Source organism: Copidosoma floridanum, unplaced genomic scaffold (assembly GCF_036245765.1).
Source record: "Copidosoma floridanum isolate Cflo_tuat_1 unplaced genomic scaffold, Cflo_Japanese_pri ptg000007l, whole genome shotgun sequence".
In the NCBI taxonomy this organism is placed as follows: domain Eukaryota; kingdom Metazoa; phylum Arthropoda; class Insecta; order Hymenoptera; family Encyrtidae; genus Copidosoma; species Copidosoma floridanum.
In genome coordinates, this window is record NW_028321884.1 from 14,042,028 (window position 1) to 14,114,116 (window position 72,089).

The following is a 72,089-nucleotide window of genomic DNA, read 5'->3' on the forward strand; positions in this document are numbered from 1 at the left end:
AGTGGACGCTCGCTCGTGGCTTGCTTGGTGCAAGGTGTAGGCACTGCTATGATGTTAAGCGTAGTGTAGTGTATATAATAAAGAAAGATACTGTGTATTAGGGATATCTGTTTGAAATAAACATAGTCAAAGAGATCTGCTGATGTTAAATTGTTAGTTTCCCCCGTAAAACGAGAGAACTCCTACGCAAATCCTCCTTATTAGGAGGCGAAGTTCAGACTAACGAGGGACACAAGACAGATGTACGAGAGAGACAACTTTAAACACTACATCAGCCCCCCCTTTTTATTTTCACGTGTACAAGCAGCGTTAAATAATGATTTACGTATGTTATTTTCCCGTTGAGAAAAAAAATCAATTAGCGAAGGTGAAACTTTATGGTTAGAAGACAGCGAAGGTATATTCACTATTTACCACTAGTCGTCAACACTTTTGCAGGATACCATCGTTTCCCCCATTTAGCGATTGTCTCTGCTGGGTTGACTTTCACATCCGTGGTCTTGAGCACATTCCACGTAATTTTCTTGTCATCCCATAGTACTAACGAAAACATCTTGTCACTACCTTTTTTTTTCTTTATTTTCTTTTTTCTAAAAAAAATTACTAACTAAATTCTTATTAAACAATCACAATATCCTCAACTATGTTCTTATTTCGTACTTAGATATTTTTTTTCTAATTGCTTACTTTTTTTTACTGTCTTATATTTTAATATAAGAATGTAAATCAAAATATATGTATATTGCCATGACAACAACGTTCTATCCTTTCACATTATTTATAATAATCTCTTATTACCTCTCACATAAATAGAATATAATGTGGCAACCTATTTAATACGCACTGAACATTAAATCAAGTTATAATGTAAAATGAAGTCATAGATTTAAACAGAAATAGTCGTGTAAAATTTTTCAAATAGCTACTACAATATTTTTTCCAATTTTTCCTTTATTCTACTGCGTTTAAAAGGCCAATTCAAATTGTTTGACGTACGCATTTACAAACTTTTATTATTGAAAATGTAAAATACTAGCGACCGAAATTTTATAAATTTAACATTTCAACGAAAAATTCTTTTACAAACGCACGCAATGGAAATTGGGCACTTCAATTAGAGAGTTTTATATTCTACAAAAGTCAACGATGTTGCAGAAATTTTTTTTGAATTTCCTATTCCAATAAGCCAGTTCTACAGACTCGTGAATTTGAAGATTTTGTCTCCTCAAAATAAAAACTAAGAGCCCGTAACGCCAAGGAATATCATGTATCTTGGAGAGGTGTTACATTATCGACTCGGAAGGTGCCGGTTTAAATATATCTCTTGTTTTGTATATGATAAATAGATGCAGTAGCGAAGTTTTATTTGGTGCGTTACAATCTAGATTTTATATATTTATAAGAGCCCCTAACGCTCCTTTTTTTAAAACCCATAACGCTACAAAATGTCACGTATATTTTTGAAGCATTCGGTTATCGACTCGGAAGGTGGCATCACAATATCGATTTAACGAATTTATAAGAGCCCGTAACGTTTCTATTTTTCAAAAATAAAATAAAGTCGAAAAAACGTTTTACGTGCGGATCTAGCAGAGTCCAAAAATTTTAGCTGATTATGGTCATGGACAGTATGAAAAATATATTTTAAGAATTAAAAATTCATTTTAAACGTTTGTCTATTCCAGCCCTAAAATATGCTGGTTTTAGTAGAATGACCCATATATGTATCGATGTGTGCGCATATATAGATAGGTGCGGTCGATAAACGCGTGACTTACACTTATACCGCACACCTTAACGGCTTAACGCAAGCCAAAAAAAAAAGATAGCGCATACAAGGACAAAAAGCGACTTAAAACAAAACACGCGCAAGAGCTTGGGAGGTCTCTCCTGTTATTTTTGTTGTTTGTTTTCCTGGGCCACTCCTGATTGATATTTTGGCGATAAATCTTCGTTGAGTAGCCACATTTTTTAGTATTCCGCAGCCGCAACGACCATTTCGAGGTGTGAGGAGATAGTAGAAATCAACATCATAAAATCTTCAAACTTAAAAATAAGTAGGTATAATTTCAAAAAGACAGCTATTAAGGTGGCTCCAGCGCCTAGTCCCGTATCAAAGTGGGGAGACTAAAAATTAATCATTATTTTTTTAAAAATATGGTATAAAATTATCGTAGAGACTGTTGTAAGCCATATTCTACATTTTATCTGTTACTTTAGTGAGTAAATATAAAAAAACAAAAAAGTTTTATGGTGCCCTAATTGATGAATTGTTACGGTACGCTCCTAAGTTCAAGAGTAGTTATACCTATATATATGTACTCTGCAGAATGCAGACAGCTGAGAGCTGACTTGCACTCGCAACTGTATACTTAGTCTCCGATTATTTAAAGATTTTGTTCGATAACAAGACACTTTTCTCATGTCATCGAAAACTGCGTAATAATATAACAAGATAGTATGTTTCTTACACCTTACGGGTTATTTATATAAGTGCAGCAGTAGGTTGCATATCGCGTAAGCTTGCATTTCCTATCCAACCCGTCTTAAAACTACGATTTTGTAATCATGATTTCTTACAATTTTCATCGTCAACCTTAATTTTTTTTTATACGAATAGAAAGATGGGAATTCAAATAATATAATTCAATTTTATTATCCTCGGTTGGGTTATTTATAATTTTAACATTGAGGCCACTGGAGCCACCTTAAAATTTGCTATTATATTCAATTTCACTGTTTATTAACTCATTATACCATGTACGATTCTTGTAAACTTTTTACGTTTTGCCACGAAAAATTTTATTTTGCAAATTAAACAATTGCCAATATCTCAAACAATTTTGTATGTTGTTCCAAAAAAACGGTATTGTATTTGTCATAAAAAAAACACATTTGAATAAAAATGAACGCTCAAGCTTACTCTGAAGCCAAGATAAAAAAAATTAATATTTTTTGCAATAACAATCTAATAACTAAACTATATTGCATAAAAATGTGTATATCATCTTCATGTACTTGTGCATCACACTGACAGCACTTTATCAATTTCATTCAAAATAAAGCTAAAAAAAATCGAGAAAGTCGCATTGCAACAACCGGCGGAAGCTATGCGCTCCCATTTGTACCCCTCCCTTGCGACTAGGGGTGTGTTCCAGTAACGCTCTCCGACAACTTACCGACAACTTTTGTAAGTTGTCGGAGAGCGCTACTGTAACACACGGTAGGTGGCCGACGTTGCTGTGTGCATGGGGCAAAACATGGGCTGCGGCTGGCGTTAGAGTTTAAATAAGCTGTACAAGATTGTTCTGTTACAAACATAGTATTATACGTTGGACATGCTTATTTTACAAATTAAATATGAAAATTAATTCCAGTAAAAAATAACTTTATTTAAATTTTATTGTAAGATAAAGAACCTAGTAGTCGATAACGACCCATCAGTCGATCATCAACGCATTTTGAATTACTATATATGTAAGTAAGGTTGGATTTTCAATGCATAATCATAGGACTGATCGAATACTGGGTCGTTATTAACTACTAGGTCCTTTACTACTCCTTAAAATCATAATTCAGGGATAAAATGCTTAAACTACATAACGACAATTTTTTAATACAGTATACTGTGTATGTAACGCTACAAATATGTACAACAACTTATTTAAACTCAAACGCCAGCCGCAGCCCGTATTTTGCTTCATGTGCACCGCAACGCGACCACCTTTAGTCGCAAGGGACGGGTACAGATGGGAGCGCATGGCTGATGCTGGCTGTAACAATGCGACTTTCTCGATTTTTTAAGATTTATTTTCAACAAAATTGATAAAGTGCTCTGTCAGTGTGATGCACAAGTACATGAAGATGATATACAAATTTTTTACAATAAAGTTTTTCTGAAAAAGTCAATTTCTTGTATCTCGGCTTCAGAGTCAGCTAGAACATTCTTTTTATAATGTGTTTTTTAATGACAAATTCTATGCCGTTTGTTTGGAAAAAAAATATGTAAAGTTTTTAATAACACTTCAAAGTTTCGCTCTAAAATATTAATTAACTAAAAAATAATAATTATTTGGCAATTTTACAAATAGCTTTTTGTTGTGCAACTCATATCTGTATTTTCTCGTAGTTACGTTCAAATTGATAAAATTTTGTTTTCTACGTCGATCGAAAATTTTTATTATCAGTAATGGATTCGAAAAAGTATCTATTCTGTAGGAAATTTGATGACGAAGATATTCATGGTCGTAAAATTTCTCTTAAAATAATAAAAGCGGAGATATAAGCTAACAAGCGGCTGAATTTAAGCAAAAACACAGTAAGGCACGACTGATATGAGAGAGTATATATTACTGTTATTGCCACTCTGTGTCAAAAGTCGATACTTTTCTGTACAGGGTTTTTGAAAAATGTGTACATCCCATGGGATAAAAGTCTTCGTTTTTTTCTATTTTCGTTTTTTAAATAGTTTGCAATGCAATTTTAAGCCTCCTACAAGATAAAGTCAGGACCATACTCCATACTCAAACACTACGCAGCGCTGAGCTCATTAAACAAAGCAAATTTGCTCTGGAGCAGTGGTTTGTCCTTAAACATCGTACATGTTAAAGAAAAAAATCTAATTATTTAGGTATTATGGCGCTATATTAGCCATATTAACCATATTTGCACCCAACAAATTCATTGTTTATCGAATATAGGAATGGCTGGCATTCGTGCAGGTGGAGCGCAGGCATACAACTATCGCGAGTACATGGATATGGTGCTTATGTATGGTTGGTGCCATTTTAATGCTGAAGGTGCTGCGCGCATGTATGCTCAAAGGTTTCCAGAACGCCGTCGACCAGCTCCAAACACCATTCTTGCTGCTGTCAACCGTGGTTATAATGACGGAAACCTTCTTCCTGCGGCTCAACGAGGCCGAGGTCAAGGTATACACACAATATATAAATTTTGATATTACAAAAGCATGAAACATGCCAAAATGCGCACGCAGCTACTCCACATCAGTATAGAAATTAAATGTGAACAAAGTGTAGTGCGTCAAAGTTAGATGGCATGCGGCAAGTCAGCTGAATTAAGTACTTAGCTACACTCTGTTTCGTAGAAAAACGGGGGCTTGGGGCGCACGCAAGATAAGAACCAGTGGACAGTGGGTACTTGGATATCCAAGAAAGAAATTATACTTCTATAAAATTATATAGCAAATAATACAACTATAAACATAAATTTTTTTTTCATATTATAGTACACTACGTCTTTCTCTGGGCACTCGGCATATAAATATAAATATTATGGCACAATACAATGTAAACAATATGAAGGCTGGCCAGTATAAGACTATGTAGTTTCATCTGTTTCATCGAATCTTCGATGATTTAAAAATAATTTCCTACCGCCTACACTGATTACATCTTTAACGTCACACTCACATACTTATTCCTACTCCATATGTAATACCCGAAATATGATTGTGTCTCAAATATTAAGACAAACCATCCTGTAGTACCGCTTTCTTGAATATCATAGACTACTATGCGAGTACATGCACACTTTTTCCCCACTAACTGTGATAAACGTCCTTAATTCAAAAAATCACCTCTATCACACATAAAAAAAGAAACCACAATAATAATAAATTATTGTACTTATACAAAATAAAAAATTTTCTTTTTAATTATAAAAATTTTTAAAAATGTTGAGAAATTGTATAAACAATAGATTATTTTAAAAGTAGCAAATTAACGATAAGTGAATCAGTGTTTATTAATACGTAGGAAACCTGCTCTGCTAAAATACAATAATTTCTATGTTTTTGAAAAAAAGATTTAACTAAAAAATTTAGTTTATAAAATAAATTATTTGTTTATAATCAGACCAAATCAATAAATAAACAGTGAATTAAAATTTACACTGAAAATAAGTTCTGAACCACAAGATAAGTACCAAAAACCGAGATTCTACTGTCGGGAGCGTTCGTAGTAGAGAGGGTAAAGTGCTCGGCTAGTATGCAAAGGGTTTGGTGAACGGAAGTACGTCACAGGAGGTGGAGCGAAGGGGGGAGATTCGAACAAAATCCACTTCCGTTACACTTTTTCTCAAGGTCACCAATCTGAAATCGTGCATTTACTCTGTAGAGCAAAACGCGCCTATAGAAGTATAATTTCAAAAAAGTTTTATATTCGAAAATCGTTTATTATGTATAATAGTGAGGGAAGAGTGTATTATTGACCAACTTGTCTTAACTCTCACGACAGACTCCCTTGCTTAATATTCTCTGACTCGCTTATCTTCCCTGCTCTTCTATCCTTTGGGGCCCAAACTAGAAGGGGCGCACGGACGCATAGCTATATGTTATCATACATAACAATTTTGTGTAAATAAGTACACGTAAGAAAATTAAATTTACTTGAATACTCATATTTTTTGTAATTTCATTTTACCGAACCCCGCTTGCCGCGAATCACCTACCCGTTCCCCTGACTCACTTCCACCTCAGTATTCTATTACACTTTATCATTGTTAGGTCTCATCGTCGGAGCGCCTAGAAACGCGAGAACCGTTCAAAATGAGGAGCGAGTACTTGCTTGCATAGAAGAGGATCCGAAAAGGAGTATTCGTAACGTCGCTGAAATGTGTGATTTATCTTGGTCGACAGTACAAAGAATTCTCAAGGAGAATCGATTGCACGCGTATCACTATACACGGGTTCAGGAGCTTCAGGAACAGGATTTTGCTGCAAGGTCTTATGAAATATAGTGTTTATAATAAGTACATATAAGTATTATAGTTCAAACAATGTCCTGGACAACCTTATCATAGTATTTTTATAAACATGTCAATGCCAGCATGTTAGACATGTACGATGATAACTTGCAAAGTGTTAGATAAAAAATACTTCTCCTACCTCGGGCGATTTTGAGAGGCTGGTGTGCCCTCGTTAGGAAAAATAGCATTCGTCACATAAGCGCCATCGCTCCGGGGCTACCTTACGTCCCTCAGGCCCTGCTTCGCAGGTTCCTCGAGCCGCAAAATAGCCACAGAGACGACGGCACTTATCCGACAAAAACTACCATTTTGCAATGATCAACTGTTATATAAAAAATTTTTTTAATTGTTAGATTGGAGTTTTGTCAAAAAATTCTAAGAAGAATACAAGAGGATCAGAATTTCCTGCAAAGAATACTCTTCTCCGACGAATCAACGTTCAGTCGGGACGGAACATTTAATATTCACAACAATCACTTTTACGCGGAGGTTAATCCAAACGTGATTGTTGTGAATAAGCACCAGCAAAGGTTTAGTCTGAACAAGTGGGCAGGCATACTTGGTGATCGCGTGGTAAAATTTATCTTTCTTTCCATCCCAAGAAAATATATTTACGTCTAAATACGTGTATATGAATATGCGTATGCATTCAAATAAAGATCGGACCAGTACAGCTCCACAACCGTATGACTGCTGCACATTACCGCCAATTTTTACGAGATGATTTGCCGAGACTGTTGCAACACATACCAGATAAAAAAAGATTACGTATATAGTACCAACACGATGGCGCTCCGATTCACTCGGCTCGGCAAGTCCAGGAAGAGTTGAACATACAGTTTCCGAATTCTTGGATAGGTCCCGGAGGTATAGAAAAATCATAAAACCAATATTTGAATGTATCGAATGCTCTCTGTTTTACTGAATAATTATGAAATTACCAATAATTTCAGAAAAATACACTTAATCCTTGACACTCAATAACTTAATCCTACTTAAGCCCAATCCACATTCCAATCCAATCACTCCTATTTAGGTACCATAACGTGGCCTCCACGTTCACCAGACCTGAATCCACTGGATTTTTTTCTGTGGGGTGCAATAAAGGACGGTATCTATGCAGCTGAGATGAACGATGAGGAACAGTTAGAGTTATGCATAAATGAGGCTACAGACCATATAACCCCTGAGATGGTGCAAGCAGCTTTAAAAAATTTCGTACGAAGACTGCACTGTTGTATAGAGCATGAAGGAGGACACATCGAGCAGTACTTGTAGATAAAGTGATCAAAGTAAATACAGATTATACAATAATTAACGAACTTAAGAATTGCATATTATTAAAAATTTTATAATTATTATAGTGCAGCTTGAACCTCGCCAAAGTCCCGCTTGAATCCTGCTTCATACCTGCTCAAGAGCCACCAAATAACCACTGCTCAAAAATGAAAATATCTTATAATTGCTTATAATATCAAATAATGTATTGTTATACTTTTGGAAAACAAAGGATACTAAAAATAACTATGAATTAAATTCAATAAGGACTTCATGGCAAATAATACCAATCAATAAGAAAAATTATTCGAATTAGGTAAGGTACAAAAATAATACTATGCGAGTACCACCCGAGTGCCTCTACTAAAAATGCACCAAAGTGCCAAGCAAGTGCCATCAAAACACCACCAAAGTACGGCCCAAGTACCGTCCAATTGCCGCTGCTTGAATTCTGTCCAAGTGCCGCCAAAGTACCGTACAAGTACCGCCATGTGCCACCCAAAAACAGCTTAAGTACCACCCAAATGCGGCTGCTCACATTCTGCCTTAGTGCCAAAAAAGTACCGCCAAAGTACGGCCCAAGTGCCGCACAAGTGCCGCTTTTACATTCTGCCCAAGTACCGCCAAAGTACAGCCTAAGTGCCGCCTAAGTGCCGCTTTTACATCCTGCCCAAGTACCGCCAAAGTACGGCCCAAGTGCCGCCCAAGTACCGCCCAAGTACCGCACAAGTGCCGCTTTTACATTCTGCCCAAGTACCACCAAAGTATGGCCCAAGTGCCGTCCAAGTAACGCCCAAGTGCCGCTTTCACATTTTGCTCAAGTACCGCCAAAGTACGGCCCAAGTGCCGCCCAAGTGCCGCTTTTACATTCTACTTAAGTACCTCCAAAGTACGGCCCAAGTGCCACCCAAGTGCCGCCCAAGTACCGCGCAAGTGCCGCTTTTACATTCTGACCAAGTACCGCCAAAGTACGGCCCAAGTGCCGCCCAAGTACCGCACAAGTGCCGCTTTTACATTATGCCCAAGAACCGCCAAAGTACGGCCAAAGTGCCACCCAAGTACCACCCAAGTACCGCCCAAGTGCCGCTGCTTAAATTTTTCCCAAGTACCGCCTAAGTGACGCTTTTACATTCTGCCCAAGTACCGCTAAAGTACGGCCCAAGTGCCACCCAAGTGCCGCCCAAGTACCGCACAAGTGCCGCTCTTACATTCTGCCCAAGTACCGCCAAAGTACGGCCCAAGTGCCGCCCAAGTACCACCAAGTACGGCCCAAGTGCCGCCCAAGGGCCGCTTTTACATTCTGCTCAAGTACCTCCAAAGTACGGCACAAGGGCCACCCAAGTGCCACCCAAGTACCGCGCAAGTGCCGCTTTTACATTCTGACCAAGTACCGCCAAAGTACGGCCCAAGTGCCGCCCAAGTACCGCACAAGTGCCGCTTTTACATTATGCCCAAGTACCGCCAAAGTACGGCCAAAGTGCCACCCAAGTACCACCCAAGTACCGCCCAAGTGCCGCTGCTTAAATTTTGCCTAAGTACCGCCTAAGTGACGCTTTTACATTCTGCCCAAGTACCGCTAAAGTACGGCCCAAGTGCCACCCAAGTGCCGCCCAAGTACCGCACAAGTGCCGCTCTTACATTCTGCCCAAGTACCGCCAAAGTACGGCCCAAGTGCCGCCCAAGTACCACCAAGTACGGCCCAAGTGCCGCCCAAGGGCCGCTTTTACATTCTGCTCAAGTACCTCCAAAGTACGGCCCAAGTGCCGCCCAAGTGCCGCTCTTACATTTTGCTCAAGTACCGCCAAAGTACGGCCCAAGTGCTGCCAAAGTATCGCCCAAGTGCCGCTTTTACATTCTGCCCAAGTCCTGCCCAAGTACTGCCCAAGTGCCACTTTTCACATTTTGCCCAAGTACCGCCAAAGTACGGCCCAAGTGCCGCCAAAGTGCCGTCTAAGTGCTGCCCAAGCGCCACTGCTTAAGTACTACCCAAGCGCGGCCTAAGTTTTACCTGATAACTGCTTAAGTTAAACATTTTCTTTATTATTATTATTAATGTTGTTTACAATTGTATCTTCTTTCTTTTATTACATTAATTATCTTGTTTATTATTTTTATCATCATCATCATCATCTTTTTCTAATAATTTTATAGCTACACGTTTTTACTATTTTAATCACATTTGAGCGCCATCTCCTGCCCGCTAGGGGTTCTATTCAGACTTTGTTTACCGAACTAGAGGTTTGTTGCTATATTGTTGCGATCCATGACACTGCACTTCATGGCAGCCCGCGCCATTGAAATTTGCGTTCTAAACACGCTGAAATTGAGCACATTTGTAAATCCATTTACTTAATGAATAATTGTTAAAAAATTATTCTGTAAACGGATTTTGACTCAGGGAAAGCTGATCCACACGCTAGTCTCCGCTCCTCAAGTACTTAAGAATATCCCGTCTTTGTTATTATTATCATTACTTATACAATTTATGTTTTTCAATTGAAAAACAATTTTTTTATTCAAGACCTTTTGCCTCCTACCTCAAAGCCTATGTAAAGGATTATTTATAATCCATTAAACGGGTTGGCGCCCGAAGCGCTAATATACTAACGCATTGCCATTGAAATGAAGTTCTCAGTTGATAAGTGTGGTATCGACAATACCACCTTTAATCACTATCACATAATTTATAATTACTTGTTATGAATAACAAATACTTTGAAGCTACTGACTACTGAGTAATTGAGATGTAAGATTGAGTGATTCACAAGATTATCTATACGGTTAATTTAAAATGTTACCTAAACCATCAGTACCTAAAATTACTATAGTATGATTTTTGTTCACGAAATATACATTTTGTAATGGATTGCTCTTACAGAAATATATGTAAGTTAGCAATTATTTAACTTGTGTGCATGTCATATTTACCTTTAAAAACTGATGAGTTAATCAGGCAAGCTGTTTTTTGCAATATTTTACTTCGTAATAATAATATACTCATCAAGTAATATAATTTTTTTATTACAGTGTACCTTATTGTTTTCATGTATTATTATTATGAATTACCATAGGTATAGAGTTTGTGTGTGTCACATAAATTTTAAAGTAGTAGCTATTCAAATAACAAGAAATGAAAAAAAAAATAAATAAAACACGAAATAAAGGGAAAAAATAAAAAATAAAAAATAAAAAAAAAAACAACAACAAACCAGGGGGGATAAATGGGTCATGGGACCCACGGTAAGAACGAAGTTCTTTGAACATGACGAGTATAAAAACACAATTTCTCAGGTAACAAGGGGGTTGCCAGACCCATTGAAAGAACGAAGCTCTATAAACGTTAATACTGCATTCATGTAGTTCACTAAACAAAAACTTGAAAAACGAATAAAAAAAAACAAAAAAATGAAAAAAAATGTAATAAAATGAAATATGAAAAAAAATAAAACAAGAAATGAAAAAAAAAATAAATAAAACAAGAAATTAAAAAAAAATAATAAAAAAATAAAAAAAAAACAACAACAAACCAGGGGGGATAAATGGCTCATGGGACCCACGGTAAGAACGAAGTTCTTTGAACATGACGAGTATAAAAACACAATTTCTCAGGTAACAAGGGGGTCGCCAGACCCATTGAAAGAACGAAGCTCTATAAACGTTAATACTGCATTCATGTAGTTCACTAAACAAAAACTTGAAAAACGAATAAAATAAAAAAATAAAATAAATAGTTCAGTACTCACGATGGTTGAACTTCGTGAGAACGTCGTGCATAAATACAGTACTCACGAAGTTCAACCATCGTGAGTACTGAACTATTTTTTTTATTTTTTTTTTTTTATTCGTTTTTCAAGTTTTTGTTTAGTGAACTACATGAATGCAGTATTAACGTTCATAGAGCTTCGTTCTTTCAATGGGTCTGGCGACCCCCTTGTTACCTGAGAAATTGTGTTTTTATACTCGTCATGTTCAAAGAACTTCGTTCTTACCGTGGGTTCCATGACCCATTTATCCCCCCTGGTTTGTTGTTGTTTTTTTTTTATTTTTTTATTATTTTTTTTTTATTTCTTGTTTTATTTATTTTTTTTTTCATTTCTTGTTTTATTTTTTTTCACATTTCATTTTATTACATTTTTTTTCATTTTTTTGTATTTCCTTTATTTAATTTCTTTCTTATTTTCATATTTAATCTTTTTTTTTTCTCATTCCCTTTTTTTTCATATATCAATTTTTTTTTTCATATTTAATTTCTTTACTTTTTTTTCATTCTTTTGTATTTCCTTTATTTTTTTTTTTTTATATTTTTCTATTTATATTCATTCTTTTGTTTTTTTTTTTTTTTCATTTCTTTTTTTATATTTCATTTCATTATTTTTTAATATGTTATTTTATTTGTTCAAATTTCATTTAATTTCATTATTTTTTTTTTCATATTTCATTTTTTCATATTTTGTTTCCTTTTTTTTTTTATATTTAATTTCATTACCTTTTTTCATTCATAACAGTAATTATTAGCATTACTGTAATGCCAAAAAAACCTCAGGTTTAATGAAAATACAAATATTTAATGCGTAATAACGCGCCTTATTATATTTAATCTACATAACCATATTTATGCTAATTAAATTTTTTTTATTTTTTTTTTTTTTTTTTTTTTTTTTTTTTTTTTTTTTTAGAAGTATCATTTAGAAAACAAATACACAATTTATAAAACAAATTCATAATTGAATGTATTATCAGTGAATACATTTAAAAATGGAATGTTATAGTTACGAATTACACGATAAGTACAAGAAACCGACTTCTATAGTCGGCAGCGCTCGTAGCAGAGTGGGTAAGGTACAGGACTCACATGCAGAAGGCCGAGGGTTTAAATCTCTTTATTGAAAAATGTTTTTTTTTTTTTTTTTTTTTTTTTTTTAGAATTGTAAAAGAAAAAAAAATTCAAAGTGAAAGAAAAATTACTGTGGGGAAATAAAATTAAAATTTGTTAAAAAATTAATTGCTTGGGAGTGTGAGGTGAAATGGTGGGTAAAGGTGTGCAGAAGAGTAACACCGCACGGTTGACAGATATACATATATAGTTAGGAGAGGGGAAGTGTGTAGAGAACACTTGGTGAGGGGGGACGGGGTGAGGGGAAAAACTTGAGAGGAAGAGATTTCTGATTCAAAAAAAAAAAAATCTGTCGGTTTTAAAATTCCAGCCCCCCGAGTAACGCGACATAAAGAACTTCGTTCTAATAAAAAAGGGTGACAGTTTTGAATAAATCATTATTCAATGCCTAGCTGTGACTGCTAATAGGAATTTGTAACGACAGTCCGAAGCAAGTTCACTAGACTTTAGGTAGAAAATGTGTAACCTGTAATAACTCAAACTTATTTAAAATTGAATATATCACTCAAGTCTCGTTTATATTTTGTCCAAAAGTAATGAACGAAAAGTAATTTAATTTTGTAGTAAAATAATTAAAAACATAGTTCAAAATTTCTAAGAAAAACTTTCTTTTCCATGTATAACTGTGTAATCTGTATTATTTCATTAGCATTCTTTTTATTTTAAACTTTTACGGTATTTGGTAAATATAATGTACATGTACATGAAAATGGTTTATCAATTTAAATTTTAAGGTTCAGACGACTGAAGAATATAATCTGACAGGTAAGTAATGAGAAAATTGGTTAATACGTATAATTTCAAATATAGGTTTCGACAGTGTTGAATCTTTAAAATAGTCTTAAAAAAAGATGTTTTAACTTTACACGTAATTTGTATTCCATAGACAAAATACAAAGTTTCGCTTGATCACTGCAATCATGAATTTCCCATTTTTAAAACTAAAGAAAGATTCAAAGTCCAGCTAGTATACTTCGTGCTCAGCATAAAAGTACAGATAAAAAAAAAAAGGAAGTTGTGGAAAAAAAACGTAAGGGGAGAAAAGAAAGCGCATAAGCAGAGTAATGCCACGAGTAGCTTACTGGGCTAAACTTTTTTATGGGGAAGATTCGCCTGGACGTAACGTATTTATTGTGCAATAAAAAGTTCAACCACGGCAGAAATGAGGAAATGTGCCGGTCGATGTTTACGTGATGTTGGACTCGATTTTTTTTTTTTGCTCTTCTGCCCTCAATTCGCTCTCGTTCCGTATACCATGTCGTACATTAAGTTAAGGCAATGTAAGGCATGAATTATGAAACTTTTCTTGTGTGTTCTCTGTATTCTGACATAACTTACCCTAGAGTCATGTTCCAGAAGACCACAGGATTACTCATGTACTTTTTTTCTTTTAAATTAAGTTCTTAATAAGACGATGAACCCTAAAAGGATAAGTGAGAGAATACAAGATGACAAATTCTGAAAATAAAAAAAGTAAGGAGACACTTTCGTCCCATCCAATTATCGCTCAGTAAAAACCCAGTGAAAGCTCGGAAAAGCAAAGTCTGAAATCAGGTGCCACTTATTATTTTTACTGGGCCTTCCAAAGTAAATAAGGAGCTCTAAGGAACCAGGGTGTGAGGCGAGAAAAAAACAAGCACCCTCGCGAAACGACTGCAAAGGACAACGACTTTGGAAAAAGTTTAGCCCTTAGCGTCGTCACGGTGCTTGAATGTTAATAAAACGCCTCCTGGCGCGCCAAAGTCCGCTGGAACAGGCGAGGCGACGTCAACGACGTTATTATCACCATTATGAGCAAAGTCAACTGGGTGGTACAGGCGCCATCGCCACGAGCGTGCCGTGTATACCTTTTTGTTCATGGAAGAGAATAAATAGCGGACGCGAGAAGGACCATTTAACGCGTGCGACCCAAACTCGAGACGGCTTTGTTTGCGAGGTTTGGGGGAACAGGAAAGAGGAATAAAATTTTACTGATGGTTGTATACTAGAGAAAGGATGGTTGTGGGTAAACTCATATAAATGCCTTAATATTTCATTAAAGCTCCGTGCGGTTCAATAAAATGATGGTAAAAATTTTTACCACGCGAAATCGGAGAATAGCAGCCCGAGTCCTTCGAAAACACGATCCTAATTCAACAGTCGTAAAATGATTGTGACAGAAAAATTGTAATGCGCTCTTCTGCGAGCCCTAAAAAAATTCACAAGAAAAATGACAGTCATATACATCCAACTAAAGTCATAATCGTGGAAGTCCGATAAAAAGATGGAGCGCGTAAACCAGTGCAGGGTTTAAAAAGTGCGAGTACCAGCGAATGAGCTGAGGAAAGATAAAGAAAGATAAATTGCAATAATAATAATAATAACGAAAATTTCCAGGAACCGAAAGCAGAGGAGAATAGAAAAAAAAATGACCAGACCCAACTGAAAGAGAAGAGAGAGAGAGAGAGGTAGGTCGCGGGATAATCGAGCGAGCAGGGTGACACCGTAAACTTTTCCGGCGAATAAAATTTGGCCTAGTAAGTGAATCGGGAGGTGAATAGGAAGCGAAGGGGAAAAAACAGTTCGGAGAACGGAATCAGATATAGATGAGGGACGAAAAACGGAAAAGTCGAAAGAAGCCCACGGGGAGAGAGAGAGAGAGAGAGAGTTCTGATGAATGCTGCACCGGAAACTTTTCCCACTTGCACTCGCTCTCCAACACATCCACACCGCGAGGGAAGGATTCGAGTCCTTGGTCCTATTGACAGCGATGAAAATTACGCAGATAGAGCTTACGAGTAAACGTTGCGGCTTCTGTCGGTGAATTGGTTAAGTCTCGTGAGGGCTTTTCCAAGGAAGTGGAAACATTTCATTATTAAAGAAGCTGAAGATTAACAAAGTCCAGCTTTTGTAATTCATGTTAAGAGTCTCGTTTCAGCGTTGGTTAGCACTTTTCGAAATTTATACTACACATCTGAACTGCTGTGTAAGCAGAGATGGTCAGTATTTGACAGAGTAGAAATACTCTGAAATACTCTATTTCAGCTTTAATTTAAGTTATTCAAACACTCAACTACTTAATTTAAATTAAATATCTGAACTAAATACTGTATTTATCATTATATTTGAAAAAGTAGTTCAAATAAAATACTTGAAGAAAAATTTTATTTCAAATAAAATATTTTAATCATCAAATATTTTTATTTCAAATATGGTATCCAACTAATTTATATCAAATAAAAACATCAAACAAGTTTGTATTTTAAATGCATTTGTATTTAAATATGATGAGTATTAAATATAATATTTGAATAGAAAGTATTTCAAGTACTTTATTTCAAATAAATGGTGCGAAATGCAGTTTTATTTGAAATAAATTATTTCAGATACAATTATATTTGATGAAGTATTTGAAATAATTTGCTAAAAATACATTTGTATTTTACTTGATTATTTCAAATATAATATATACCTGATAAAATACAATTGTATTTCCAAACGTATTTAAATATTGTATTTCAAATGCGAATGTACAGCATCAAAGTATTTTGGGACCTCACCAGTATTGGTTCTTCCCGAATGATTTTCCTACACACAATATATTCTCCTGGCGAATGCGTAGCAGCTTCCTGTGTAATTTTAATAATGTATGTATATATAACAGTGCTAAGGTTGATAAATGTTTTTTAGTTGGCTCACTAGCTACGATTTCATTAACAGATTATAAAGGCTCCAGGACTAGAAGTAGCTCTATCCAATTTTTCGGCTTAAAAATGGCCTGTAATGATTACAAGACGAAAATAGAATACAAAAATTAAAAAGTATAAATATTTATCCTCATGACTTCAAACTAAAATTAATATGAAGACATACATGAATGTGTTGTATTATTATGTAAGAGCTAATGTTAGTTTTTTTTTCCCAATAACATAGTTTCTTTTTTTTTCATATAACAAATACGACTTTGCCTAAGTCTATGTGTAAGTAAACACTGATAAATAAACATAGTCTATTTCTCTACAAGAATTCTGTCAACAATCAAGATTAAAACTTTTAATTCAAAACTTTTTGTACCGTATTATTTAATTACCTCCTAAAGATGTACGTACAAAATATTAGATTAGAAGATTCGATTGAAGAGATTTGAAAGACGATTAGGTAGTAAAATTCCGTCAAACCACCACGTAGTTTTAATCTGTTGTGTGTTCAGGTTTCTACTGATAGTTATTAAAATACGACTAATTTTTTTTTTTAATACTTTACAATAGTGTTAAATTAAATTTCTAACTTACCATTGTACAGACAGTGTATTGAGCAAATAAATAAACTTACCTGTAAGAGAAAAAGTTTGGTTAATTATATTAAAATTGCATGAATAAATAAATTTAGTCAAAAACTTAATTTTTTTCATGAAATGCAACTAGCGAAAAATGTATTACTAGATTATTAAATAACATTATAGTATGCATCAAGCTGCAGATTAATCATAAACTCGTCTTGATTTTTTTTTTAATACCCGTGTTAAAAACAACATTTATACGTGTATGTATCTAAAAGATTGACTGTTCCTTATCACGTTACTGAGGAATAATTATTCACTATGTAAAATATTTTCTAAAATAGGGAAATTTTATGTGCCAAGATAATATTAAATTGTACTTTAAATCAAGAAAGTATCTAAAGTAAATATTTATAAATATAAACATCATTAATTAACTAAGTGCGAATTGAGTCAAAAATTACTATTAAAGCATACTAATTAAGCATTGACTCATACTGGTTTCACGTGGTTCTGATGTAAAACTCCAAGTCTTAGAAAGATCTTACATATCTGGGTTTTGTGACAATAAATGTGAAGTGAGTCACATTTTTTCACTATCTATCGTGCTTTAGGTAGTAAACTAAAAACAAGTGATTTGTAGACTTTTTTTTAAAATAACTACAAATCTAATATTTATTTTAGCAAAATTAAAAGTTCACCACTGATAAATTTAAACATTTCATTAAGTTATATTCTGTGCATTAAAAGCTACAAGAATATATAAATGCATGAGGTAAAGAAAAATAGAATAAAACACGATTCCTATATGTTAAGAGTGTAAACAAACTGATGAGAAAAGGATTTATTCAAGCAAACATTACAGTGACAACTCACAAAAAAATCGAAGATATCTCAAAATCTCTGAAGGATAGCAATTTGCTTCCTAATTTTTATACTTAATTGAATTTTTTTTTCATATAATATGCATGTCACACAATTAATGTAGCAGACAATGCATGGTCCCACGCTTTTCTATACATCAAATTTTTATTTTCTTATTATTGTACTTCCTTATAAACTATTATGCATAACTGAAATCTTCATGTTTTGACATCATTGGGTATAACTTTTTAAATAATTTTTTAAACACATACAACCTTGAATTTCTTACACCTATGAGTTAAGTGCAAGTCGATATAGGCAAACTATGCATCTTAAATTTATTGATAGAAAAGCAAAAACGTACACAAAAGTATTTAAAAATTCTGGAATAATCATTATGTGATACTATTTTAAATGTACATGGGTTTTAAGTTGGTTATTACAAATTATTTATTCAAAAATATATCTGACACGTCTACTTAGGACTGCAAAATGAAATAATTCAGAAAATGTATGAGTTCTCTGTTGCGATATAATGTTCGTCCTCAACATTTGGGTGTGATACCCAACACACTTAAAACCCAATGCAAGTTATTTTTTTAGAGTTATGGAGAAAGGTGACTTTATCCGAAATTCTCTGATTATATGCCAACGAGGTTGTCAAAGTAATGTGAATGTGTCAAAGTTCTGGTGATTGACACCACAGAGTAATAGAGCTTCTAAAATATTATCACTTCGAATATGGTGCTTCAATAACAATTAATAGCATATGATAGTGCGTTAACACGTGCCTGAAATGATGAGCACTTTTGTTAAATAAACATTGCCAACATCAATCGGAAAAAAACCTAGTACAGCCTTCGTGTGAAAAGGTTCTAAAGCACAGTTGTTTTTTTATTTTTTAATATTCAACTGAAATAATCTATGAGATTATATTTTTTTCCATTTTCTTTATAACATTAAGCATCAAACAGTTTGGTAAAAGCTACAATTGTTCTCAAGTAGGAACAAAATTTTACGATTATTTAAAAAATGTTTTTGCCGTTTGAAGCATCAGCATGGCTGAATCTAGCAAATTGTATTTTACAAAAACTACAACACGCATATACTTGTGTCATTCGAAATTTATTACCGTCTCAACGTACAATTCTAATTACAAAAATTAGTTTTTTTATTTTTGTAGGCTATTATTACATCAATTAAACAAATCTATTACAGGAGTTATTAACAAAAATTTTATTACAGTATACAAATATAATTATGAAAGCTTCTCCGATACAATCTTAAGAAGGAGATCAATTATTAAAACAGGCTGCACTTCTGATAGCTCTTTGAATTTTGGTTGCTCTATAATATCTTTCTTATGAATTGCAAAAAAATTATATACTTGGTTTTTCAAATCATTACAATTATAGAAATTTGCAAAGCACAGTGTTTGCAATACGTTATCGAGAGTCAGTGTATTAGCAAGGTATCTTCCACATGATTCTTTTAACTTAGATATTAAATATTTATCGGCACATCGGACTAAATCGTCTGCTATGTCGATTATATTTTCCACTTCTCCAGTATACATGTAACGCAACATTTCTATAATAACACGGGAGTCAAAATCTTCAATTTTAACGACACTGAGTTTACTTTCTTGCATATCTTTTTCAAACATAGTTAAAAATACTGGACTTTTGCATGCTAATACAATCCTGTGGGCATAAAGTTTGTTTTTGTTTGTAATTAAGGTAACGTCAGTTAATGTTTGGTTTTCGAGAAACGATTTAAGATTCCAACATAATTCTGATTGAAATCTACGGTCACTTGATACAAATATATTTTCTGTAGATATATTGCACTGAATCAATAAAATTCCATCACTTTGAAGACTATCAAGTATAAGCTGAGACTCATGTATGTGCCAAACTTTTGATGTGCCACTACCAAAATTCCAGGAATTCTCTTTTTTGCACAACTCGTTCATCTTTCCATTAAAAATAATTAACTCATAAAAGTACCTAGTTCCACTAGCATCAGGTTTAGATGTCATACTTGTCGACAAAGTAAGAGATACTGTGAGAATATTTCCGAGATCATTAGAAAATTCTAATGACCAAATATTCTCATTAATTGGATCCCGAAAGCTATGCAACTGTTTCTTCGGTATATATTGACCAAAAACCCATACTTTCCACCATTGGCTAAGGTAGTCTTTGGAGCTGATCTTACTACGTTTTATTTCTGCTTTAGGAAAATCTTTCGTAAAAGGATTTTCTTTGACTTTCATCGTTATAAAATATACACGTCCAAGGGTTCAGCCACTGAGTGCTTTAAACAGCGTTGAGGTGTATCTAAAATAAAAAACGTTTTTTTATCAAACATATTGAAAATTAAAAATTCATTATAATATTGATAAACTGTATGACTTAAAACAATACTGAATAAGCCTACGTCCTCTAAATTTATTTTATTACTTTAATAAAGGTAAACAAAATTTAGTGCATTATGACTACGAGGATGGTAACAACAAATATGAATGGCTTATAACCAGACTGTTAAGTTAAAAATATTAGTTAATATAATTAATTGTTTGGTAATTACACTAATAGGTTTAAATCTCTTTTTTTTAATGCATACCTTAATCAATAAATAATTTGCTCTCAGGCAATGTAGAAGTAATAGAACAATTTTATTTCAGCTGTTCACTATTTCATGCAGCACCTGTAACATCAAACCAGTAGTAAGCAACCAAAATGAAGTAATATTAAATAGTAGCAGTAAATAATAAATAGTAGTAGCAGGAAAGTGTTCTCAAATCATTTCAACTGCACGTTAGATTTCTTGACATGATACCACGTGATAACAACGTTTTTTTCACGACTTTTTACAGTTCTAGTTCACTTACGTTTAGCACTAGTTATTTTCGAACAAAAAACAAATTTTTTTTTATTAAATGTATCAAAAATCAAAAATCTACTATAATATTGATTAACTATATGACTTAGAATAATATTAAATAGGCCTATTTACTTTGAATTTATTTTAACGCTTGAAGGTTTTACAAAATGAAGTGCACTATGGCTGCAAAAATGTTAACAACAAATATGAATGGCTTACAATCAGATTATTAAATTAAACATACGAGTTGGAATAATTAATTGTTTGGTAATTACACTAATATGTATGAATCCCACCTTTTTTAATGCATACCTTAATCAAAAACAATGTTTGTTCTTAAGTAACGTAGAATCAACAGTGCAATTCTATTTCAGGTATTCACTATTTTATGCAGCACATGGTAGATCAAACCGGTAGTACGCAAATGAAAAGTAGTAATATTTAATAAATAATAGCAGCAGCAAAGTGTTTTCGAATCATTTTCAACTGCACAATAGATTTTTTGATATGATGCCACTTGATTAGAAAAATTTTTCTTCAACTACTTACAGTTCCAGTTATTTTACATTTAGCACTAGTTGACTCCAAAGCAAAAAAGCCCTTAACAGACGTTTCATTATCAGACAGTTTATTTTTATAACAAAATCCTATCTATATAAGTTACAACTTATTCTGGACGTAAATTTATCACTGTATTTTATAACCATATAAGAAAGTAAAGATGTATAATTAAGTCTATCCCCGTTTTTTTTTTCAACCTTACAAGCATAAGATGATTTAGTATCATGACGCACCACGTCAGCGTATTTATAATAATTATACATTATTGCTGCTAATTACTTTGCGATACCTTACTCTGAAGTCTTGACACTGTTTTTATTGTGGGACATCATACATTCCATCTACTTCAAATATGTCTGAGTTAAATAGGGAGTTAAAGGAGTATACCTTACAATTAAATAGAAGAAAATATAAATACGCACCATACAATTAGGTAATGAATCCTTGAACCACCTATATGTCACTCACGCTTACGACTAGGGTGACAGTGCAAGAAAAGACTTTTGATTTGGTATGGACAGACCACGGAGACTGATGCTACAACGTTTCCAACTTTGAGTTCTATGAGGTTAACCACTGTCGATGCCGTCAACTCCGTATATCGTTTAACCGCCACAACTGATAGCTCGTACGTTTACACTATGTGGTTTGGAAGTGGGAGGCTTCCGAAAATATTTTCAATATGGCCGCAAAGCTTGTCGCAAAACTTAATACAAGGCAACTTAAACTGTAGAGTTGTAGGCAAGTCACACGTTGATTATCAAAGTACGTAGAGCTTTGTGCTTATTAATTTTTCTTGGTAATTGTTACCCATACAGAAACGCAGTGTAGCGTTATCAGTTGGAATTTTCTAGAACAGAAACGTTTCTCTTACTCACTTTTTTCAACTGCTCAAAGTTTTACTTTCATTTATACAAAAACAAGAGCATCAATATTGATACTAGTGTGTGTATCTTTATCTAATAAAATGGACGCTCTGACTTAGTCAAAAATGTCTTTCAATATGTGCACACATTCAATATGTCACTTTCTCTATTTTTGTGCTTTAGAGTATTATGTAGAATTCTTTCATAATTAACAATAGTAACTTTTAAAGTTTACATTACCATTAACATCATTACCATTTCAAAAATTTTTTAAAAAGAGACAGAAACAGTCTTATTGCCACGCAGCTTGTACGTACTTTTTTGGGCGATCTTATGAACTTAGTTATTAAGATATTTCAAAATAAAAAAATCACCTTACTAAAAAGACTGTATTGAACCTTACCGACTCAAAAGTTTGTGATTTACTAGAAAAATTAAGCTTGAAAAATATTTAGAAATTACCAACACCATCTGTATTTACCCTGGGTTATTCCAATAAACCAACAAAAATCTAATAGAATGATTTGTGAGGACAGCCTATCTTTGATTTGCCAAGATAGCTCGTGATTTGTTTGTATTATCTAAGATTCTCACTCAGATATATTTCATAGTTAGCACCGATTTTTGTGCTAGAGATGGATCCACACATGCCTGCTCACGTAGTGCAGTGTAAGACCCACTGCTATAATTGTACAATACGCAAATGTTTCATATCATTTTATGGCTCTTATCAAAGAAGTAGCCTAAATCATTGCTGGTTGAGTTAAATGATTAACTCTTATACTTACTTGCCTATATGATGGTTAAAAATAATAGTATTTTTCTGATAAACTTAAATTTATGTTTGTGATTTTATAACTATCAAAATTTTTTTAAACTATTAAGCCGATTTAATTTACTGGTAACTATTTAACCAATTCACTCATTTTTTACTTTTCAAAGTATTTACATACTAGGTTAATAATTTGAGCTCATAAAATTCTTAAACACCACTAAACTGGTTAATGAAAAACATAAAAAAATGCTGAAAAGGAGAAATGAAAAGCAAAATTCAAGCGTGAAAAATTACAATGTTGTTTATACCATAATGAAAATTTAGCTAAAAACATTAGTTTGATTCAAAATAGTGTCGTTTGTCATTGAAATGTGAGCGTAGCTCAAGTAATATGTATGAATGTCAAATTAATCAGGCAAACGCGGGTCTTCTTAAAGTTTTCGTGAACATTTAAAATAAAAAATTAACTTACTCATCATGTGCGGTTTTGTAGGTGATGTAACGCTGGTGAAGATGAAACTTTATGTTTAAAACGATATGTTTACAAAAACCGTATAAAGACCAACAGCCGTCCTGTCTTGAGAGGTGCTGTTTAAATTTTAGGTTATTATACTAACTACTTGTAGAGAAAAATTACATTTTTTATAATATGCATCTTAGTACTATTTTATGATTATGAGATGTAGTTTCTCCATTTTCAATTTTCAACAGATTTGGGCCTGATTTATTCGTCAAAATATCAGCTTCGTAGGTTTTCTCGTTACTTTACGTAAAAAAAAACAGCTGTAAAACAATGAATTTATATCAAATAATCAAAGTGAACTAGTGGATAAAACAGAAATTCTCAGGTACATATCGGATATTAAAAATATGTATGTCAATATTAAAACCATATGAGACCCCTTAAATATAAAACTGACTGCGACAATTAAGATACCAAAAAAGTGTGCTACTTTAATACTTAACTGGCAAAGTTTGAATTTTTCACTGTTTTTTCTTGTATTCCATAGCTGATTTTATCAGAAGTAAGTGACATTTACAAATAATAGAAATGTAAGTGAGAATGAGCAAAAAAAGAGACAAATATAACTAAAAATAATTAGAAACTCCAGTTAACTATAAAATTTACTATATTTTAATATGAAACATGTCAGCTTTTGAAACAACTGCTTAGCTTTTGCAATCGTGACCAAAGATTATTGTGGATCTCCATACTTTATTAAAAGTAAACCAGAAAAAAAAAATTCACAACACTTATTGATCTAAAATATGTTTGACACGTCTACTTACGGCTACAGAAAAAAAAATATGTTGTCTACTACGTTATAATGTTCTTCAACTTATTCTCATTATTATTACTTCAGTCTAATAAAAGACACAATTAAAAACAAGTAGAAGGTATTTTTTTGTACAAAAAAGCAGTGACGTTATCTAAGATTCTCCAATAAAAATAGGCTGACAAGGTTCTCAATGTTATAAATAATGCATCTCTATCGCTTGTTACTTTACTTTTGACACATTCAAGCTCAGGGAGGATAACGTAACATACAAAATAATTGTCTTAGACCCCGCAATTCTAAAATGACAAAGCATAAACTTACTACTGGAAACTATTTTTATCAAAGCCAAAATAACATAAAAACAATCGAAACATCACTTATTCGATGCATGAAATGATTTCAGATAAAATAATTTTAAACGGGATTAAAGTTATTATTTAATTTTTTTAAATATTTCATGTTTTTTTAACAATGTTCGTAGATCCTAGGCAGCAAACCAACATAATTTGAGTAATTCTTGTTTTCGCCATGAAATAGAGAGTTTCTAGAATATTGTAATTTCTAATATCTAATTCATTAAAAATCAAAAAAATGACTGCGTAAACGACTATGATAATAAAAAAATAGCACTTTTGTATATCAACCATTCACAATATTTAAAGTTTTATTTACAAAACTCCAGTTCTTATTTTTTTCGAAAGGATACCAAGTTAAGCCTTCGTGTACAAAGATTCTAAGGCTCAGTTTTTTTTTAATTTTCTAGTATTTGATTAAAACAATCTGATCAACTATCATTTTCCTTATAAACAAATTTAACTACTTCTCACTTTAATGACATGCATTAATAATTATTTTGTAAAAGATTCAATTATTCTTAAGTAGAAAAAAGGAATTAACGCTTCCTCAAGTCATTAACTCCTTATTTTATATAATACAGATAAAAACGTTTATTTATTAGTGTACGCCAGTATTACATAGATTCAATACAATATAATTTCAAGGCTACCAACAAAGAATAACTTTAAGTATAACAATATAATTATGAAAGATTCTCCGGTACCATGTTACAAAAGAGATCAATTATTAAAGATGGTTGCTCTGATGACAGCTCTTTGAAATTTGGATGGTCAATAATGTCTTGCTTATGAGTCGCGAAAAAACGGCATACTTTATTTTTCAAATCATTGCAGTTATGAAAATTTGCAAAGCAGAGTCTACTCAATACGTTACCAACAGTCAGCGAGTTAGCAAGGTACGTTTCACATGATTCTTTTAACTCAGATATTAAATATTTATCGGCACAACGGACTAAATCGTCTGCTATGTCATTTATGTTTTCCACTTCTCCAGTATACATATAACGCAACATTTCTATAATAACACGGGAGTCAAAATCTTCAATTTTAACGACATTATATCTACTTTCTAACATATCGTTATCAAACATGGCTAAAAATACTGGACTTCTGCATGCTAATACAATTTTGTGAGCCCTAAGTTTTTCATTGTTTGTAATTATGGTAACGTCAGTTAATGTTTGGTTTTTAAGAAACAATGTAAAATTCCAACACAATTCTGATTGAAAACTATGGTCCCTTGATACAAATATATTATCTGTAGATATATTACATTGAATAAACAAACTTCCATCACTTTGAAGACTATCAAGTATAAGCTGAGTCTCATTTATGTGCCAATCTTTTGATGTACCCATACTGAAATTCCAGGAACTCTCTTTTTTGCACAACTCCTTCATCTTTGTATCAAAAATAGTGAACTCATAAAAGTACCTAGTTCCACTAGCTTCAGATTTAGAAACCGTACTTGTCGACAAAGTAAGAGATAGCGTAAGAGTATTGCCGGAATCATTAGAAAATTCTAATGACCAGATGTTATCATTATTTGGATCCTGAAAGTGATGAACCTGGTTTTTTGGTATAAACTTACCAAAACTCCAAACTTTCCACAATTGGCTCAGATATTCTATAGAGCCAATCTTACTATGCTTTATTTCTGCTAGAGGATACATTCTCATAACCGGATTTCCTTCGACTTTGCTCATTGTAAAATATACACGTCCAAGGGTTCAGCCACTGAGTGCTTTAAACAGCGTTGAAGTGTATCTAAAATAAAAAACGTTTTTTTATCAAACATATTGAAAATTAAAAATTCATTATAATATTGATGAACTGTATGACTTAAAACAATACTGAATAAGCCTACGTCCTCTAAATTTATTTTATTACTATAATAAAGGTAAACAAAATTTAGTGCATTATGACTACGAGAATGGTAACAACAAATATGAATGGCTTATAACCAGACTGTTAAGTTAAAAATATTAGTTAATATAATTAATTGTTTGGTAATTACACTAATAGGTTTAAATCTCTTTTTTTTAATGCATACCTTAATCAATAAATAATTTGCTCTCAGGCAATGTAGAAGTAATAGAACAATTTTATTTCAGCTGTTCACTATTTCATGCAGCACCTGTAACATCAAACCAGTAGTAAGCAACCAAAATGAAGTAATATTAAATAGTAGCAGTAAATAATAAATAGTAGTAGCAGAAAAGTGTTCTCAAATCAAATCAACTGCACGTTAGATTTCTTGACATGATACCACGTGATAACAACGTTTTTTCTACGACTTTTTACAGTTCTAGTTCACTTACGTTTAGCACTAGTTATTTTCGAACAAAAAACAAAATCAAATCCAGACACGTCAGAACTCATTGTGGACGTAAACTAATTACTGTATTTTATAACCATATGAGAAAGAAAATATGTAAGACCAAGTTTATCCTTGTTTTTCTTATTCAACCTTACAATCACAAGCTGATTTGGTGTCATGATGAACCACGTCAGCATATTTAAAATATGCCTGAGTTTAAGGAGTATACCTTACAATTAAATAGAAGAAAATATAAATACGCACCATACAATTAGGTAATGAATCCTTGAACCACCTATATGTCACTCACGCTTACGACTAGGGTGACAGTGCAAGAAAAGACTTTTGATTTGGTATGGACAGACCACGGAGACTGATGCTACAACGTTTCCAACTTTGAGTTCTATGAGGTTAACCACTGTCGATGCCGTCAACTCCGTATATCGTTTAACCGCCACAACTGATAGCTCGTACGTTTACACTATGTGGTTTGGAAGTGGGAGGCTTCCGAAAATATTTTCAATATGGCCGCAAAGCTTGTCGCAAAACTTAATACAAGGCAACTTAAACTGTAGAGTTGTAGGCAAGTCACACGTTGATTATCAAAGTACGTAGAGCTTTGTGCTTATTAATTTTTCTTGGTAACTGTTACCCATACAGAAACGCAGTGTAGCGTTATCAGTTGGAATTTTTAGAAATTAAAAGTTTCTTTCACTTATCGTGACTTATAATTTTACTTATATTAGTACAAAACAAAAGTATCATTATCGATACAAGTATGTGTATCGATATATAATGAAATGGAGGCTCTGACGTCATCAAAAATGTCTTTTAATATGTGCACGTATACAATCTGCGACTCTTTAATTTGCTCTCTCGAAATATAATGTACCATTTTTCAATTTTTTAATTTGTTTATCAGTACAAGTCTGTCAATGTTTTTAAAAATAGACACAAATAATTAGTTAGAAAAAAGTCTTATTATCGCGCAATTTGTACTTACATATTTTGAAGAGATCTTGTGAACTTAGGTATCAAGATATCTTAAAAAAAAAATCACCTCACTAAAAAGACTGTATTTATCCTAGGTTATCCCAATAATGCAACAAGAATTCAATAGATTGATTTGTCGGGACAGCCTACCATTGATTTGCTAGTATTATCTAGGATTTTGACTCAGATCTTATTCACAGTTGGTACTGATTTTTGTCTGAGTGATAGATCCACACATACCTGCTCAGGTTGTCTCGTGTAAAAACCATTTTTCTCATGACATAATATATTAATATTTTATACCGTACATGTCTCCTATTTACGAAGTAGCCTAAATCATCGGTGGTTAATTTCAAACCAATTTCGTAACTTGGATATTATTAACAAGTTATAACTGTACGTAAGCAAGTAGCTAAAATAATAATAAAAGTGTAAGCTTTTTTACATCAAGTGTTGCTGAAATGTCAAGATTTCTCTACAAAAACTCTAATTTATGTTTTTGTCAGATATAACCTAGTTTAGTCTCCGTGTAAAAGGGTTCTGTAGTAAAAATTTTTTCTGTAATCTTTTAGTTAGACCAAAATAACTGGTAAAACAATAATCTCTTTTATTTTGCTTGATAACTGATAAAGCTTTCCTTAACATCCACGCCCTTTTAAGTTATACTTCTGAGCAGAAGGTTTAAATATTCTCTAGATAAAAAAAACTGTTTTGTTGTTTAGAAACTATTTTTGCTATTCAGAGAGTCAGTATGTTACTATCTAGCCAACTGTAGTACACAAAACTACGAGATGTAGACTTGTGTAAGAAATCCATAGTTATCATTTCTTAATGAATCAATGTATTACAAACAGAAAATAAGGTTCTCCGTTTTAGTGTGGTAAAGGATTTACATGGCATGTTACAAATAATTACAACGTTCAGTCTAAAAATTTATTTGCCTTAAAATAGTCAATGATTGTTTCAAATATTGGTATTTTTATTTGTGCATTACAGTATTACATTAATAAAATAGAATACATTTTTAACTTCATGAACATGAATTAACCTGGAGTAAACAAAGATTATATTAAAAGTTTATTTCAGCGACTTACAAAGGAGATCAATTGTCAAAGCAGGTTCCATCTGTGACAGCTCTTTAAATTCTGATTGAACAACAATATCTTGTATATGAATTGCAAATAAATAATATATTCTATTTTTTAAGTCATAGCAGTTATATAAATTTGCAAATCGGAGTCTGGATAATATATTATCAAGAGTCAATGAGTTAGCGAGGTATACTTCACAAATTTTTTTTAATTCAGAAACTGAATATTTCTGAGCGCAAAGAAATAAATCATCTGCTACGTCGTTTATGTTTTCTACTTCTCCAGTATACATAAAACGCAACATTACTTTGATAACACTAGAGCCGAAATCATTGATTTCGACAACATAAAGTCTTTTATCTGACATATCGTTTTCAAACATATCTAAAAATACTGGACTTTTGCGTGCTAATACAATTTGGTGAGCCCTAAGTTTTTCATCGTTTGTGATTATAGTAACATCAGTTAATTGTTTGGTTTCGAGGAACGATGTGAAATCCAAACACAATTCTGATTGAATACTATGGTCACTAGATACAAATATATTTTCTGTAGATATATCGCATTGAATCAATAATACTCCATGACTTTGAAGACGCTTAAGTATACGGTGACTGTCATGAAATAACCATGCTTTTGATGTTCCAACTGCAAAACTCCAGTTATGCTCTGTTTTGCACAATTCATTCATTTGACGATCAAAAACAGTTATCTTATAAAAATACTTAGTTCGACCAACAGTTGATTTAGATTTTACTTTTCTCGACAAAGCAAGGAATATTATGAGCATATCTCCAAGATAATTGGAAAATTCTAATGACCAGATATTCTCATTTTTCGGATCCAGAAAAGAATGCACTTGCTTTCTTGGTATGTATTCACCAAAAATCCGTACCTCCCACAAATAACTAAGATATTCTATAGAACCAACATTACTCAACTTGGTTTCTGCTTCAGGATATTCTCTCATATAAGGATTTTTTTTTACTTTTATCATTATAAAATCTGTACGTCCAAGGTTTCAGCCACTAAGTGCTTTATGCAGCGTTAATGCGTATCTATAATATAAAAACATTTTTAGTTAAATATATTGCTACTTTCAAATCGATAATAATTATAAGCAATCTTATAGCTTACAATAATATTGAACAAGTTTATGCATATATGAGTTCATTCAAACTTTTAAACAAAGTTAAAGAAAGTAAAGTATTCTATGTCTACAATAAAGGTAGGTACAACGATATAAGGTTTAAAAACAGGTTGTTAAATTGAATATTTCTATTTTTAAAAATTTGTCAATGATATACCATAAAGCATGGAATGCATCGTATGAAGTGCCTACATGGATAAAAAATAGAATTTTTTTTTCCTTTGGCTTTTTAAGGACTGATGTGCCCTCGGCAAAAAAAAATGTTTAGCATTAAAGTGTTATAAATCCAGGGCTACCTTACGGTCCCTGAAACCTGCTTCACAGGACCTTTGGGTTACAAAGTAGCCCTGGAAAGGATGGTACTTCTCCAATAAAACCTACCATTTTTTTACGTTACGTAGAACCAACGGTACAATTTCTCTTCAGATAAGATTGGTAACATGGAGCACGTGTTATAACAAACCAGTAGTAAGAAACCAAAAAGAAACAATATTAACTAAATAACAGCAGCAGAAAAGTATTTTCTCTTCATATTATCTCTATGATGGATATCTGGACATGATGATACGAAATCAGAAAGATTATTTTTTACAGTTCCAGTTTAGTTGTGTACAGTTCTATTTGTTTTCAAAGCTAAAACGCCCTCATCAGACACATTTGATTTAAATTTGATGATACATAGTTTAGTTTTAGAACACAATCCAACCTATATAAGTACAAACATTAATTTTATTCCATCTTTATGTATATGTGAGTAAAGATTAACGAGCAAGGCTGTCTCGTGGCTTAAAATCATTAACAAATTTTATGTGACGATGCACCCCGTTGGCATATATGGATCATGAGGATACATGTCATGAAGTTCATTAGTCACATGACTTAACCTTGCCTCAAAATGGCGTCGTACACGTATCACAGGTTCTTTTAGATACGAATCACCTTAATGTGAAAGTATACTTAGATACACAAATTGGGATTGTATAGGGGTAAACGGTAAAATTATTGATACGTTTAGAGTGATTTACCCCCTGAGTAATTTTTATATCTATGTATATAGGCTCCATTCGAAAATAACGGTCAATTAATTTCCGGGGGTAAACAACTGTACAATTTATGCCTATAAGTATATTGTTACACGTGCATGACGCCATTTTTGCTTAGGTACTCTTACACTATTTGCGGTGTATCCTCGTAAAATTTCTGCTGCTTGTTGCTTTATGATAACTTACTCTGGAGTTTTAACACTTTTTTTTATCGCGGTACAGCAATGAACGCTGTCTATTTGAAATAAACCTGATTGGAAAAGTGTACCTTACAATCAAGTTTTAGAAAAAAAATATAAATACGCACCGTAGAAGTAGGTAATAAATCCTTGAACCAATTGTATGTTATTCACGCTTATGACTCGGGCGACAGTACATGAAAAGCCCACAGAGACTGATACTGCAAGGCTCCTGACTTAGAGTACTATGAAATGAATTTTTGTTCTCTATTCCACCAACTCCGCATATCATTTAACCGCCGAAACTGAGAGCTCGTACTATCAGACTGAGTGGTTTAGAAGTGGGAGGCTTCCGAAAATATTTTCAATATGGCCGCAAAGCTTGTTGCAAAACTTAATGCAAGGCAACTTAAGCTGTAAAATGGAGGCCCTGACTTCATCAAAAATATTTTTTTATATGTGCTCGCATACAATCTACAATTTCTGAAAATTTTTGCTCTCTATAGAAACATAATGCACAATTTTTTAATTTTCTTTTTTTTATTAGTACGACTCTATACATTTTTTTAAAAAAGACACAAATAATAAATTTAAAAAAAAACCGATTATCACGGCCTTTAAGTAACTTTTTTTAATCTGGTTCTATACCTATCGTCAATAATTATTGAGTTTTTTAATTCAGTATGTAATTCATTCTATGTTTCATGATGAACAAGCGTACATCTTTTGGGCTATCTCTTAAAATTAGTTACCCAGACATCTTGAAGTAAAAAAATTACCTTTCTGAAGAGACTGTATCGAACTCTTTTAAGTTGAAAGTTTCAGCTCAACTTGAAAATTAACATAAAAAGATGTTACAACTGCCAACAATATCTTAATTTATGTGGGGATATTTCGATAAACAAAGAAAACTTTAGTAAAATGAGTTGTGGGGGAAACCTATAACTGAATGAGCAATATTATCTCGGATTATATCTGAGTTGAATCTAATTTACAATCGATACAGATTTTTCTGCAAGAGCTCGACCACTGCAAGCCTGCTTTCGTTGTCTCATGTAAAAACCACTTTTGTCATGATATAATTTACTCATATTTTATACCTTCTATTTCTTCCATCAAAAAAGTAAACTAAATGATCATTGGTTGATTCAGATAAATAGCTTTTCTACTGACTTGCATACATAATGTCAATAACCCTGACCTATTATCACCCCTGTAACAAATAAAATAATTGCAGAGAGAACTATTTTTAAAAAAATTAGAAAACATTAATTTTTCTAAAGCACAAAATTCTTTTTAATAATATTTGTACATTCTAAAAAGCCAGCCAAAATGAATAAATACTACTTACTATTTATGCTACATAATAGAGCTTTTGAATGATAACCAGTTTTAATTTCGTAACTTGGTAAATATTAACAAAATATAACTGTACGTAAGCAAGTAGCTAAAATAATAATAAAAGTGAAAGCTTTTTTACATCAAGTGCTGCAGAAATGTCATGGTTTCTCTACAAAAACTCTAATTTATGTTTTTTGTCAGATATAACCTAGTTTAGTCTCCGTGTAAAAGGGTTCTGTAGTAAAAATTTTTTCTGTAATCTTTTAGTTAGACCAAAATAACTGGTAAAACAATAATCTCTTTTATTTTGCTTGATAACTGATAAAGCTTTCCTTAACATCCACGCCCTTTTAAGTTATACTTCTGAGCAGAAGGTTTAAATATTCTCTAGATAAAAAAAACTGTTTTGTTGTTTAGAAACTATTTTTGCTATTCAGAGCGTCAGTATGTTACTATCTAGCCAACTGTAGTACACAAAACTACGAGATGTAGACTTGTGTAAGAAATCCATAGTTATCATTTCTTAATGAATCAATGTATTACAAACAGAAAATAAGGTTCTCCGTTTTAGTGTGGTAAAGGATTTACATGGCATGTTACAAATAATTACAACGTTCAGTCTAAAAATTTATTTGCCTTAAAATAGTCAATGATTGTTTCAAATATTAGTATTTTTATTTGTGCATTACAGTATTACATTAATAAAATAGAATACATTTTTAACTTCATGAACATGAATTAACCTGGAGTAAACAAAGATTATATTAAAAGTTTATTTCAGCGACTTACAAAGGAGATCAATTGTCAAAGCAGGTTCCATCTGTGACAGCTCTTTAAATTCTGATTGAACAACAATATCTTGTATATGAATTGCAAATAAATAATATATTCTATTTTTTAAGTCATAGCAGTTATATAAATTTGCAAATCGGAGTCTGGATAATATATTATCAAGAGTCAATGAGTTAGCGAGGTATACTTCACAAATTTTTTTTAATTCAGAAACTGAATATTTCTGAGCGCAAAGAAATAAATCATCTGCTACGTCGTTTATGTTTTCTACTTCTCCAGTATACATAAAACGCAACATTACTTTGATAACACTAGAGCCGAAATCATTGATTTCGACAACATAAAGTCTTTTATCTGACATATCGTTTTCAAACATATCTAAAAATACTGGACTTTTGCGTGCTAATACAATTTGGTGAGCCCTAAGTTTTTCATCGTTTGTGATTATAGTAACATCAGTTAATTGTTTGGTTTCGAGGAACGATGTGAAATCTGAACACAATTCTGATTGAAAACTATGGTCACTAGATACAAATATATTTTCTGTAGATATATCACATTGAATCAATAATACTCCATGACTTTGAAGACGCTTAAGTATACGGTGACTGTCATGAAATAACCATGCTTTTGATGTTCCAACTGCAAAACTCCAGTTATGCTCTGTTTTGCACAATTCATTCATTTGACGATCAAAAACAGTTATCTTATAAAAATACTTAGTTCGACCAACAGTTGATTTAGATTTTACTTTTCTCGACAAAGCAAGGAATATTATGAGCATATCTCCAAGATAATTGGAAAATTCTAATGACCAGATATTCTCATTTTTCGGATCCAGAAAAGAATGCACTTGCTTTCTTGGTATGTATTCACCAAAAATCCGTACCTCCCACAAATAACTAAGATATTCTATAGAACCAACATTACTAAACTTAGTTTCTGCTTCAGGATATTCTCTCATATAAGGATTTTTTTTTACATTTATCATTATAAAATCTGTACGTCCAAGGTTTCAGCCACTAAGTGCTTTATGCAGCGTTAATGCGTATCTATAATATAAAAACATTTTTAGTTAAATATATTGCTACTTTCAAATCGATAATAATTATAAGCAATCTTATAGCTTACAATAATATTGAACAAGTTTATGCATATATGAGTTCATTCAAACTTTTAAACAAAGTTAAAGAAAGTAAAGTATTCTATGTCTACAATAAAGGTAGGTACAACGATATAAGGTTTAAAAACAGGTTGTTAAATTGAATATTTCTAGTTTTAAAAATTTGTCAATGATATACCATAAAGCATGGAATGCATCGTATGAAGTGCCTACATGGATAAAAAATAGAATTTTTTTTCCTTTGGCTTTTTAAGGACTGATGTGCCCTCGGCAAAAAAAAATGTTTAGCATTAAAGTGTTATAAATCCAGGGCTACCTTGCGGTCCCTGAAACCTGCTTCACAGGACCTTTGGGTTACAAAGTAGCCCTGGAAAGGATGGTACTTCTCCGATAAAACCTACCATTTTTTTACGTTACGTAGAACCAACGGTACAATTTCTCTTCAGATAAGATTGGTAACATGGAGCACGTGTTATAACAAACCAGTAGTAAGAAACCAAAAAGAAACAATATTAACTAAATAACAGCAGCAGAAAAGTATTTTCTCTTCATATTATCTCTATGATGGATATCTGGACATGATGATACGAAATCAGAAAGATTATTTTTTACAAATACTTACAGTTCCAGTTTAGTTGTGTACAGTTCTATTTGTTTTCAAAGCTAAAACGCCCTCATCAGACACATTTGATTTAAATTTGATGATACATAGTTTAGTTTTAGAACACAATCCAACCTATATAAGTACAAACATTAATTTTATTCCATCTTTATGTATATGTGAGTAAAGATTAACGAGCAAGGCTGTCTCGTGGCTTAAAATCATTAACAAATTTTATGTGACGATGCACCCCGTTGGCATATATGGATCATGAGGATACATGTCATGAAGTTCATTAGTCACATGACTTAACCTTGCCTCAAAATGGCGTCGTACACGTATCACAGGTTCTTTTAGATACGAATCACCTTAATGTGAAAGTATACTTAGATACACAAATTGGGATTGTATAGGAGTAAACGGTAAAATTATTGATACGTTTAGAGTGATTTACCCCCTGAGTAATTTTTATATCTATGTATATAGGCTCCATTCGAAAATAACGGTCAATTAATTTCCGGGGGTAAACAACTGTACAATTTATGCCTATAAGTATATTGTTACACGTGCATGACGCCATTTTTGCTTAGGTACTCTCACACTATTTGCGGTGTATCCTCGTAAAATTTCTGCTGCTTGTTGCTTTATGATAACTTACTCTGGAGTTTTAACACTTTTTTTTAACGCGGTACAGCAATGAACGCTGTCTATTTGAAATAAACCTGATTGGAAAAGTGTACCTTACAATCAAGTTTTAGAAATAAAATATAAATACGCACCGTAGAAGTAGGTAATAAATCCTTGAACCAATTGTATGTTATTCACGCTTATGACTCGGGCGACAGTACATGAAAAGCCCACAGAGACTGATACTGCAAGGCTCCTGACTTAGAGTACTATGAAATGAATTTTTGTTCTCTATTCCACCAACTCCGCGTATCATTTAACCGCCGAAACTGAGAGCTCGTACTATCAGACTGAGTGGTTTAGAAGTGGGAGGCTTCCGAAAATATTTTCAATATGGCCGCAAAGCTTGTTGCAAAACTTAATGCAAGGCAACTTAAGCTGTAAAATGGAGGCCCTGACTTCATCAAAAATATTTTTTTATATGTGCTCGCATACAATCTACAATTTCTGAAAATTTTTGCTCTCTATAGAAACATAATGCACAATTTTTTAATTTTCTTTTTTTTATCAGTACGACTCTATACATTTTTTTAAAAAAGACACAAATAATAAATTTAAAAAAAAACCGATTATCACGGCCTTTAAGTAACTTTTTTTAATCTGGTTCTATACCTATCGTCAATAATTATTGAGTTTTTTAATTCAGTATGTAATTCATTCTATGTTTCATGATGAACAAGCGTACATCTTTTGGGCTATCTCTTAAAATTAGTTACCCAGACATCTTGAAGTAAAAAAATTACCTTTCTGAAGAGACTGTATCGAACTCTTTTAAGTTGAAAGTTTCAGCTCAACTTGAAAATTAACATAAAAAGATGTTACAACTGCCAACAATATCTTAATTTATGTGGGGATATTTCGATAAACAAAGAAAACTTTAGTAAAATGAGTTGTGGGGGAAACCTATAACTGAATGAGCAATATTATCTCGGATTATATCTGAGTTGAATCTAATTTACCATCGATACAGATTTTTCTGCAAGAGCTCGACCACTGCAAGCCTGCTTTCGTTGTCTCATGTAAAAACCACTTTTGTCATGATATAATTTACTCATATTTTATACCTTCTATTTCTTCCATCAAAAAAGTAAACTAAATGATCATTGGTTGATTCAGATAAATAGCTTTTCTACTGACTTGCATACATAATGTCAATAACCCTGACCTATTATCACCCCTGTAACAAATAAAATAATTGCAGAGAGAACTATTTTTAAAAAAATTAGAAAACATTAATTTTTCTAAAGCACAAAATTCTTTTTAATAATATTTGTACATTCTAAAAAGCCAGCCAAAATGAATAAATACTACTTACTATTTATGCTACATAATAGAGCTTTTGAATGATAACCAGTTTTAATTTCGTAACTTGGTAAATATTAACAAAATATAACTGAACGTAAGCAAGTAGCTAAAATAATAATAAAAGTGAAAGCTTTTTTACATCAAGTGCTGCAGAAATGTCAAGGTTTCTCTACAAAAATTCTAATTTATGTTTTTGTCAGATTTAACCTAGTTTAGACTCCGTGTAGAAAGGTTCTGTAGTGAAAAATTTTTTCTTTTAAATTAAACTTCTGAGCAGAAGGTATAAATATTCTCTAGATAAAAAAAATTATTTTTGTTGTTTAGAAACTATTTTCGCTATTCACAGCGTCAGTATGACTCTATCTAGCTAACTGTAATACACAAAACTACGGGATGTGGACTTGTGTAAGAAACCCATAGTCATCAATTAATTACTGTGTTACAAACGAAGAATTTTTTTTCTAACTTTTTCACCATTTTAGTGAAGGATTTACATGACATGTTACAAATAATGAGATCATTTAGTATAACAATTTATTTGCCTCACAATAGTCAATAATTGTATTAAAAATTAGTAATTTTATTTGTACCGTCCAGTACTACATTAATAAAATAAAATACATTTTTTACTTGATAAACACAAATAAACCTGGAGTCAACAAACATTATTTTGAAAACTAATTTGTTACAATTGTTTTATAAAAAAGATCAATTATCAAAGTAGGTTCCATCTCTAACAGCTTTTTAAATTCTAGTTGAACAATAATATGTTTTCTATAAATCGCAAATAAATGATATATTCTTTCTTTCAAATTATTTCAATTAAATAAATTTACAAGTCAGAGTCTGTGTAATATATCATAAAGAGTCAATGAGTTAGCGAGGTATACTTCACATATTTTTTTTAATTCAAGTATTTGTTTTTAGCGCAACGTAATAACTCATCTGCTACGTCGTTCATGTTTTCCACTTCTCCAGTATACATGAAACTCAACAAGACTCTTAAGTATGAGGTGACTGTCATGAAATAACCATGCTTTTAATGTTCCAACTGCAAAACTCCAGTTATGCTCTGTTTTGCACAATTTATTCATTTTACGATCAAAAATAGTTATCTTATAAAAATACTTAGTTCAACTAACAGTTGATACAGTATACAAATATAATTATGAAAGCTTCTCCGATACAATCTTAACAAGGAGATCAATTATCAATGCAGGCTGCACTTCTGACAGCTCTTTGAATTTTGGTTGCTCTATAATATCTTTCTTATGAATTGCAAAAAAATTATATACTTGGTTTTTTAAAATATTATAATTATTGAAATTTGCAAAGCAGAGTGTTTGCAATACGTTATCAAGAGTCAGTGCATTAGCAAGGTATCTTCCACATGATTCTTTTAACTCAGATATTAAATATTTATCGGCACATCGGACTAAATCGTCTGCTATGTCGATTATATTTTCCACTTCTCCAGTATACATGTAACGCAACATTTCTATAATAACACGGGAGTCAAAATCTTCAATTTTAACGACACTGAGTTTACTTTCTTGCATATCTTTTTTAAACATAGCTAAAAATACTGGACTCTTGCATGCTAACACAATTTTGTGAACCTTAATATTTTTATTGTTCGTTATTATGGTAACATCAGAAAATTCTCGGTTTTCGTAAAACAATTTAAAATTGCAACACAATTTTGGTTCTAACTCATGGCTACTTGATATAACGTTATCATCTTTTAATATATTGCATTGAATAAATAATATTCCATCACATTGAAGACTATAAAGGATGAAGTCACCATTATCAATTAAGCATACTTTAGATGTTTCGACTGCAAAATTCCAGTTCTGCCCTGTCCTGCACAACTCATTTATTTTTTTATTAAATTCCGATATCTCACAAAGATACCCAATTTGACTATCTGGTGATTTAGATTTTATAGTTTTCCACGAATTAAGGGATATTGTCAGAGCATTTCCTGAACAATTAGAAAATTCTAATGACCAGATATCCTCATTATTTTGATCCCGAAAGTTATGCACCTGCTTCCTCGGTACGTGTTGACAAAAATCCGGTACCTTCCATAAATAGCTGATATATTTCATTATGCCCATCTCATACATTTTTTTTTCAGCTATAGGAAAAATCTTCAGTACAGAATCTTCTTTGACATCTATCATTATAAAACCTGTTCGTCCAAGGGGTCTGCCACTGAGTGCTTTATGCAGTGATTGTGGTATCTAGAATATAAGATCATTTTTTATTAAATTTATTGCTTCTTTCAAAGTAATAATGAAAAAAAATTGTATGGCTTACGATAATATTAAACAAGCTTAGGCATATGTAAGTTCATTGTAACTTTTAGACAAAGGTAAACAAAGTAAAATATACTATAAGTGTAATAAAGGATGATATAACAAAGCTAGGTACAGTAGAGCCTACCTGAATGAAAAATACGATTTTTCCTTCCTTGGGCGTTTTTAAGGACTGGTGTGCCCTCGGTAAAAAAAAGTGTTCGGCATAAGAGTGTCATAAATCTAGGGCTACCTTACGGTCCCTGAAACCTGCTTCACAGGACCTTTGGGTTGCAAAGTAGCCCTGGAAACGATGGTACTTCTCTGATAAAACCTACCATTTTTTTACGTTACGTAGAACCAACGGTACAATTTTTCTTCAGATAAGATTGGTGTCATGGAGCACGTGTTATAACAAACCAGAAGTAAGAAACCAAAAAGAAACAATATTAACTGAATAACAGCAGCAGAAAAGTATTTTCTCTTCATATTATCTCTATGATGGATATCTGGACATGATGATACGAAATCATAAAGATTATTTTTTACAAATACTTACAGTTCCAGTTTAGTTGTGTACAGTTCTATTTGTTTTCAAAGCTAAAACGCCCTCATCAGACACATTTGATTTGAATTTGATGATACATAGTTTAGTTTTAGAACACAATCCAACCTATATAAGTACAAACATTAATTTTATTCCATCTTTATGTATATGTGAGTAAAGATTAACGAGCAAGGCTGTCTCGTGGCTTAAAATCATTAGCAAATTTTATGTGACGATGCACCCCATTGGCATATATGGATCATGAGGATACATGTCATGAAGTTCATTAGTCACATGACTTAACCATGCCTCAAAATGGCGTCGTACACGTATCACAGGTTCTTTTAGATACGAATCACCTTAATGTGAAAGTATACTTAGATACACAAATTGGGATTGTATAGGGGTAAACGGTAAAATTATTGATACGTTTAGAGTGATTTACCCCCTGAGTAATTTTTATATCTATGTATATAGGCTCCATTCGAAAATAACGGTCGATTAATTTCCGGGGATAAACAACTGTACAATTTATGCCTATAAGTATATTGTTACACGTGCATGACGCCATTTTTGCTTAGGTACTCTCACACTATTTGCGGTGTATCCTAATACATTTCTGCTGCTTGTTGCTTTATGATAACTTACTCTGGAGTTTTAACACTTTTTTTTATCGCGGTACAGCAATGAACGCTGTCTATTTGAAATAAACCTGATTGGAAAAGTGTACCTTACAATCAAGTTTTAGAAAAAAAATATAAATACGCACCGTAGAAGTAGGTAATAAATCCTTGAACCAATTGTATGTTATTCACGCTTATGACTCGGGCGACAGTACATGAAAAGACCCCAGAGACTGATACTGCAAGGCTCCTGACTTAGAGTACTATGAAATGAATTTTTGTTCTCTATTCCACCAACTCCGCATATCATTTAACCGCCGAAACTGAGAGCTCGTACTATCAGACTGAGTGGTTTAGAAGTGGGAGGCTTCCGAAAATATTTTCAATATGGCCGCAAAGCTTGTTGCAAAACTTAATGCAAGGCAACTTAAGCTGTAGAATGGAGGCCCTGACTTCATCAAAAATATTTTTTTATATGTGCTCGCATACAATCTACAATTTCTGAAAATTTTTGCTCTCTATAGAAACATAATGCACAATTTTTTAATTTTCTTTTTTTTATCAGTACGACTCTATACATTTTTTTAAAAAAGACACAAATAATAAATTTAAAAAAAAACCGATTATCACGGCCTTTAAGTAACTTTTTTTAATCTGGTTCTATACCTATCGTCAATAATTATTGAGTTTTTTAATTCAGTATGTAATTCATTCTATGTTTCATGATGAACAAGCGTACATCTTTTGGGCTATCTCTTAAAATTAGTTACCCAGACATCTTGAAGTAAAAAAATTACCTTTCTGAAGAGACTGTATCGAACTCTTTTAAGTTGAAAGTTTCAGCTCAACTTGAAAATCAACATAAAAAGATGTTACAACTGCCAACAATATCTTAATTTATGTGGGGATATTTCGATAAACAAAGAAAACTTTAGTAAAATGAGTTGTGGGGGAAACCTATAACTGAATGAGCAATATTATCTCGGATTATATCTGAGTTGAATCTAATTTACAATCGATACAGATTTTTCTGCAAAAGCTCGACCACTGCAAGCCTGCTTTCGTTGTCTTATGTAAAAACCACTTTTGTCATGATATAATTTACTAATTTTATACCTTCTATTTCTTCCATCAAAGTAGTAAACTAAATGATCATTGGTTGATTCAGATAAATAGCTTTTCTACTGACTTGCATACATAATGTCAATAACCCTGACCTATTATCACCCCTGTAACAAATAAAATAATTGCAGAGAGAACTATTTTGAAAAAAATTAGAAAACATTTATTTTCCTAAAGCACAAAATTCTTTTTAATAATATTTGTACATTCTAAAAAGCCAGCCAAAATGAATAAATACTACTTACTATTTATGCTACATAATAGAGCTTTTGAATGATAACCAGTTTTAATTTCGTAACTTGGTAAATATTAACAAAATATAACTGTACGTAAGCAAGTAGCTAAAATAATAATAAAAGTGTAAGCTTTTTCACATTAAGTGCTGCAGAAATGTCATGGTTTCTCTACAAAAATTCTAATTTATGTTTTTGTCAGATTTAACCTAGTTTAGACTCCGTGTAAAAAGGTTCTGTAGTGAAAAATTTTTTCTTTTAAGTTAAACTTCTGAGCAGAAAGTATAAATATTCTCTAGATAAAAAAAATTATTTTTGTTGTTTAGAAACTATTTTCGCTATTCACAGCGTCAGTATGACACTATCTAGCTAACTGTAATACACAAAACTACGGGATGTGGACTTGTGTAAGAAACCCATAGTCATCAATTAATTACTGTGTTACAAACGAAGAATTTTTTTTCTAACTTTTTCACCATTTCAGTGAAGGATTTACATGACATGTTACAAATAATGAGATCATTTAGTATAACAATTTATTTGCCTCACAATAGTCAATAATTGTATTAAAAATTAGTAATTTTATTTGTACCGTCCAGTACTACATTAATAAAATAAAATACATTTTTTACTTGATAAACACAAATAAACCTGAAGTCAACAAACATTATTTTGAAAACTTATTTGTTACAATTGTTTTATAAAAAAGATCAATTATCAAAGTAGGTTCCATCTCTAACAGCTTTTTAAATTCTACTTGAACAATAATATGTTTTTTATAAATCGCAAATAAATGATATATTCTTTCTTTCAAATTATTTCAATTATATAAATTTACAAGTCAGAGTCTGTATAATATATCATAAAGAGTCAATGAGTTAGCGAGGTATACTTCACATATTTTTTTTAATTCAAGTATTTGTTTTTAGCGCAACGTAATAACTCATCTGCTACGTCGTTCATGTTTTCCACTTCTCCAGTATACATGAAACTCAACAAGACTCTTAAGTATGAGGTGACTGTCATGAAATAACCATGCTTTTGATGTTCCAACTGCAAAACTCCAGTTATGCTCTGTTTTGCACAATTCATTCATTTTACGATCAAAAATAGTTATCTTATAAAAATACTTAGTTCATCCAACAGTTGATACAGTATACAAATATAATTATGAAAGCTTCTCCGATACAATCTTAACAAGGAGATCAATTATCAATGCAGGCTGCACTTCTGACAGCTCTTTGAATTTTGGTTGCTCTATAATATCTTTCTTATGAATTGCAAAAAAATTATATACTTGGTTTTTTAAAACATTATAATTATTGAAATTTGCAAAGCAGAGTGTTTGCAATACGTTATCAAGAGTCAGTGCATTAGCAAGGTATCTTCCACATGATTCTTTTAACTCAGATATTAAATATTTATCGGCACATCGGACTAAATCGTCTGCTATGTCGATTATATTTTCCACTTCTCCAGTATACATGTAACGCAACATTTCTATAATAACACGGGAGTCAAAATCTTCAATTTTAACGACACTGAGTTTACTTTCTTGCATATCTTTTTCAAACATAGCTAAAAATACTGGACTCTTGCATGCTAACACAATTTTGTGAACCTTAATATTTTTATTGTTCGTTATTATGGTAACATCAGAAAATTCTCGGTTTTCGTAAAACAATTTAAAATTTGCAACACAATTTTGGTTCTAACTCATGGCTACTTGATATAACGTTATCATCTTTTAATATATTGCATTGAATAAATAATATTCCATCACATTGAAGACTATAAAGGATGAAGTCACCATTATCAATTAAGCATACTTTAGATGTTTCGACTGCAAAATTCCAGTTCTGCCCTGTCCTGCACAACTCATTTATTTTTTTATTAAATTCCGATATCTCACAAAGATACCCAATTTGACTATCTGGTGATTTAGATTTTATAGTTTTCCACGAATTGAGGGATATTGTCAGAGCATTTCCTGAACAATTAGAAAATTCTAATGACCAGATATCCTCATTATTTGGATCCCGAAAGTTATGCACCTGCTTCCTCGGTACGTGTTGACAAAAATCCGGTACCTTCTTTAAATAGCTGATATATTTCATTATGCCCATCTCATACATTTTTTTTTCAGCTATAGGAAAAATCTTCAGTACAGAATCTTCTTTGACATCTATCATTATAAAACCTGTTCGTCCAAGGGGTCTGCCACTGAGTGCTTTATGCAGTGATTGTGGTATCTAGAATATAAGATCATTTTTTATTAAATTTATTGCTTCTTTCAAAGTAATAATGAAAAAAAATTGTATGGCTTACGATAATATTAAACAAGCTTAGGCATATGTAAGTTCATTGTAACTTTTAGACAAAGGTAAACAAAGTAAAATATACTATAAGTGTAATAAAGGTTGATATAACAAAGCTAGGTACAGTAGAGCCTACCTGAATAAAAAATACGATTTTTCCTTCCTTGGGCGTTTTTAAGGACTGGTGTGCCCTCGGTAAAAAAAAGTGTTCGGCATAAGAGTGTCATAAATCTAGGGCTACCTTACGGTCCCTGAAACCTGCTTCACAGGACCTTTGGGTTGCAAAGTAGCCCTGGAAACGATGGTACTTCTCTGATAAAACCTACCATTTTTTTACGTTACGTAGAACCAACGGTACAATTTTTCTTCAGATAAGATTGGTGTCATGGAGCACGTGTTATAACAAACCAGTAGTAAGAAACCAAAAAGAAACAATATTAACTGAATAACAGCAGCAGAAAAGTATTTTCTCTTCATATTATCTCTATGATGGATATCTGGACATGATGATACGAAATCATAAAGATTATTTTTTACAAATACTTACAGTTCCAGTTTAGTTGTGTACAGTTCTATTTGTTTTCAAAGCTAAAACGCCCTCATCAGACACATTTGATTTAAATTTGATGATACATAGTTTAGTTTTAGAACACAATCCAACCTATATAAGTACAAACATTAATTTTATTCCATCTTTATGTATATGTGAGTAAAGATTAACGAGCAAGGCTGTCTCGTGGCTTAAAATCATTAGCAAATTTTATGTGACGATGCACCCCATTGGCATATATGGATCATGAGGATACATGTCATGAAGTTCATTAGTCACATGACTTAACCATGCCTCAAAATGGCGTCGTACACGTATCACAGGTTCTTTTAGATACGAATCACCTTAATGTGAAAGTATACTTAGATACACAAATTGGGATTGTATAGGGGTAAACGGTAAAATTATTGATACGTTTAGAGTGATTTACCCCCTGAGTAATTTTTATATCTATGTATATAGGCTCCATTCGAAAAAAACGGTCGATTAATTTCCGGGGGTAAACAACTGTACAATTTATGCCTATAAGTATATTGTTACACGTGCATGACGCCATTTTTGCTTAGGTACTCTCACACTATTTGCGGTGTATCCTCATACATTTCTGCTGCTTGTTGCTTTATGATAACTTACTCTGGAGTTTTAACACTTTTTTTTATCGCGGTACAGCAATGAACGCTGTCTATTTGAAATAAACCTGATTGGAAAAGTGTACCTTATAATCAAGTTTTAGAAAAAAAATATAAATACGCACCGTAGAAGTAGGTAATAAATCCTTGAACTAATTGTATGTTATTCACGCTTATGACTCGGGCGACAATACATGAAAAGACCACAGAGACTGATACTGCAAGGCTCCTGACTTAGAGTACTATGAAATGAATTTTTGTCCTCTATTCCACCAACTCCGCATATCATTTAACCGCCGAAACTGAGATCTCGTACTATCAGACTGAGTGGTTTAGAAGTGGGAGGCTTTCGAAAATATTTTCAATATGGCCGCAAAGCTTGTCCTAAAACTTTACCAAAGGTGACTTAGCTGTATGACTGCAGGCAAGTCACACGTTAAGTATTAAGATACGTTAAGTAGAGCTTTGTGCTTTAGAATTTTTGTAGTTATACGTCTACAGGCGTGTTTCGGACTAAAGTAAGCCAAGTATTTCAACTGAAGTAAATTTTACACTCTACTATCCCCATATAAGAACATACACATACAAAAACGTCAATTTTGTATTTGAATTCTTAAAATAATTCTCTCTTTCGAAAAAAAAAAACTTTATGCTGATCACGTACCGACGAACTAGTACAGATATTTGGTTTTATTACCCATTCACAGGGTATCACCCTTACTGAGACTTTTGTTCAACAAACGGGGAAAAATGACTTTTCCACACCTTCTTTGAATGCTAAGCTTATCTATAAATCCCTCACCTTTTATCTTAGATATAAATTATAAATAATACTATCGTTAGATAAGCGGTGCGGGAAGACTATTTTCTCCCCTTTGTTAAATCTAGAAATTGCCACAACTTTAGTTTTAAATATGAATTGATATAAAAAAAACTAATTGGCAAAGATGAGGCTGCTATTGCTTTTGTTTGGGAAGTCAATGTTTTTGGAGGTCGATTGTAGGATAGAAGATAAATTTTAATCTTGCCGCAAATGGCACTTCTTTGTGTCAATTTTTTTATTTTCTATCCATTGGTTCAGGCTGAGCCAGGTATTGAGAGTTGACCACGAGGAACTTTTGGAATACCAACAAATTTCTTTACCAGACTAAAATATGACGAAAATAAGTCAGATCACCACGAGTCATGAGACTTCTCCAATGCTGTAAGAGTTGCGGCTAGGGTTAATTTTCTACCACCCTAGGGCCTCAGCTCTTGGTCTATTACTAGCCAGTCTGGCTGCACCCTATATTTTCCTCGTTTACATATAATATATTCTTTATAATTATTTATTTATGAAATATTAAAATGTTCATTGACATCACACTTAATTACCGAATATCACAATTTCAACCCGATTCCTATTGTCTAGTACGACATACTGAAGTATATTTCAGATCATAAAATGTATTATCTTTTCCATGCTTATTAACACCCGAGGTAAGATGTTAGATGTATAGTAGAGATAACATATATAACACAATACAATAGTTTTTATATTTCTGGTGTCTTTTCTTTTTATTCTCATTGACGTTGTACAACTTTTGGTTTCTATCACCCAAACCTGTACAAAGTTGAGCAGCAATTAAATGTGAAAATGTATAATAAGATGGACTTTGAGGAATAAAAAAATCCAAAATTAGATCAAACGAAGATTAGTACTATAAGGTACTGTGATGAATTGCGACTTCTCATTCTCTCTTGGGAGTAATTCCACTCGTAAGTTTCTTATCACGTCAGAGTTAAAATCCACTCTCACCCTTGCATCAGGAGGCCATCATCCATACGCGTGTTTTATATCCGTGTGTACAAATAAAATAACCTCTCATGCTGAAAGTATGAGAAATGGGATAGCTTTAACAGAGACTTGGTATAGATAAAGTGCAGAAAGAATCCGTGGACATACAAAAATGGCAAAGAGAAAAGATGGAATCAAAGTAGAAGAAGAAGAAGAAGAAGCTATCGCCTGTAAAAGGGTAGCTCTAGATGGAGGGAGAAAAAAGCGAAGCGGAGGAGCCGTGAAAAGTATCTTGAAGTTGACTTCTTCTTCTTCTTTTCCATCCTTCTTCTTCTCTTTCTTCTCCCTCTCGACTATCCATCGACGTTGACGATAAAGAAATCGCTCCAAAAAGCCTGCCGAGCGAATCTCAAAGTGCACGAGAGCGAAGTGGGCAGAAGAAATGCGCGCACGCGTGCCTCACAAAAGCCCCGCAGGAATAAAGTGAAATGCACCGCGAATATCCGCGACCATGGCCCTTCTTATTCTTTTTTGTGTCTGCAGTTTCTTCGTTCTCGAGACCACAGAGATGGTTCCGTCAACGCATGTCCAGCGAATCAACCCCCAACTCCTTTACTCCAGTTTGCAATAAAAGAGATGGTCTTTGCGAAAGGATCGTCGTTCTCTTCTTCTTACAGTTTGGTATAACGCTTTTGTGCCCGGGAGGAACCGATGACTTCACGCTTGGCCAGAGATGTAGACTTCAATCCCAGTTTGCTGCTTTAAACGAGAGACTTTTTTTGGGCGTTAGAGACAAAATTTGTAAAAAGCCTGTGGAGGGTAAATTCTGTGATTTTAGACTAATTTAATTAAAGTAACAGATGTTTCAGGGGTCCTTCCACTCGGAAATGACTTCGACTCCACTTTAATTTCTCAAGACATCTTGAGAACGGAAAAAACTCCTAATGTATTCCTTTGTACGCATATCATGGATACAAAAGAAATTAAAATGTATTCTTTAAAATAAAAAAACAATCAAGTAAAACGTCGATTTGATGGGGAATTAAAATATATCTCAACGTACTAGGTAAGATTTTCCTAAGAGAGACCTCACATAACATAAAATGCCCGTGACTCGGACCATTCCGGTCACGTTCTAATACTTTCCGTAGTTCAGCATTATCGATTCTTGGTTTTCTTCTATTGGGCTGTCGACATGATTTAAAGATTTAAAGATTCAAATGCGATTTAAATCTTAAATCGCAATATTTTCATTATTATTTTTTTTTAATTATAAACGAACTATAGTGCTTTATAATGAGCAAATGTAAGCTCACAATGATTTTAGCTGTAAAATATTTCTTACTCTTGCTGGTAGGTACATAAAAACGAGTCAGAAGTGAAAGTAAGTTACCACTCATGTCACCATATAATTAGGTTATATTTTGTAGTGTGTAAAAACCATATAAATTAAATGCAATTTACTGTATTACACAAATTAAATATTATTTAAGTGTTCATTATACACTGCTACGTTAAATTACTTTTAACTGTGATACATCACCGATATAAATACGATTCAGGTAAAATTGAAATAAGATTTAATTTTAAATGAAACGTTAAATAAAATTGAAATGTAAAAAGTAGATTTGCACTCAAGTCAAAATAAACATTTTTTTTTTAAATTTATTTATTTCGCTTTATTGAGAGAAAAAAATTTAGTTTTTTCACACTCAAAATATTGTTCTTTTTCAATAATATTAAACAACAATATTTTGTTTTTATTTCAATTGTAATTGCACTGTTGCAAGTAAAAAAAAATGAAGGCAATTTTTCCTTTTGCATAAAAAGTTCATTTGCGGTTACCAGCGATTTATTGCCGATATAAATACGATTTAACAGCGATTTAAAAGCGATTTAAAAGCGATTCAAATGTAACTTAAATTTAGTTGCAATAAGATTTACAACTGATTTAAATACACAGTAAAACTAAAATGTAAGAAGTATATTTACACTTACGTCGAAATAATAATTTTTTGTTTTTACATTAATAACGCTTTTTTGAGAGAAAAAGAATTGAGTTTTTAATCACACACCCAAGCACACACCAAACATTCTCCTCTTTCGGTTATATTAAACAACAATATTTTGTTTTTATTCCAATTGTAATTGCACTGTTGCATGTGGAAAAAAATGAAGGCAATTTTTCCTTTTGCATAAAAAGTTCATTTGCGGTTACCAGCGATTTATTGCCGATATAAATACGATTTAACAGCGATTTAACAGCGATTTAAAGGCGATTTAAAAGCGATTCAAATGTAACTTAAATTTAGTTGCAATAAGATTTACAACTGATTTAAATACACAGTAAAACTAAAATGTAAGAAGTATATTTACACTTACGTCGGAATAATAATTTTTTGTTTTTACATTAATAACGCTTTTTTGAGAGAAAAAGAATTGAGTTTTTAATCACACACCCAAGCACACACCAAACATTCTCCTCTTTCGGTTATATTAAACAACAATATTTTGTTTTTATTCCAATTGTAATTGCACTGTTGCAAGTGGAAAAAAATGAAGGCAATTTTTCCTTTTGCATAAAAAGTTCATTTGCGGTTACCAGCGATTTATTGCCGATATAAATACGATTTAAAAGCGATTTAAAAGCGATTTAAAAGCGATTTAAAAGCGATTTAAATGTAATTTAAATTCAGTTGGAATAAGATTTACAACTGATTTAAATACACAGTAAAACCAAAATGTAAGAAGTATATTTACACTTACGTTGAAATAATAATTTTTTGTTTTTACATTGATAACGCTTTTTTAAGAGAAAACGAATTGAGTTTTTAATCACACACCCGAGCACACACCAAACATTCTCCTTTTTCGGTTATATTAAACAACAATATTTTGTTTTTATTTCAATTGTAATTGCACTGTAGCAAGTGGAAAAAAATTAAGGCAATTTTTCCTTTTGCAAAAAAAGTTTATTTGCGATTACCTGCGATTTATTGCCGATATAAATAACGATTTAAAAGCGATTTCAAAGCGATTCAAAAGCGATTAAAAGCGATTCAAATGTAATTTACATTCAGTTGAAATAAGATTTACAACTGATTTAAATACACAGTAGAACCAAAATGTAAGAAGTATATTTACACTTACGTCGAAATAATAATTTTTTGTTTTTACATTAATAACGCTTTTTTGAGAAAAAAAGAATTGAGTTTTTAATCACACACCCAAGCACACACCAAACATTCTCCTCTTTCGGTTATATTAAACAACAATATTTTGTTTTTATTCCAATTGTAATTGCACTGTTGCAAGTGGAAAAAAATGAAGACAATTTTCCCTTTTGCAAAAAAAGTTCATTTGCGGTTACCTGCGATTTATTGCCGATATAAATACGATTTAACAGCCATTTAAAAGCGATTTAAAAGCGATTCAAAAGCGATTTCGAAGCGATTCAAATGTTATTTAAATTAAGTTGAAATAAGATTTACAACTGATTTAAATACACAGTAGAACCAAAATGTAAGAAGTATATTTACACTTACGTCGAAATAATAATTTTTTGTTTTTACATTAATAACGCTTTTTTGAGAGAAAAAGAATTGAGTTTTTAATCACACACCCAAGCACACACCAAACATTCTCCTCTTTCGGTTATATTAAATAACAATATTTTGTTTTTATTCCAATTGTAATTGCACTGTTGCAAGTGGAAAAAAATGAAGGCAATTTTTTCTTTTGCATAAAAAGTTCATTTGCGGTTACCAGCGATTTATTGCCGATATAAATACGATTTAACAGCGATTTAAAAGCGATTTAAAAGCGATTTAAAAGCGATTTAAATGTAATTTAAATTCAGTTGAGATAAGATTTACAACTGATTTAAATACACAGTAAAACCAAAATGTAAGAAGTATATTTACACTTACGTTGGAATAATAATTTTTTGTTTTTACATTGATAACGCTTTTTTGAGAGAAAACGAATTGAGTTTTTAATCACACACCCGAGCACACACCAAACATTCTCCTTTTTCGTTTATATTAAACAACAATATTTTGTTTTTATTTCAATTGTAATTGCACTGTTGCAAGTGAATAAAAATTAAGGCAATTTTTCCTTTTGCAAAAAAAGTTTATTTGCGATCACCTGCGATTTATTGCCGATATAAATACGATTCAAAAGCAATTTAAAAGCGATTCAAAAGCGATTTTAAAGCGATTCAAATGTAATTTAAATTCAGTTGAAATAAGATTTACAACTGATTTAAATACACAGTAGAACCAAAATGTAAGAAGTATATTGACACTTACGTCGAAATAATAATTTTTTGTTTTTACATTAATAACGCTTTTTTGAGAGAAAAAAAATTAAGTTTTTAATCACACACCCAAGCACACACTAAACATCTTCCTCTTTCGGTTATATTAAACAACAATATTTTGTTTTTATTTTAATTGTAATTGCGCTGTTGCAAGTGGAAAAAAATGAAGGCAATTTTTCCTTTTGCAAAAAAAGTTCATTTGCGGTTACCTGCGATTTATTGCCGATATTAATACGATTTAACAGCGATTTAAAAGCGATTTAAAAGCGATTCAAAAGCGATTTAAAAGCGATTCAAATGTAATTTAAATTCAGTTGAAATAAGATTTACAACTGATTTAAATACACAGTAAAACCAAAATGTAAGAAGTATATTTACATTTACGTCGAAATAATAATTTTTTGTTCTTACATTAATAACGCTTTTTTGAGAGAAAAAGAATTGAGATTTTAATCACACACCCAAGCACACACCAAACATTCTCCTTTTTCGGTTATATTAAACAACAATATTTTGTTTTTATTCCAATTGTAATTGCACTGTTGCAAGTGGAAAAAAAGGAAGGCAATTTTTCCTTTTGCATAAAAAGTTTATTTGCGGTTACCAGCGATTTATTGCTGATATAAATACGATTTAACAGCGATTTAAAAGCGATTTAAAAGCGATTTAAAAGCGATTTAAATGTAATTTAAATTCAGTTGTAATAAGATTTACAACTGATTTAAATACACAGTAAAACCAAAATGTAAGAAGTATATTTACACTTACGTTTAAATAATAATTTTTTGTTTTTACATTGATAACGCTTTTTTTAAAGAAAACGAATTGAGTTTTTAATCACACACCCGAGCACACACCAAACATTCTTCTTTTTCGGTTATATTAAACAACAATATTTTGTTTTTATTTCGATTGTAATTGCACTGTTGCAAGTGGAAAAAAATTAAGGCAATTTTTCCTTTTGCAAAAAAAGTTTATTTGCGATTACCTGCGATTTATTGCCGATATAAATACGATTCAAAAGCGATTTCAAAGCGATTTAAAAGCGATTCAAAAGCGATTTAAAAGCGATTCAAATGTAATTTAAATTCAGTTGAAATAAGATTTACAACTGATTTAAATACACAGTAAAACCAAAATGTAAGAAGTATATTTACATTTACGTCGAAATAATAATTTTTTGTTCTTACATTAATAACGCTTTTTTGAGAGAAAAAGAATTGAGATTTTAATCACACACCCAAGCACACACCAAACATTCTCCTTTTTCGGTTATATTAAACAACAATATTTTGTTTTCATTCCAATTGTAATTGCACTGTTGCAAGTAGAAAAAAATGAAGGCAATTTTTCCTTTTGCAAAAAAAGTTCATTTGCGGTTACTAGTGATTTATTGCTGATATAAATACGATTCAACAGCGATTTAAAAGCGATTTAAAAGCGATTTGAATGTAATTTAAATTCAGTTGAGATAAGATTTACAACTGATTTAAATTCACAGTAAAACCAAAATGTAAGAAGTATATTTACACTTACGTTGAAATAATAATTTTTTGTTTTTACATTGATAACGCTTTTTTGAGAGAAAACGAATTGAGTTTTCAATCACACACTCGAGCACACACCAAACATTCTCCTTTTTCGGTTATATTAAACAACAATATTTTGTTTTTATTTCAATTGTAATTGCACTGTTGCAAGTGGAAAAAAATGAAGGCAATTTTTCCTTTTGCAAAAAAAGTTTATTTGCGATCACCTGCGATTTATTGCCGATATAAATACGATTCAAAAGCAATTTAAAAGCGATTTAAAAGCGATTTTAAAGCGATTCAAATGTAATTTAAATTCAGTTGAAATAAGATTTACAACTGATTTAAATACACAGTAGAACCAAAATGTAAGAAGTATATTGACACTTACGTCGAAATAATAATTTTTTGTTTTTACATTAATAACGCTTTTTTGAGAGAAAAAGAATTAAGTTTTTAATCACACACCCAAGCACACACTAAACATTTTCCTCTTTCGGTTATATTAAACAACAATATTTTGTTTTTATTTCAATTGTAATTGCACTGTTGCAAGTGGAAAAAAATGAAGGCAATTTTTCCTTTTGCAAAAAAAGTTCATTTGCGGTTACCTGCGATTTATTGCCTATATAAATACGATTTCACAGCAATTTAAAAGCGATTTAAAAGCGACTCAAAAGCGATTTAAAAGCGATTCAAATGTAATTGAAATTAAGTTAAAATAAGATTTACAACTGATTTAAATACACAGTAGAACCAAAATGTAAGAAGTATATTGACACTTACGTCGAAATAATAATTTTTTGTTTTTACATTAATAACGCTTTTTTGAGAGAAAAAGAATTAAGTTTTTAATCACACACCCAAGCACACACCAAACATTCTCCTCTTTCGGTTATATTGAATAACAATATCTTGTTTTTATTCCAATTGTAATTGCACTGTTGCAAGTGAAAAAAAATGAAGGCAATTTTTCCTTTTGCAAAAAAAGTTCATTTGCGGTTACCAGCGATTTATTGCCGATATAAATACGATTTCACAGCAATTTAAAAGCGATTTAAAAGCGACTCAAAAGCGATTTAAAAGCGATTCAAATGTAATTGAAATTAAGTTAAAATAAGATTTACAACTGATTTAAATACACAGTAGAACCAAAATGTAAGAAGTATATTTACACTTACGTCGAAATAATAATTTTTTGTTTTCACATTAATAACGCTTTTTTGAGAGAAAAAGAATTGAGTTTTTAATCACACACCCAAGCACACACCAAACATTCTCCTCTTTCGGTTATATTAAACAACAATATTTTGTTTTTATTCCAATTGTAATTGCACTGATGCAAGTGGAAAAAAATGGAGGCAATTTTTATTTTTGCATAAAAAGTTCATTTGCGGTTACCAGCGATTTATTGCCGATATAAATACGATTTAACAGCGATTTAAAAGCGATTTAAAAGCGATTTGAAAGCGATTTAAATGTAATTTAAATTTAGTTGAAATAAGATTCACAACTGATTTAAATACACAGTAAAACCAAAATGTAAGAAGTATATTTACACTTACGTCGAAATAATAATTTTTTGTTTTTACATTAATAACGCTTTTTTGAGAGAAACAGAATTGAGTTTTTAATCACACACCCAAGCATACACCAAACATTCTCCTCTTACGGTTATATTAAACAACAATATTTTGTTTTTATTCCATTTGTAATTGCACTTTTGCAAGTGGAAAAAAATGAAGGCAATTTTTACTTTTGCAAAAAAAGTTCATTTGCGGTTACCAGTGATTTATTGCTGATATAAATACGATTCAACAGCGATTTAAAAGCAATTTAAAAGCGATTTAAATGTCATTTAAATTCAGTTGAAATAAGATTTACAACTGATTTGAATACACAGTAAAACCAAAATGTAAGAAGTATATTTACACTTACGTCGAAATAATAATTTTTTGTTTTTACATTAATAACGCTTTTTTGAGAGAAAAAGAATTGAGTTTTTAATCACACACCCAAGCACACACCAAACATTCTCCTCTTTCGGTTATATTAAACAACAATATTTTGTTTTTATTCCAATTGTAATTGCACTGTTGCAAGTGGAAAAAAATGAAGGCAATTTTTCCTTTTGCATAAAAAGTTCATTTGCGGTTACCAGCAATTTATTGCCGATATAAATACGATTTAACAGCGATTTAAAAGCGATTTAAAAGCGATTTAAAAGCGATTTAAATGTAATTTAAATTCAGTTGAAATAAGATTTACAATTGATTTAAATACACAGTAAAACCAAAATGTAAGAAGTATATTTACACTTACGTTGAAATAATAATTTTTTGTTTTTACATTGATAACGCTTTTTTGAGAGAAAACGAATTGAGTTTTAAATCACACACCCGAGCACACACCAAACATTCTCTTTTTTCGGTTATATTAAACAACATTATTTTGTTTTTATTTCAATTGTAATTGCACTGTTGCAAGTGGAAAAAAATGAAGGCAATTTTTCCTTTTGCAAAAAAAGTTTATTTGCGATTACCTGCGATTCATTGCCGATATAAATACGATTCAAAAGCGATTTCAAAGCGATTCAAAAGCGATTTAAAAGCGATTCAAATGTAATTTAAATTAAGTTAAAATAAGATTTACAACTGATTTAAATACACAGTAGAACCAAAATGTAAGAAGTATATTTACACTTACGTCGAAATAATAATTTTCTGTTTTCACATTAATAACGCTTTTTTGAGAGAAAAAGAATTGAGTATTTATTCACACACTTAAGCACACACCAAACATTCTCCTCTTTCGGTTATATTAAACAACAATATTTTGTTTTTATTCCAATTGTAATTGCACTGATGCAAGTGGAAAAAAATGGAGGCAATTTTTCCTTTTGCATAAAAAGTTTATTTGCGGTTACCAGCGATTTATTGCCGATATAAATACGATTTAACAGCGATTTAAAAGCGCTTTAAAAGCGATTTGAAAGCGATTTAAATGTAATTTAAATTTAGTTGAAATAAGATTTACAACTGATTTAAATACACAGTAAAACCAAAATGTAAGAAGTATATTTACACTTACGTTAAAATAATAATTTTTTGTTTTTACATTGATAACGCTTTTTTAAGAGAAAACGAATTGAGTTTTTGATCACACACCCGAGCACACACCAAACATTTTCCTTTTTCGGTTATATTAAACAACAATATTTTGTTTTTATTTTAATTGTAATTGCACTGTTGCAAGTGGAAAAAAATGAAGGCAATTTTTCCTTTTGCAAAAAAAGTTTATTTGCGATCACGTGCGATTTATTGCCGATATAAATACGATTCAAAAGCGATTTAAAAGCGATTCAAAAGCGATTTAAAAGCGATTCAAATGTAATTTAAATTCAGTTGAAATAAGATTTACAACTGATTTAAATACACAGTAGAACCAAAATGTAAGAAGTATATTTACACTTACGTCGAAATAATAATTTTTGTTTTCACATTAATAACGCTTTTTTGAGAGAAAAAGAATTAAGTTTTTAATCACACACCCAAGCACACACTAAACATTCTCCTCTTTCGGTTATATTAAACAACAATATTTTGTTTTTATTCCAATTGTAATTGCACTGTTGCAAGTGGAAAAAAATGAAGGCAATTTTTCCTTTTGCAAAAAAAGTTCATTTGCGGTTACCTGCGATTTATTGCCGATATTAATACGATTTAACAGCGATTTAAAAGCGATTTAAAAGCGATTCAAAAGCGATTTAAAAGCGATTCAAATGTAATTTAAATTCAGTTGAAATAAGATTTACAACTGATTTAAATACACAGTAAAACCAAAATGTAAGAAGTATATTTACACTTACGTCGAAATAATAATTTTTTGTTTTTACATTGATAACGCTTTTTTGAGAGAAAACGAATTGAGTTTTTGATCACACACCCGAGCACACACCAAACATTCTCCTTTTCCGGTTATATCAAACGACAATATTTTGTTTTTATTTCAATTGTAATTGCACTGTTGCAAGTGGAAAATAATGAAGGCAATTTTTCCTTTTGCAAAAAAAGTTTATTTGCGATCACTTGCTATTTATTGCCGATATAAATACGATTCAAAAGCAATTAAAAAGCGATTTAAAAGCGATTTAAAAGCGATTCAAATGTCATTTAAATTCAGTTGAAATAAGATTTACAACTGATTTAAATACACAGTAGAACCAAAATGTAAGAAGTATATTTACACTTACGTCGAAATAATAATTTTTTGTTTTTACATTAATAACGCTTTTTTGAGAGAAAAAGAATTAAGTTATTAATCACACACCCAAGCACACACTAAACATTCTTCTCTTTCGGTTATATTAAACAACAATATTTTGTTTTTATTCCAATTGTAATTGCACTGTTGCAATTTGAAAAAAATGAATACAATTTCTTCTTTTGCAAAAAAAGTTCATTTGTGGTTACCTGCGATTTATTGCCGATATTAATACGATTTACCAGCGATTTAAAAGCGATTTAAAAGCGATTCAAAAGCGATTTAAAAGCGATTCAAATGTAATTTAAATTCAGTTGAAATAAGATTTACAACTGATTTAAATACACAGTAAAACCAAAATGTAAGAAGTATATTTACACTTACGTCGAAATAATAATTTTTTGTTTTTACATTAATAACGCTTTTTTGAGAGAAAAAGAATTAAGTTTTTAATCACACACCCAAGCACACACCAAACATTCTCCTCTTTCGGTTATATTAAACAACAATATTTTGTTTTTATTCCAATTGTAATTGCACTGTTGCAAGTGGAAAAAAATGAAGGCAATTTTTCCTTTTGCATAAAAAGTTCATTTGCGGTTACCAGCGATTTATTGCCGATATAAATACGATTTAACAGCGATTTAAAAGCGATTTAAAAGCGATTTAAAAGCAATTTAAATGTAATTTAAATTCAGTTGAAATAAGATTTACAACTGATTTAAATACACAGTAAAACCAAAATGTAAGAAGTATATTTACACTTACGTTGAAATAATAATTTTTTGTTTTTACATTGATAACGCTTTTTTGAGAGAAAACGAATTGAGTTTTTAATCACACACCCGAGCACACACCAAACATTCTCTTTTTTCGGTTATATTAAACAACAATATTTTGTTTTTATTTCAATTGTAATTGCACTGTTGCAAGTGGAAAAAAATGAAGGCAATTTTTCCTTTTGCAAAAAAAATTTATTTGCGATCACGTGCGATTTATTGCCGATATAAATACGATTCAAAAGCGATTTAAAAGCGATTCAAGAGCGATTTAAAAGCGATTCAAATGTAATTTAAATTCAGTTGAAATAAGATTTACAACTGATTTAAATACACAGTAGAACCAAAATGTAAGAAGTATATTTACACTTACGTCGAAATAATAATTTTTGTTTTCACATTAATAACGCTTTTTTGAGAGAAAAAGAATTAAGTTTTTAATCACACACCCAAGCACACACTAAACATTCTCCTCTTTCGGTTATATTAAACAACAATATTTTGTTTTTATTTCAATTGTAATTGCACTGTTGCAAGTGGAAAAAAATGAAGGCAATTTTTCCTTTTGCAAAAAAAGTTCATTTGCGGTTACCTGCGATTTATTGCCGATATTAATACGATTTAACAGCGATTTAAAAGCCATTTAAAAGCGATTCAAAAGCGATTTAAAAGCGATTCAAATGTAATTTAAATTCAGTTGAAATAAGATTTACAACTGATTTAAATACACAGTAAAACCAAAATGTAAGAAGTATATTTACACTTACGTCGAAATAATAATTTTTTGTTTTTACATTGATAACGCTTTTTTGAGAGAAAACGAATTGAGTTTTTGATCACACACCCGAGCACACACCAAACATTCTCCTTTTCCGGTTATATCAAACGACAATATTTTGTTTTTATTTCAATTGTAATTGCACTGTTGCAAGTGGAAAATAATGAAGGCAATTTTTCCTTTTGCAAAAAAAGTTTATTTGCGATCACTTGCGATTTATTGCCGATATAAATACGATTCAAAAGCAATTAAAAAGCGATTTAAAAGCGATTTAAAAGCGATTCAAATGTCATTTAAATTCAGTTGAAATAAGATTTACAACTGATTTAAATACACAGTAGAACCAAAATGTAAGAAGTATATTTACACTTACGTCGAAATAATAATTTTTTGTTTTTACATTAATAACGCTTTTTTGAGAGAAAAAGAATTAAGTTTTTAATCACACACCCAAGCACACACTAAACATTCTTCTCTTTCGGTTATATTAAACAACAGAATTTTGTTTTTATTCCAATTGTAATTGCACTGTTGCAAGTGGAAAAAAATGAATACAATTTCTTCTTTTGCAAAAAAAGTTAATTTGTGGTTACCTGCGATTTATTGCCGATATTAATACGATTTACCAGCGATTTAAAAGCGATTTAAAAGCGATTCAAAAGCGATTTAAAAGCGATTCAAATGTAATTTAAATTCAGTTGAAATAAGATTTACAACTGATTTAAATACACAGTAAAACCAAAATGTAAGAAGTATATTTACACTTACGTCGAAATAATAATTTTTTGTTTTTACATTAATAACGCTTTTTTGAGAGAAAAAGAATTAAGTTTTTAATCACACACCCAAGCACACACCAAACATTCTCTTTTTTCGGTTATATTAAACAACAATATTTTGTTTTTATTTCAATTGTAATTGCACTGTTGCAAGTGGAAAAAAATGAAGGCAATTTTTCCTTTTGCAAAAAAAATTTATTTGCGATCACGTGCGATTTATTGCCGATATAAATACGATTCAAAAGCGATTTAAAAGCGATTCAAGAGCGATTTAAAAGCGATTCAAATGTAATTTAAATTCAGTTGAAATAAGATTTACAACTGATTTAAATACACAGTAGAACCAAAATGTAAGAAGTATATTTACACTTACGTCGAAATAATAATTTTTGTTTTCACATTAATAACGCTTTTTTGAGAGAAAAAGAATTAAGTTTTTAATCACACACCCAAGCACACACTAAACATTCTCCTCTTTCGGTTATATTAAACAACAATATTTTGTTTTTATTTCAATTGTAATTGCACTGTTGCAAGTGGAAAAAAATGAAGGCAATTTTTCCTTTTGCAAAAAAAGTTCATTTGCGGTTACCTGCGATTTATTGCTGATATTAATACGATTTTACAGCGATTTAAAAGCGATTCAAAAGCGATTCAAAAGCGATTTAAAAGCGATTCAAATGTAATTTAAATTCAGTTGAAATAAGATTTACAACTGATTTAAATACACAGTAAAACCAAAATGTAAGAAGTATATTTACACTTACGTCGAAATAATAATTTTTTGTTTTTACATTAATAACGCTTTTTTAAGAGAAAAAAAATTGAGTTTTTAATCACACACCCAAGCACACACCAAACAATCTCCTCTTTCGGTTATATTAAACAACAATATTTTGTTTTTATTCCAATTGTAATTGCACTGTTGCAAGTGGAAAAAAATGAAGGCAATTTTTCCTTTCGCATAAAAAGTTCATTTGCGGTTACCAGCGATTTATTGCCGATATAAATACGATTTAACAGCGATTTAAAAGCGATTTGAAAGCGATTTAAAAGCGATTTAAATGTAATTTAGATTCAGTTGAAATAAGATTTACAACTGATTTAAATACACAGTAAAACCAAAATGTAAGAAGTATATTTACACTTACGTTGAAATAATAATTTTTTGTTTTTACATTAATAACGCTTTTTTGAAAGAAAACGAATTGATATTCTAATCACACACCCGAGCACACACCAAACATTCTCTTTTTTCGGTTATATTAAACAACAATATTTTGTTTTTATTTCAATTGTAATTGCACTGTTGCAAGTAGAAAAAAATGAAGGCAATTTTTCCTTTTGCAAAAAAAGTTTATTTGCGATCACGTGCGATTTATTGCCGATATAAATACGATTCAAAAGCGATTTAAAAGCGATTCAAAAGCGATTTATAAGCGATTCAAATGTAATTTAAATTCAGTTATAATAAGATTTACAACTGATTTAAATACACAGTAGAACCAAAATGTAAGAAGTATATTTACACTTACGTCGAAATAATAATTTTTGTTTTCACATTAATAACGCTTTTTTGAGAGAAAAAGAATTAAGTTTTTAATCACACACCCAAGCACACACTAAACATTCTTCTCTTTCGGTTATATTAAACAACAATATTTTGTTTTTATTCTAATTGTAATTGCACTGTTGCAAGTGGAAAAAAATGAAGGCAATTTTTCCTTCTGCAAAAAAAGTTCATTTGCGGTTACCTGCGATTTATTGCCGATATTAATACGATTTAACAGCGATTTAAAAGCGATTTAAAAGCGATTCAAAAGCGATTTAGAAGCGATTCAAATGTAATTTAAATTCAGTTGAAATAAGATTTACAACTGATTTAAATACACAGTAAAACCAAAATGTAAGAAGTATATTTACACTTACGTCGAAATAATAATTTTTTGTTTTTACATTAATAACGCTTTTTTGAGAGAAAAAGAATTGAGTTTTTAATCACACACCCAAGCATACACCAAACATTCTCCTCTTTCGGTTATATTAAACAACAATATTTTGTTTTTATTCCATTTGTAATTGCACTGTTGCAAGTGGAAAAAAATGAAGGCAATTTTTCCTTTTGCAAAAAAAGTTCATTTGCGGTTACCAGTGATTTATTGCTGATATAAATACGATTCAACAGCGATTTAAAAGCGATTTAAAAGCGATTTAAATGTAATTTAAATTCAGTTGAGATAAGATTTACAACTGATTTAAATTAACAGTAAAACCAAAATGTAAGAAGTATATTTACACTTACGTTGAAATAATAATTTTTTGTTTTTACATTGATAACGCTTTTTTGAGAGAAAACGAATTGAGTTTTTGATCACACACCCGAGCACACACCAAACATTCTCCTTTTCCGGTTATATTAAACAACAATATTTTGTTTTTATTTCAATTGTTATTGCACTGTTGCAAGTGGAAAAAAATGAAGGCAATTTTTCCTTTTGCAAAAAAAGTTTATTTGCGATCACTTGCGATTTATTGCCGATATAAATACGATTCAAAAGCAATTAAAAAGCGATTTAAAAGCGATTTAAAAGCGATTCAAATGTCATTTAAATTCAGTTGAAATAAGATTTACAACTGATTTAAATACACAGTAGAACCAAAATGTAAGAAGTATATTTACACTTACGTCGAAATAATAATTTTTTGTTTTTACATTAATAACGCTTTTTTGAGAGAAAAAGAATTAAGTTTTTAATCACACACCCAAGCACACACTAAACATTCTTCTTTTTCGGTTATATTAAACAACAATATTTTGTTTTTATTCCAATTGTAATTGCACTGTTGCAAGTGGAAAAAAATGAAGGCAATTTCTCCTTTTGCAAAAAAAGTTCATTTGTGGTTACCTGCGATTTATTGCCGATATTAATACGATTTACCAGCGATTTAAAAGCGATTTAAAAGCGATTCAAAAGCGATTTAAAAGCGATTCAAATGTAATTTAAATTCAGTTGAAATAAGATTTACAACTGATTTAAATACACAGTAAAACCAAAATGTAAGAAGTATATTTACACTTACGTCGAAATAATAATTTTTTGTTTTTACATTAATAACGCTTTTTTGAGAGAAAAAGAATTGAGTTTTTAATCACACACCCAAGCACACACCAAACATTTTCCTCTTTCGGTTATATTAAACAACAATATTTTGTTTTTATTCCAATTGTAATTGCACTGTTGCAAGTGGAAAAAAATGAAGGCAATTTTTTCTTTTGCAAAAAAAGTTTATTTGCGATCACTTGCGATTTATTGCCGATATAAATACGATTCAAAAGCAATTAAAAAGCGATTTAAAAGCGATTTAAAAGCGATTCAAATGTTATTTAAATTCAGTTGAAATAAGATTTACAACTGATTTAAATACACAGTAGAACCAAAATGTAAGAAGTATATTTACACTTACGTCGAAATAATAATTTTTTGTTTTTACATTAATAACGCTTTTTTGAGAGAAAAAGAATTAAGTTTTTAATCACACACCCAAGCACACACTAAACATTTTTTTCTTTCGGTTATATTAAACAACAATATTTTGTTTTTATTCCAATTGTAATTGCACTGTTGCAAGTGGAAAAAAATGAAGGCAATTTCTCCTTTTGCAAAAAAAGTTCATTTGTGGTTACCTGCCATTTATTGCCGATATTAATACTATTTACCAGCGATTTAAAAGCGATTTAAAAGCGATTCAAAAGCGATTTAAAAGCGATTCAAATGTAATTTAAATTCAGTTAAAATAAGATTTACAACTGATTTAAATACACAGTAAAACCAAAATGTAAGAAGTATATTTACACTTACGTCGAAATAATAATTTTTTGTTTTTACATTAATAACGCTTTTTTGAGAGAAAAAGAATTGAGTTTTTAATCACACACCCAAGCACACACCAAACATTCTCCTCTTTCGGTTATATTAAACAACAATATTTTGTTTTTATTCCAATTGTAATTGCACTGTTGCAAGTGGAAAAAAATGAAGGCAATTTTTCCTTTTGCATAAAAAGTTCATTTGCGGTTACCAGCGATTTATTGCCGATATAAATACGATTTAACAGCGATTTAAAAGCGATTTAAAAGCGATTTAAAAGCGATTTAAATGTAATTTAAATTCAGTTGAAATAAGATTTACAACTGATTTAAATACACAGTAAAACCAAAATGTAAGAAGTATATTCACACTTACGTTGAAATAATAATTTTTTGTTTTTACATTGATAACGCTTTTTTGAGAGAAAACGAATTGAGTTTTTAATCACACACCCGAGCACACACCAAACATTCTCTTTTTTCGGTTATATTAAACAACAATATTTTGTTTTTATTTCAATTGTAATTGCACTGTTGCAAGTGGAAAAAAATGAAGGCAATTTTTCCTTTTGCAAAAAAAGTTTATTTTCGATTATCTGCGATTCATTGCCGATATAAATACGATTCAAAAGCGATTTCATAGCGATTCAAAAGCGATTTAAAAGCGATTCAAATGTAATTTAAATTAAGTTAAAATAAGATTTACAACTGATTTAAATACACAGTAGAACCAAAATGTAAGAAGTATATTTACACTCACGTCGAAATAAAAATTTTTTGTTTTCACATTAATAACGCTTTTTTGAGAGAAAAAGAATTGAGTATTTATTCACACACCCAAGCACACACCAAACATTCTCCTCTTTCGGTTATATTAAACAACAATATTTTGTTTTTATTCCAATTGTAATTGCACTGATGCAAGTGGAAAAAAATAGAGGCAATTTTTCCTTTTGCATAAAAAGTTTATTTGCGGTTACCAGCGATTTATTGCCGATATAAATACGATTTAACAGCGATTTAAAAGCGATTTAAAAGCGATTTAAAAGCGATTTAAAAGCGATTTAAATGTAATTTAAATTCAGTTAAAATAAGATTTACAACTGATTTAAATACACAGAAGAACCAAAATGTAAGAAGTATATTTACACTTACGTCGAAATAAAAATTTTTTGTTTTCACATTAATAACGCTTTTTTGAGAGAAAAAGAATTGAGTATTTATTCACACACCCAAGCACACACCAAACATTCTCCTCTTTCGGTTATATTAAACAACAATATTTTGTTTTTATTCCAATTGTAATTGCACTGATGCAAGTGGAAAAAAATGGAGGCAATTTTTCCTTTTGCATAAAAAGTTTATTTGCGGTTACCAGCGATTTATTGCCGATATAAATACGATTTAACAGCGATTTAAAAGCGATTTAAAAGCGATTTGAAAGCGATTTAAATGTAATTTAAATTTAGTTGAAATAAGATTCACAACTGATTTAAATACACAGTAAAACCAAAATGTAAGAAGTATATTTACACTTACGTTAAAATAATAATTTTTTGTTTTTACATTGATAACGCTTTTTTAAGAGAAAACGAATTGAGATTTTGATCACACACCCGAGCACACACCAAACATTTTCCTTTTTCGGTTATATTAAACAACAATATTTTGTTTTTATTTTAATTGTAATTGCACTGTTGCAAGTAGAAAAAAATGAAGGCAATTTTTCCTTTTGCAAAAAAAGTTTATTTGCGATCACGTGCGATTTATTGCCGATATAAATACGATTCAAAAGCGATTTAAAAGCGATTCAAAAGCGATTTGAAAGCGATTCAAATGTAATTTAAATTTAGTTGAAATAAGATTTACAACTGATTTAAATACACAGTAGAACCAAAATGTAAGAAGTATATTTACACTTACGTCGAAATAATAATTTTTGTTTTCACATTAATAACGCTTTTTTGAGAGGAAAAGAATTAAGTTTTTAATCACACACCCAAGCACATACTTAACATTCTCCTCTTTCGGTTATATTAAACAACAATATTTTGTTTTTATTCCAATTGTTATTGCACTGTTGCAAGTGGAAAAAAATGAAGGCAATTTTTCCTTTTGCAAAAAAAGTTCATTTGCGGTTACCTGCGATTTATTGCCGATATTAATACGATTTAACAGCGATTCAAAAGCGATTTAAAAGCGATTCAAAAGCGATTTAAAAGCGATTCAAATGTAATTTAAATTCAGTTGAAATAAGATTTACAACTGATTTAAATTCACAGTAAAACCAAAATGTAAGAAGTATATTTACACTTACGTTGAAATAGTAATTTTTTGTTTTTACATTGATAACGCTTTTTTGAGAAAAAACGAATTGAGTTTTTGATCACACACCCGAGCACACACCAAACATTCTCCTTTTCCGGTTATATTAAACAACAATATTTTGTTTTTATTTCAATTGTAATTGCACTGTTGCAAGTGGAAAAAAATGAAGGCAATTTTTCCTTTTGCAAAAAAAGTTTATTTGACTTCACCTGCGATTTATTGCCGATATAAATACGATTCAAAAGCAATTCAAAAGCGATTGGAAAGCGATTTAAAAGCGATTCAAATGTCATTTAAATTCAGTTGAAATAAGATTTACAACTGATTTAAATACACAGTAGAACCAAAATGTAAAAAGTATATTTACACTTACGTCGAAATAATAATTTTTTGTTTTTACATTAATAACGCTTTTTTGAGAGAAAAAGAATTAGGTTTTTAATCACACACCCAAGCACACATTAAACATTCTTCTCTTTCGGTTATATTAAACAACAATATTTTGTTTTTTTTCCAATTGTAATTGCACTGTTGCAAGTGGAAAAAAATGAAGGCAATTTCTCCTTTTGCAAAAAAAGTTCATTTGTGGTTACCTGCGATTTATTGCCGATATTAATACGATTTACCAGCGATTCAAAAGCGATTTAAAAGCGATTCAAAAGCGATTTAAAAGCGATTCAAATGTAATTTAAATTCAGTTGAAATAAGATTTACAACTGATTTAAATACACAGTAAAACCAAAATGTAAGAAGTATATTTACACTTACGTCGAAATAATAATTTTTTGTTTTTACATTGATAACGCTTTTTTGAGAGAAAACGAATTGAGTTTTTGATCACACACCCGAGCACACACCAAACATTCTCCTTTTCCGGTTATATTAAACAACAATATTTTGTTTTTATTTCAATTGTAATTGCACTGTTGCAAGTGGAAAAAAATGAAGGCAATTTTTCCTTTTGCAAAAAAAGTTTATTTGCGATCACTTGCGATTTATTGCCGATATAAATACGATTCAAAAGCAATTAAAAAGCGATTTAAAAGCGATTTAAAAGCGATTCAAATGTCATTTAAATTCAGTTGAAATAAGATTTACAACTGATTTAAATACACAGTAAAACCAAAATGTAAGAAGTATATTCACACTTACGTTGAAATAATAATTTTTTGTTTTTACATTGATAACGCTTTTTTGAGAAAAAACGAATTGAGTTTTTAATCACACACCCGAGCACACACCAAACATTCTCTTTTTTCGGTTATATTAAACAACAATATTTTGTTTTTATTTCAATTGTAATTGCACTGTTGCAAGTGGAAAAAAATGAAGGCAATTTTTCCTTTTGCATAAAAAGTTCATTTGCGGTTACCAGCGATTTATTGCCGATATAAATACGATTTAACAGCGATTTAAAAGCGATTTGAAAGCGATTTAAAAGCGATTTAAATGTAATTTAAATTCAGTTGAAATAAGATTTACAACTGATTTAAATACACAGTAAAACCAAAATGTAAGAAGTATATTTACACTTACGTTGAAATAATAATTTTTTGTTTTTACATTGATAACGCTTTTTTGAGAAAAAACGAATTGAGTTTTTAATCACACACCCGAGCACACACCAAACATTCTCTTTTTTCGGTTATATTAAACAACAATATTTTGTTTTTATTTCAATTGTAATTGCACTGTTGCAAGTGAAAAAAAATGAAGGCAATTTTTCCTTTTGCAAAAAAAGTTTATTTGCGATCACGTGCGATTTATTGCCGATATAAATACGATTCAAAAGCGATTTAAAAGCAGTTCAAATGTAATTTAAATTTAGTTGAAATAAGAATTACAACTGATTTAAATACACAGTAGAACCAAAATGTAAGAAGTATATTTACACTTACGTCGAAATAATAATTTTTGTTTTCACATAAATAACGCTTTTTTGAGAGAAAAAGAATTAAGTTTTTAATCACACACCCAAGCACACACTAAACATTCTCCTTTTTCGGTTATATTAAACAACAATATTTTGTTTTTATTTCAATTGTAATTGCACTGTTGCAAGTGGAAAAAAATAAAGGCAATTTTTCCTTTTGCAAAAAAAGTTCATTTGCGGTTACCTGCGATTTATTGCTGATATTAATACGATTTAACAGCGATTTAAAAGCGATTTAAAAGCGATTCAAAAGCGATTTAAAAGCGATTCAAATGTAATTTAAATTCAGTTGAAATAAGATTTACAACTGATTTAAATACACAGTAAAACCAAAATGTAAGAAGTATATTTACACTTACGTCGAAATAATAATTTTTTGTTTTTACATTAATAACGCTTTTTTGAGAGAAAAAGAATTGAGTTTTTAATCACACACCCAAGCACACACCAAACATTCTCCTCTTTCGGTTATATTAAACAACAATATTTTGTTTTTATTCCAATTGTAATTGCATTGTTGCAAGTGGAAAAAAATGAAGGCACTTTTTCCTTTTTCATAAAAAGTTCATTTGCGGTTACCAGCGATTCATTGCTGATATAAATACGATTTAACAGCGATTTAAAAGCGATTTAAAAGCGATTTAAAAGCGATTTAAAAGCGATTCAAATGTAATTTAAATTCAGTTGAAATAAGATTTACAACTGATTTAAATACACAGTAAAACCAAAATGTAAGAAGTATATTTACACTTACGTCGAAATAATAATTTTTTGTTTTTACATTAATAACGCTTTTTTGAGAGAAAAAGAATTGAGTTTTTAATCACACACCCAAGCACACACCAAACATTCTCCTCTTTCGGTTATATTAAACAACAATATTTTGTTTTTATTCCAATTGTAATTGCACTGTTGCAAGTGGAAAAAAATGAAGGCAATTGTTCCTTTTGCATAAAAAGTTCATTTGCGATCACTTGCGATTTATTGCCGATATAAATACGATTCAAAAGCAATTAAAAAGCGATTTAAAAGCGATTTAAAAGCGATTCAAATGTCATTTAAATTCAGTTGAAATAAGATTTACAACTGATTTAAATACACAGTAAAACCAAAATGTAAGAAGTATATTTACACTTACGTCGAAATAATAATTTTTTGTTTTTACATTAATAACGCTTTTTTGAGAGAAAAAGAATTGAGTTTTTAATCACACACCCAAGCATACACCAAACATTCTCCTCTTTCGGTTATATTAAACAACAATATTTTGTTTTTATTCCATTTGTAATTGCACTGTTGCAAGTGGAAAAAAATGAAGGCAATTTTTCCTTTTGCAAAAAAAGTTCATTTGCGGTTACCAGTGATTTATTGCTGATATAAATACGATTCAACAGCGATTTAAAAGCGATTTAAAAGCGATTTAAATGTAATTTAAATTCAGTTGAGATAAGATTTACAACTGATTTAAATTCACAGTAAAACCAAAATGTAAGAAGTATATTTACACTTACGTTGAAATAATAATTTTTTGTTTTTACATTGATAACGCTTTTTTGAGAGAAAACGGATTGAGTTTTTGATCACACACCCGAGCACACACCAAACATTCTCCTTTTCCGGTTATATTAAACAACAATATTTTGTTTTTATTTCAATTGTAATTGCACTGTTGCAAGTGGAAAAAAATGAAGGCAATTTTTCTTTTTGCAAAAAAAGTTTATTTGCGATCACTTGCGATTTATTGCCGATATAAATACGATTCAAAAGCAATTAAAAAGCGATTTAAAAGCGATTTAAAAGCGATTCAAATGTCATTTAAATTCAGTTGAAATAAGATTTACAACTGATTTAAATACACAGTAGAACCAAAATGTAAGAAGTATATTTACACTTACGTCGAAATAATAATTTTTTGTTTTCACATTAATAACGCTTTTTTGAGAGAAAAAGAATTAAGTTTTTAATCACACACCCAAGCACACACTAAACATTCTTCTCTTTCGGTTATATTAAACAACAATATTTTGTTTTTATTCCAATTGTAATTGCACTGTTGCAAGTGGAAAAAAATGAAGGCAATTTCTCCTTTTGCAAAAAAAGTTCATTTGTGGTTACCAGCGATTTATTGCCGATATAAATACGATTTAACAGCGATTTAAAAGCGATTTAAAAGCGATTTAAAAGCGATTTAAATGTAATTTAAATTCAGTTGAAATAAGATTTACAACTGATTTAAATACACAGTAAAACCAAAATGTAAGAAGTATATTTTCACTTACGTTGAAATAATAATTTTTTGTTTTTACATTGATAACGCTTTTTTGAGAGAAAACGAATTGAGTTTTTAATCACACACCCGAGCACACACCAAACATTCTCTTTTTTCGGTTATATTAAACAACAATATTTTGTTTTTATTCCAATTGTAATTGCACTGTTGCAAGTGGAAAAAAATGAAGGCAATTTTTCCTTTTGCAAAAAAAGTTTATTTGCGGTTACCTGCGATTTATTGCCGATATAAATACGATTTAACAGCGATTTAAAAGCGATTTAAAAGCGATTCAAAAGCGATTTAAAAGCGATTCAAATGTAATTTAAATTCAGTTGAAATAAGATTTACAACTGATTTAAATACACAGTAGAACCAAAATGTAAGAAGTATATTTACACTTACGTCGAAATAATAATTTTTTGTTTTTACATTAATAACGCTTTTTTGAGAGAAAAAGAATTGAGTTTTTAATCACACACCCAAGCACACACCAAACATTCTCCTCTTTCGGTTATATTAAACAACAATATTTTGTTTTTATTCCAATTGTAATTGCACTGTTGCAAGTGGAAAAAAATGAAGGCAATTTTTCCTTTTGCATTTACATCGCATTTAAATTGCAGATAAATCGCACTCATGTATTACCCATATGAGGCTTATATGTCACTTAAATCGTAACTAAATATAATATTAATCAGGGTATTGAGAACATGCCTAAAAATAAAAAGATTGACTTTCTGCAAAGCATTAAAAATAATTGAAGTTTAATTGTAGTTTATAATAATAAAAAAATAAGTTTTTATCCCTTTAAAATATAACCACAAATCAGTTAAAAAAAAATTTTCATTTTCATTGTAGAGAAAATAGAAAATATTTGCAAGTGAGAATTAAAATTTAAATCGCATTTAAATTGCAGTTACATCGCATTTAAATCGCAGTTACATCGCATTTAAATCGCAGATAAATTGCACTCAAGTATTATCCATATCAGGCTTCAATGACACTAAAATCGCTACTAAGTATATCATAAATCGGGGTAGTGAGAACATGCCTAAAAATAAAAAAATTGACTTTCTGCAATGCATTAAAAATAATTGAAGTTCAATTATAGTTTATAATAATAGAAACATCAATTTTCATCCCTTTAAAATATAACTACAGATCATTTGGAAAACAAGTTTTTTTTAATTCTAATTGTCGAGAAAATAGAAAATGTTTTTAAGTTAGACTTAAAATTTAAATCAAATTTTTTATAAAGCATTAAAAGTAATTAAAAATAACTGTTTTTCATAATTTTATTATTATTTATACGTTTCCATTACAGTTGTACATTTACTTCAGATTTGAATCGCATTTTGGTCCTACTAAAATTGAATTTGAATCGATATTAAATTAGGGTTCATAGAACATTTCTGAAAATAAATAAATGTTATTTTGCAAAAAATTAAGAGTAATTCAAAATGAAAAATGTTCATCCTTATGTCATTACCATCCACATGTTTTCAGTATTATTTTACATTTAAATCGCATTTAAATCATACTTTAATCTGAACTTAAATCTTAATTGAAAAAATCATGCGTCGGGGTTGAGAGAGTATTGAAAAAAAAAAGATTTTCTGCAATAACTAAAACAATTTAAAGTAGATTATGTTTTTCCTTATTTCATTACCATCCACTTGTTGTATCTACAATTTTACATTTAAATCATACATCTGTTATT

At 30.9% G+C, this 72,089-nt stretch overlaps 5 protein-coding genes across 7 annotated transcripts; all 5 read right to left on the reverse strand.

Moving 5' to 3' along the window:
- Positions 1-19,199: 19,199 nt before the first annotated feature.
- On the reverse strand, positions 19,200-22,272 carry LOC111644062 (speckle-type POZ protein-like). Its single transcript, XM_089588746.1, has 3 exons — positions 21,935-22,272; positions 20,691-20,774; positions 19,200-20,404 (listed from the first exon to the last, which is right to left on the reverse strand). Exon 3 carries the CDS (start codon positions 20,338-20,340, stop codon positions 19,321-19,323), a length of 1,020 nt encoding a protein of 339 aa, XP_089444872.1. The 5' UTR covers positions 20,341-20,404; positions 20,691-20,774; positions 21,935-22,272; the 3' UTR covers positions 19,200-19,320.
- A 3,112-nt stretch (positions 22,273-25,384) lies between these two features.
- On the reverse strand, positions 25,385-27,759 carry LOC106643758 (speckle-type POZ protein-like). Of its 2 annotated transcripts, XM_089588727.1 has the most exons (3): positions 27,374-27,759; positions 26,843-26,926; positions 25,385-26,556 (listed from the first exon to the last, which is right to left on the reverse strand). In XM_089588727.1, the coding sequence occupies exon 3, from the start codon at positions 26,493-26,495 to the stop codon at positions 25,473-25,475; it is 1,023 nt and encodes a 340-aa protein (XP_089444853.1). In that variant the 5' UTR covers positions 26,496-26,556; positions 26,843-26,926; positions 27,374-27,759; the 3' UTR covers positions 25,385-25,472. The 2 variants fall into 2 exon arrangements, with proteins under 2 accessions (XP_089444853.1, XP_089444854.1); XM_089588728.1 differs by lacking the exon at positions 26,843-26,926.
- A 1,326-nt stretch (positions 27,760-29,085) lies between these two features.
- LOC149375420 (speckle-type POZ protein-like) lies at positions 29,086-31,890 on the reverse strand. Its single transcript, XM_089588788.1, has 2 exons — positions 31,694-31,890; positions 29,086-30,251 (listed from the first exon to the last, which is right to left on the reverse strand). The coding sequence occupies exon 2, from the start codon at positions 30,188-30,190 to the stop codon at positions 29,180-29,182; it is 1,011 nt and encodes a 336-aa protein (XP_089444914.1). The 5' UTR covers positions 30,191-30,251; positions 31,694-31,890; the 3' UTR covers positions 29,086-29,179.
- A 1,658-nt stretch (positions 31,891-33,548) lies between these two features.
- On the reverse strand, positions 33,549-36,357 carry LOC149375421 (speckle-type POZ protein-like). Its single transcript, XM_089588909.1, has 2 exons — positions 36,202-36,357; positions 33,549-34,750 (listed from the first exon to the last, which is right to left on the reverse strand). Exon 2 carries the CDS (start codon positions 34,687-34,689, stop codon positions 33,679-33,681), a length of 1,011 nt encoding a protein of 336 aa, XP_089445035.1. The 5' UTR covers positions 34,690-34,750; positions 36,202-36,357; the 3' UTR covers positions 33,549-33,678.
- A 1,669-nt stretch (positions 36,358-38,026) lies between these two features.
- On the reverse strand, positions 38,027-41,226 carry LOC149375422 (speckle-type POZ protein-like). 2 transcript variants are annotated; one of them, XM_089588768.1, is made up of 2 exons: positions 41,034-41,226; positions 38,027-39,663 (listed from the first exon to the last, which is right to left on the reverse strand). In XM_089588768.1, exon 2 carries the CDS (start codon positions 39,601-39,603, stop codon positions 38,581-38,583), a length of 1,023 nt encoding a protein of 340 aa, XP_089444894.1. In that variant the 5' UTR covers positions 39,604-39,663; positions 41,034-41,226; the 3' UTR covers positions 38,027-38,580. The 2 variants fall into 2 exon arrangements, with proteins under 2 accessions (XP_089444894.1, XP_089444895.1); XM_089588769.1 differs by lacking the exon at positions 41,034-41,226 and adding an exon at positions 39,866-40,099.
- Between the last annotated feature and the right edge of the window lie 30,863 nt (positions 41,227-72,089).

What these genes read in the sequence shown, in the direction of transcription:
- LOC149375421 (XM_089588909.1), bottom strand. Translation starts at nt 34,689, where the DNA reads ATGATAAATGTAAAAAAAAATCCTTATATGAGAGAATATCCTGAAGCA.
- LOC149375422 (XM_089588768.1), bottom strand. Translation starts at nt 39,603, where the DNA reads ATGATAGATGTCAAAGAAGATTCTGTACTGAAGATTTTTCCTATAGCT.
- LOC111644062 (XM_089588746.1), bottom strand. Translation starts at nt 20,340, where the DNA reads ATGAAAGTCAAAGAAAATCCTTTTACGAAAGATTTTCCTAAAGCAGAA.
- LOC106643758 (XM_089588728.1), bottom strand. Translation starts at nt 26,495, where the DNA reads ATGAGCAAAGTCGAAGGAAATCCGGTTATGAGAATGTATCCTCTAGCA.
- LOC149375420 (XM_089588788.1), bottom strand. Translation starts at nt 30,190, where the DNA reads ATGATAAAAGTAAAAAAAAATCCTTATATGAGAGAATATCCTGAAGCA.